Source organism: Lycium barbarum, chromosome 6 (genome assembly GCF_019175385.1).
Source record: "Lycium barbarum isolate Lr01 chromosome 6, ASM1917538v2, whole genome shotgun sequence".
Lineage (NCBI taxonomy): Eukaryota > Viridiplantae > Streptophyta > Magnoliopsida > Solanales > Solanaceae > Lycium > Lycium barbarum.
The window spans coordinates 101,671,503-101,740,831 of NC_083342.1; the positions used below are offsets into that span (position 1 = coordinate 101,671,503).

The 69,329-nt window shown below is 34.9% G+C and overlaps 7 protein-coding genes across 8 annotated transcripts; 6 read left to right on the plus strand and 1 right to left on the minus strand.

Annotated features, from left to right (window-relative positions):
* The first annotated feature begins 7,375 nt into the window (after window positions 1-7,375).
* Window positions 7,376-9,326, plus strand: LOC132645074 (V-type proton ATPase subunit D-like). Its single transcript, XM_060361841.1, has 2 exons — window positions 7,376-7,517; window positions 8,251-9,326. The coding sequence occupies exon 2, from the start codon at window positions 8,268-8,270 to the stop codon at window positions 9,051-9,053; it is 786 nt and encodes a 261-aa protein (XP_060217824.1). The 5' UTR covers window positions 7,376-7,517; window positions 8,251-8,267; the 3' UTR covers window positions 9,054-9,326.
* On the plus strand, window positions 7,382-46,685 carry LOC132645075 (V-type proton ATPase subunit D-like). Of its 2 annotated transcripts, none has more exons than XM_060361843.1 (2): window positions 7,382-7,517; window positions 45,633-46,685. In XM_060361843.1, exon 2 carries the CDS (start codon window positions 45,650-45,652, stop codon window positions 46,433-46,435), a length of 786 nt encoding a protein of 261 aa, XP_060217826.1. In that variant the 5' UTR covers window positions 7,382-7,517; window positions 45,633-45,649; the 3' UTR covers window positions 46,436-46,685. The 2 variants fall into 2 exon arrangements, with proteins under 2 accessions (XP_060217826.1, XP_060217825.1); XM_060361842.1 differs by lacking the exon at window positions 7,382-7,517 and adding an exon at window positions 44,146-44,275.
* On the plus strand, window positions 30,592-31,362 carry LOC132644268 (NAC domain-containing protein 96-like). The gene has a single exon (XM_060360854.1). The coding sequence runs from the start codon at window positions 30,592-30,594 to the stop codon at window positions 31,360-31,362; it is 771 nt and encodes a 256-aa protein (XP_060216837.1).
* LOC132644269 (uncharacterized) lies at window positions 41,109-42,572 on the plus strand. The gene has a single exon (XM_060360855.1). The coding sequence runs from the start codon at window positions 41,109-41,111 to the stop codon at window positions 42,570-42,572; it is 1,464 nt and encodes a 487-aa protein (XP_060216838.1).
* Window positions 46,686-49,227: 2,542 nt separating the features above from the next.
* LOC132644270 (uncharacterized) lies at window positions 49,228-50,148 on the plus strand. Its single transcript, XM_060360856.1, has one exon. It carries the CDS (start codon window positions 49,228-49,230, stop codon window positions 50,146-50,148), a length of 921 nt encoding a protein of 306 aa, XP_060216839.1.
* An 887-nt stretch (window positions 50,149-51,035) lies between these two features.
* On the plus strand, window positions 51,036-55,664 carry LOC132644271 (uncharacterized). The gene is made up of 5 exons (XM_060360857.1): window positions 51,036-52,340; window positions 52,593-52,699; window positions 53,550-53,595; window positions 55,382-55,468; window positions 55,584-55,664. The coding sequence occupies exons 1-5, from the start codon at window positions 51,036-51,038 to the stop codon at window positions 55,662-55,664; spliced, it is 1,626 nt and encodes a 541-aa protein (XP_060216840.1).
* Window positions 55,665-56,298: 634 nt separating this feature from the next.
* Window positions 56,299-57,168, minus strand: LOC132645077 (uncharacterized). Its single transcript, XM_060361844.1, has one exon. It carries the CDS (start codon window positions 56,853-56,855, stop codon window positions 56,502-56,504), a length of 354 nt encoding a protein of 117 aa, XP_060217827.1. The 5' UTR covers window positions 56,856-57,168; the 3' UTR covers window positions 56,299-56,501.
* Between the last annotated feature and the right edge of the window lie 12,161 nt (window positions 57,169-69,329).

Consider the following 69,329-nt stretch of genomic DNA (forward strand, 5'->3'; position numbering starts at 1 on the left):
ATAGTTAGGGACATTGCTATAGTTAGTGCCTGTAACCCAGGTAAGTCTGCTATTCATTTAGAATTTAGATTTGAAAGGAAGACCACCAAAGTGCATGCATGTCTGTCATTACCGTTAGCAAAGATACTCTTTCCTATCACTTGCCATATCCAGGATATTTGGGGATTCTAATTGGACTACAAGAAAATACGTTATCACTTTAAGTGGCTTGGAACTAAGTGCATGAAGGGCCAAAGTGTTCTGGGGTTATTAGAAATAAAAGCATGGAAGGCTACAGAAAAGGTGAGCATATGTAGTACACGTAGTGCTTGTGGTAGTTAATCATTATATATCAAGTATTTAATAGTTAATACTCTATCCATCTGATTTCTCTATGTTTCAATGGCCTGTTACCATTGCATGAAAGAAATACCATCTTGTAGTAATAGGTGAAGAAAAAGCATAGCTGTTCAATCTTGGCTTATAGTATATTTTTAGGAGCTGGACTTTTGGCGCAGTTGATATTGCTGTACTTTCTGAAAAGGGACATTGAGATCCTAGTTAAATTATTTGTAAAGACATTGTGCACTTTTGGAGGGGAAATCATCTTGAACCTACACTTCCAAGATTCTTATCTTTCTCTTTTCCTGGCATATTAAATTTAAAGTCAAACGACGATGCAAATTCAATTACAAGTTGAACACTTTGTCCTTCAAAAGTTAATAGTGCGCAAAAAATTGTGGAGAAAGGAGTAATGATAGATTGATAACTAAAGAGCTATATGGAGGAGCTAGGAGTGCAAAAGTTGTTGATAGAGTCAATTCCCCTGATATTTACGGCAACTTCCAGGGGTCCAATGTTCATAGCCAAATAAAGAAGGGGAAAGAAGGCTGAGAGGAAGTTTCAACTGCTATTTAATGCTTAATAAGAAGAGTAAATTAAACCCTAATTTACTGTTCATGCTTAGAATATAGGAGTATTACAGACGTCTTGGGCATTGTCAGACATTTTCTTATGTTTGTCTTCATAGTCCATCCAAAGGTTTGTTTTGAGTATCTGTTGTTTCCTTGTAATGATTGGATGCTGATCTTTGTTAGCAGAGAGGCTGTGCCATCTATTCTTATTTTTTTCCCAGTAAGTTCATTTGGTGGTGAACAAGGGGTATTACCTCTATTAAACAGTGTACTTTTGTGTTCAACAAGTTGGTTGGAAGGATGGTTGGACAAAGATAAATCTTCTTGGACTTTGCTAAACTAGTTTAGCTCTGTATAGGCTTTTGTACTTTCACCACTGATTTTGGGGTTTAACTTATCTGTGATCTGGAACAAATTGCACTGGGCTTTATGAACTTTTCATATTCTGGTAGTCTACCGTAAAGACATATTGTTTACTGATGGGAACTGAGATCGAATTGCGAGAAAATAAATGGAAATCGAAATAAAACTAAGAAGGTAAGATAATTCTCATTAATTGGCTGCCCTGCTCACTGAGAAGTGAGCTACATATAACCAACTCCACTGGGGAGGGACTAAAGTGTAAAAGAAATAATAGGACTTAAGTGACAATATAGAAAGATTGTAACTAACTAAACTAGTGGAATATACTACTACTCAAATGCAGGGTACATCCCTTATAGCAGCAGTTGAAAGAGATATTTAACAGGTCATATCAGTACTCCCCTCTCAAACATTCCTTGTCCTCAAGGAATAAATGAAGGAAACCTCACTTTCAAAGCATTAACATCTTCCCTTGTTGCATGATCTTCAGTTAATTGATCCCACTGAATAAGTAATTGAACAACAACCTTGCTTCCTTTTTGTATCATTCTTCTATCAAGCACCTTAACAGGAGAGGGACAATAGGGACTAGACAAATCAAGTATTGGAGGATGATTGATGTTAGCAGGAACCTCATAGCAAAATTTGAGGAGAGATACATGGAATGTAGGATGAAGAAGTAGGTGAGGAGGAAGTGAAAGTGTATAAGCAACAGAACCAACTTTCTTTAGAATCTGATAAGGGCCATAATATTTGGAAGCTAGCTTGGAAAAGTGCTTGTTAGAGAGTGTCAACTGTCGGTAAGGTTGAATCTTTAGGTAAACCCAGTCCCCAACCTGAAATTGTCTGTCTGTCCTTTTCTTGTTTGCTTGGTCCACCATCCTTTGTTGGGACCTAGCCAAGTGAAATTTAAGCAACTGCAACTTCAATTCCCTAGCAACCAAGCTCCTGTCAACTTCCAACACCTCAGATTCCCCTTGAATATATGGCAAGTGGAGTGGTGGTGGCTGCCCACACAAGGCTTCATAAGGTGTAGTCTGAATAGAGGTGTGAAAAGTTGTGTTGTACCACCATTCTGCCATGGGCAAGTATTTGGCCCAATCAGTGATAGCATCAGAACAATAGCATCTCAAGTATGTTTCTAGGCATCTATTAACCACCTCAGTCTGACTGTCAGACTGAGGGTGATATGCTGTAGATGTACTAAGAGTAACTCCTTGAATAGCAAACAATTCCTGCCAAACTTTACTTGTAAAGATAGGATCCCGATCATTAACAATATCTTCAGGCATGCCATGTAATCTGAAAATGTGATCCATGAACATCTTGGCAATGTCCAGTGCTGAATAGGGATGGGACAAAGCCATAAAATGGGCATACTTGGTTAGTCTGTCAACCGCCACCCAAATGACCTCCTTACCCTTAGACTTAGGCAGCCCCTCTATGAAATCCATGCTTATGTGACCCCAAGCTATAGATGGCACTGGAAGAGGTTGAAGTAGGCCAGGATAAGCAACATGGTCATACTTGCTTCTTTTGACAGATATCACATCTTTTAACAAAGTCTTCCACATCTGCTTTCATGCCCTTCCAAAAGAAGAGAGCTGCTAGCCTTCTATAAGTGTGAGTAATACCAGAATGACCCCCTACTACAGAACTATGCCATATATTCAGCAACTCAGACCTCAATGCTGAATCTGCTCCAATTACCAACTTACCATTCTTTCTCAATTGTTGATTGATGAAAGAATAACCCTTCACATCCATATTCAATACTGTCAGATCATGGATGATCTTGACCAGCATAGGATCCTCCTTCCAACTATCCATGATGGATTGTAATAAGCCAGATCTCACAGTAGACAAGGTGAGTGCAGCCAGTTCCACTGCTGGCATTCTAGAGAGAGCATCAGCAGCCTTATTTTCCTTCCCTTTCTTATACTCTATCTCAAAGTCAAATTGCATCAGTTTAGCAATCCACTTAAGTTGAGAGCCAGTGTGTAGTTTTTTGGTTGGAGGTGCATGCAGGCGGGCATCTTTTTTCTTTGCACTCTGTCTTATCTTTCTATGAGTACTCATGTATATTTACTTGAATTTGTTGCAAATAAAAATTTCTGCAGAATGTGAGGAATTAAGAGATTCATCAACCACCATAACATGTTAGAGCGTTTTGCCTTTCACTTTAACAAATGGTTAAAGACAAAAAGAACCAAACTAAAGATAGCTAGGTTGACAAAAAAAGTTAAATATTCAAGCATCTTTAATTTGGGTGGCGTTGGAAAAGAGAGTGGAGGTCTCCCCTATTAAGACTTCAGAGTACTAAAGAATAAAGCCAATGCAAGAAGAGAAAAATATCTTTTGATGAATATTTACCTAAAAGGCTAAAATTAGCCTCATTAAAGCAATTTCAAATATAACTAGTTATTTTTTATCACTTCTGATAATGGTTAAAGTACTGCTCACAACTAATGTCTCATTGGACATTCTTAGTCGAGTTTATCGCGTATCTAATCCAAGTATACATATTTCAGAAAAATGCTAATCGTCGAATGGAAAAACGAATAAAGATGCATACCTACGAAATTTGAGGTTAAAAAAATTCCAGGACTGGAACTATATTATGTGTGTAGATGTGGTTTAAGACTATTATTTTTTATTAACCTTTACGCTTACTTTGAATATCTTGTGAGATTGATGTTTTTTTACTTTCAATTAGAAAGCTAGTCATGCTCATTTTCACAACTACCCCTCAAGTGGGTAGGAGTCTTGTTGATCAAGTCAGTTGCTGTAAATGTCAAAAAAGAGGAAATAAGGTGAATGAATTAAAGGAGGGGGAATCAATTTTGTTCTTAACAAGAGCTTTATATAGATATTGGAGATGGAGAAAAAGCAAAAGCCTTAGACAAAAGACAATAGCAAAGGCCAACAAAAATTATGAAGCTTTGGATTCCCTTTAGGCATATACTAAAATTAAGTTTTTTCATCATACTAAAATAAAGTTGCTCTATGGGCAAAGTCGTACCATAATATTGAGCGCACATGTGACTGGCACGTAGAGAAACTACAGCAAATGAACAAAAAGAAAATATGACACGAGTTTCGCAACTATCTGGACTGAATCTTCTAAGTTCCCCAATCCTTCAAATTACTTCACCATCTACTGCGTTTGACTTCTATATACTACCTACTATAACAAATTATAATACACTAACAATATAGATTTTATTACACTATATATCAATGTATATCAGTTAAATCGGTGTATATATAACTTACAGGAATGAGAATATCTATTTTTAAGAGGAATGTGTAACATAGCTCTTTACAAATTGAATAGGAGAAAATGATCTTGTAAATATTTTTTTACATTATTTTTAGATCTTCTATGTGAAAAAATAAAATATTATTCTAAAAAAACTTAAATTTTAAAATAAATTTATAAAGGACTACAACACCAATTAACTCCCTAATTTGTTCTTCTTGACTTTCTTTCCGTGTTTTTCTTATATACCACGAAGATGGCTACTTTTTATTAAACAAGAAAAATAAAGAAGTGCATAGCATGACATTTAACATAATTCAGGAGCTTTATTGTTATACGTCCAAACTCCAACTTAATTCTAATAACCTTTCGTTCTTCAACCTCTATTGTAATTTTACCATTCACATTGAAAATGACACTATAGAAATATTAACAATATTTATAATCCCTATTTAATAATATTAGTATTAGAATTGTTATTAGAACTGTGATTTGCTTTCTTCAGTTAATCTCCTTCATTTCTTGTTTTCTCTTGCGACTCAAGAGTCCTTTCTCTTCATTTCCTTGAATTCCTACAAATGGCTTGGGATGCCAGACTACAATTTTGAGAAGTTCCTAATTTGCAATCCAACTCAACTTCAATTGTTCCTAAAATCACATATTTAATGTAGAATCGAGATTTTATTAATTTAATTGATCATATGTAATAAAAACAAAACACTCAAATTAAGGACCGTATAATTTGAAGTGTATATATATATATATACATATAGTTTGTTAATTTACATCTTTACATTGAGCATTTCTTACAAAACCTATCAATTATAGTGTCTAACCTAAGCTGTAGGAGTGTGCATGGATTGAGTTAGTTAGGATTTTTTAAATATCAAACCAAACCAAACCAATTACATCGGGTTTTTAAATTTATACATCCATCAAACCAAACTAATATAATTCGGATTTTTCAACCTCGGGTTATTCGGTTTTCTAGGGTTTTTCGATTTTTTTTTTGGGAAAAGTCTTCATACAAAACATATAACTTTTACTTCAATTTGTTTTTCGTCCTAGTAAGATATAACTATATGATTAAGGTGTTTCTTAAGAAAATAACACAAAATGTGAGATAAGTGATGACATTGTATTAAAATTTCAACAAAAATGATAATAAAATCAGTTAAAATAAATATTATTAATTAATAAGCCATAAAGAAAATGATCATAATTTAAAAATACTAAGTCATGCTAAAATAATTACAACTAATAAGTATTAATTACATGACAAAGAAAATAAAATTAAGTTATGTATTTTCACTCTCTACACCAATTATGCAAAATTAAAGAATAGATATCCAACATTATTGTCATTCCTAATGGTAGAATTAAATTTCTTTTGTTAGCATTAGCGTTGAGTTGGTTTTGGTTTGGATTTTATTTGAGTTATTAACATCAATGGAATATAAAACTTATTGACATTCAAGACTTTAAGTTCAAGCTTAAAATAATATGATAAAAGACAAAAAACTACGAAAACATTTTAAGAAATACTTATAAATTACATTACAAATAAATATTTTTATATATAAATTATTTTAAAAATTGAATACATGTAATGTCGGGTTGGTTTGGCTTGGTTTGACTTTTTTTTTTTTTAGCTAAAACCAAACCAATTATGATCGGGTTTTTTTTTCCATCACCAAACCAAGGCAAATCAAACCACTAATCGAGTTTTTTTCTTCAATTTGACTCAATTTATCAATTTGGTGTGGTTTGTCAGTTTACTTTTTACACCCCTACTAAGCTGCATTGGTCAAGAATCACATTTGCCATTTGTCGCACTAATTTATTGCACCCTCATGAGTCATGACTATGACTATGTGTCACATTACACCTTTAATTTTCGCCAAACACATGTACGGCCCCTTAAAGTTGCCCGGAAATCACATTTAGACACTTGAGCTCAGCCTTGTTCCAATTGAACACAATGCTATGTGCATATTCATTCCTATCAGGCACAATTAGCTGATTTGACACATAACACGGGTTGCACAACATTTCAAGGGAGTGTGAATGTTGTCTGATGTGAAATATAACAGTAATATTTCAATTTTCTGAAGGCTTTTATTTAAATTCTAATTTTTTACCCCGTTCTCACTATTCTTTTAGCTAGTTTCTCTCCCTTTTCTTTGTCCAAATTAGAATTTAAATAAAAGTCTTTAAAAAATTGAAATATTACCGTTATATTCCACATCAGACAACATTCACACGCTCATGAAATGTTGTGCAACCCATGTTATGTGTCAAATAAGCTAATTGTGTCTGATAGGAACGGATATATACATAGTACTATGTTCAATTGGAACAAGGCTAATTTCATGTATCTAAATGGAATTTTGGGGCAAGTTTAAGGGGCCTTACATATGTTTGGCCTTTAATTTTCTTGAACTATTGTATGAAAATATTTCGATCTTTCAAAATTCTCTTGGATGTAATTTTTTTTTACTTGTTGAGTGAATCCTAAGTATCTCTTCTGAATTTTAGTTTATGGTAAAGTCTCTCTAATGATTTCGTTTAAATGCGATATATATTTTGTAAATACATATAGATTGTGTAAAAATTGATTACTTCTCTCCATAATTTGACATTTTCAATATCAACAATCTTTAAACACAAGATGTTGTTGAAGTAAATTAGGAATTAGTTGACATTTCGTACAATAATAATCATACTTATTTTTTTTCTTTCTGAAATACATATTTATTGTATTTACATTAGATTAAAAACAATCCTTATTTTTTTTTAATCTAAATTAGGTTTAAAATTGGAAAATATTATAACTGTCCGAAAACTTCCGATAACGAGTTATCCCGAAATGTTACAAATTTATGTCAATGATAGAGGCATAATAGCCAGTTTCAGATCGCTGTCAAATTACAATTAGATTTTCGCCCCCCTAGAGTTTTCTTTTTTGCACAGTTGACCCCAATCTCTTTCTTCTCCGTGTAAGTCCCCTTGTCAATTGATTACTCGAATGCCTCAACTTCGATTTGTTTATACTTGTTTTGTGAATTTTACAAGTTATATGCGCATGCTTGTTTGGCTTGTATTTATACTGACCTGCCTTTTGAATATTGTTAAATAGAACTAGATCACAAAAAAGTTCAATTACTAAGTTTATAGATCCCCCCCTTCAATGATCTTTGATAGTGAAAGTTGAATTTGATTTCAGTGTTTTTTGTGTGTAAATGCATATAGTGTATCCATTACCTGATAAAACAATTGAACATCTTTCCCTTTTGTTGGGTTAAAGTTCTAATCCTTTGCAGCATAATTTATCTAGAGTACTCCTTGAACCCAAATCAATCAGTATGCCTAAGAACGTTCTCAGATTGGGTTGGTGTATAAAAGAAAGATATTAAGTACTATCTTTGATAATAAATATTTTTTTTTTCTCTTCCGGAGAGGAGTGTAGATATGATGTGTTTGGTTAATCTTGAAAATCAACTTAATGATATTTTGGTTCATGATATCAAATTTTACTGTTTTCATTATGGCTTAAATTATGTTAGAACATAGATAAATAAGGACTACTTAGTCAATAAGAAAATGAAAACCCGAACTGACAGTGTCATTCTGATGTTGGATTTCACTTCCATTTACAATTTTGTGTCCTATATCCAAATGATTTTTTTTTTTTTTCCCTACCAAAATTATATCCTCACTTGTTCTTTTCAGCTAAGTAGCTTGGCAAAATGTCCGGGCAAAGTCAACGTTTGACTGTCGTCCCCACAGTTACGATGCTTGGAGTTATTAAAGCTCGCCTTATTGGAGCAACAAGAGGCCATGCTTTGCTGAAAAAGAAAAGTGATGCTTTGACTGTGCAGTTCCGTCAGATTCTAAAGCAAATAGTATCAACAAAGGAATCGATGGGAGATGTCATGAAAAATTCCTCCTTCGCTCTGACAGAGGCAAAATATGCTGCTGGTGAGAACATCAAGCATGTTGTCCTCGAAAATGTCAAGACTGCAAGTCTTAAAGTTCGATCTCGGCAGGAAAATATTGCTGGGGTGAAGCTCCCTAAGTTTGAGCATTTCTCTGAAGGAGAGACCAAGAATGACCTGACTGGATTAGCTAGAGGCGGGCAACAAGTACAAGCCTGCAAGGCTTCTTATGTGAAATCTATTGAATTACTTGTTGAGCTTGCGTCACTGCAAACATCATTCTTGACTCTCGATGAGGCAATCAAGACCACTAATCGGAGGGTCAATGCCTTGGAGAATGTTGTGAAGCCTCGGTTGGAGAATACAGTTACTTACATCAAGGGGGAACTTGATGAATTGGAAAGGGAAGACTTCTTCCGTCTGAAGAAGATACAAGGTTTCAAGAAGAGGGACGTAGAGAAACAGGCTTCCGCTGCCAGGCTATATGTAGAGGAGAAGGCTGCTGAAGACCTTTCTTTGAAGAAAGGTATCTCGCTTGGTTCAGCCCATAACTTACTGTCCCATCCTTCACAGAAAGATGAGGACATTATTTTCTGATATGGAGGTCAGCTTTTATAAGTTATCTGTTGTCAAATATAGGAATGGATAATATTATTAGATGGAGAGATTTTTCCTGTTCAATAAGAGCTCTATGCATGTTTGTACTTAATGAACTCTATGGGGAGCTGCCTCATTGTCTAGCCGTGTGTGCTTCTTTCAATTTTTTTTGATTCAGTGACATCCTTGTCTTTTGTTTCCTGGAGAGCTATTGGTTGAAAATTCTATTTTTCTCATATTATTCACAAGATATCCTCTTTGCCTGTTTAAAAATTGTGTCATGCATTTGATAATATTCCCCCCCCTTCTTTACATTGACACTGCACTCAGAAACACAGATTGTGAAAACGGTCTTCCTTGCAAGGATTGAGTTGGATGCAGATGCACCAAAATCTTTTTTCAGTTATCTGGAGATAAATTTGTCCTACACATTTCCTTTCGAATTCATTTGTTTTTTCTGTGAAGTTATGAGGATTGCTTCATGCTTTGAGATTGCTTCTTTTCTTGCATTCCCCCATTCTGTGGAGTGCAGACTCATGGACGGCATCAGCAGTAATTCATATTGATGCAGTGTATATTATTGTTCTTGAGCCCTTAGATGCAATAAATACCATCATACTTAGGCAGTTCATGACAACTTATCAAGAAAAAAGTTAGTTAGTGACATTGTCGTTGTGCCTTTAACCCAGGTTATTCTGAGATACATTTATTCTGACACGTTAAAAATTAAAGCCATACGACGATGCAAATTCGATTACAAGTTGAACACTTTGTCCTTCGAAAGTTAAAATGCGCAAACATTTATACAGTTACCAATTTCAAAAAAAAAAAAAATGCAGAAACATTTATGGATGAAGGAGTAACGATAGATTGATGACTAAAGAGCTATGGAGAAAATAGAAGTGCAAAATTTGTTGATAGGAAAATCCAGAAGTTGGAGAAAGAGCGAATTCCCCTGATATTTATAGGAACCTCCAGGGGTCCAATGTTCTTAGCCAAATAGAGAAAGGCGAGAGGAAGTTTCATCTATAAAAATATATATGCAAAAATGTTTTTTTGCTCTATTTACGCAGTGCGATTTTCCAATGAATGGATTCTGAACACCCCCCTTATTGGGTGTGACGCTGCCATTGGTTGTAAGGTTTGCTTCATCTCAGCTTTGAGATTGCTTGTTTTCTTGAATTCCTCCGTTTCTTGGAGTCCCAGATTTACATTTTATGGACACTGTCAGCTGTATTTGATGTTGATTCAGTGTATACTCCTGTTCTAAGGCCTTTTATGCAATAAATACATGATACTTAGTAGTTCATGACAAACTTATCAAAAGAAAATAGTTAGGGACATTGCTATAGTGCCTGTAACCCAGGTAAGTCTGCTATTCATTTAGAATTTAGATTTGAAAGGAAGACCACCAAAGTGCATGCATGTCTGTCATTACCGTTAGCAAAGATACTCTTTCCTATCACTTTCCATATCCAGGATATTTGGGGATTCTAATTGGACTACAAGAAAATACGTTATCACTTTAAGTGGCTTGGAACTAAGTGCATGAAGGGCCAAAGTGTTCAGGGGTTATTAGACATAAAAGCATGGAAGGCTACAGAAAAGGTGAGCATATGTAGTACACGTAGTGCTTGTGGTAGTTAATCATTATATATCAAGTATTTAATAGTTAATACTCTATCCATCTGATTTCTCTATGTTTCAATGGCCTGTTACCATTGCATGAAAGAAATACCATCTTGTAGTAATAGGTGAAGAAAAAGCATAGCTGTTCAATCTTGGCTTATAGTATATTTTTAGGAGCTGGACTTTTGGCGCAGTTGATATTGCTGTACTTTCTGAAAAAGGACATTGAGATCCTAGTTAAATTATTTGTAAAGACATTGTGCACTTTTGGAGGGGAAATCATCTTGAACCTACACTTCCAAGATTCTTATCTTTCTCTTTTCCTGGCATATTAAATTTAAAGTCAAACGACGATGCAAATTCAATTACAAGTTGAACACTTTGTCCTTCGAAAGTTAATAGTGCGCAAAAAATTGTGGAGAAAGGAGTAATGATAGATTGATAACTAAAGAGCTATATGGAGGAGCTAGGAGTGCAAAAGTTGTTGAAAGAGTCAATTCCCCTGATATTTACGGCAACTTCCAGGGGTCCAATGTTCATAGCCAAATAAAGAAGGGGAAATAAGGCTGAGAGGAAGTTTCAACTGCTATTTAATGCTTAATAAGAAGAGTAAATTAAACCCTAATTTACTGTTCATGCTTAGAATATAGGAGTATTACAGACGTCTTGGGCATTGTCAGACATTTTCTTATGTTTGTCTTCATAGTCCATCCAAAGGTTTGTTTTGAGTATCTGTTGTTTCCTTGTAATGATTGGATGCTGATCTTTGTTAGCAGAGAGGCTGTGCCATCTATTCTTATTTTTTTCCCAGTAAGTTCATTTGGTGGTGAACAAGGGGTATTACCTCTATTAAACAGTGTACTTTTGTGTTCAACAAGTTGGTTGGAAGGATGGTTGGACAAAGATAAATCTTCTTGGACTTTGCTAAACTAGTTTAGCTCTGTATAGGCTTTTGTACTTTCACCACTGATTTTGGGGTTTAACTTATCTGTGATCTGGAACAAATTGCACTGGGCTTTCTGAACTTTTCATATTCTGGTAGTCTACCGTAAAGACATATTGTTTACATTGGTGCTTTTCTTCCCCTAGTTTTAAGAAATTGGACCAGGATTTGGAGTTCTTTAGATCTGAAGGCTATTGTCTGTACAATGTTGGATTTATACGCTTGTGCTGTAATGACCACACCTCCTTGTTGAGTTAAGACACTGTAAATGAGACATCTATCAAGTAGTGAAGATAGGTTCTTCTTCTTTTTTGTGAAAAAAATAAAGGTATAGGTTATTATGCAGTGGTACTAGTAGTATGTCTTTGGTTTTGGTCCCCTACATTGAAATTTTTGTTGTATTTTTTATTTCACTATTGTTTTTATAACTGAATAGATTAAAAAATATGTAAAACTTATCAAATTTGATGAAGATGTAAACCCCAACTTTGGGCAGTCTCCTGCACATTTGTCCATGTGTTTTGAACGCTTCATAAATGCTTATTGCACAATGCATTTTCAATTTACTTTGTGCTTAGTCGAAACATTTCTCTTCTTTTATCAGCAAGGTATAATCCCCAAACAAACAGTTCCCAGCTGTTCTTCCAACTTCAGCACACTAGAATCTCGCTTATAGTTTTTTCCCTTCTCAGATAATGGCAGAAGGGTGGTGTTGGAATGGTGGTGGTCGATAAGATCTAGTTGAGGAGGGGTGTAAAAAAATAGTTTTCTACTGGTGAAGGTTTTTTCGAAGCGGGAGCTCACTGGTGGTGTAAATATGGTGGCGTTGTGATTGAGGGATGGTGGTTAGAGGTGAGGCTTTTTAGTGGGTTGAAAGAGACCAGAAAAGAGAGGGTGTTGGAGGAGGTGGTGGCAGAGGAGGTGGAGATGGTGGTGGTGGAGGAAGGCGGAGGAGGGGCTCGTGCAGGTTTAACGATAGTCACATGGTAGCTCCAGGTGTTAAAATTTAGGCCGAATACATGTGCAGCCCCTTAAATTTCTCCTACTTTTCTATTTAGGCATCTGAACTCAAGGTTGTGCTTATTGAACATCTAAACTCCTCAAAAAATAGAACACGTTCTATTTCTATTGAAAAAATAGAACGTGTGAACTTCACGCGCAGCTGACATGGCAAAACATCCAATGAGACAATAACAGGTGGCTTTTAATTCCAGATAATCAGGGGAAAAAAGAAAAAAAAAAATCTTCTTAGGGAAAACTCAGAAACTACTTGAACCAGCTGCTATGGCGCTCCCCCCCCCCCCCCCCCCCCCTCCCGCCCCCTACTTTGTTGTATATCTCTTTTACTCTATCCGAAAGATTTAATATTTATCAAGCACTTGGGAAATCAAAACCAATTCAAGCCATTGTCAAGGCGGATAAACATGAAGAATTGGGTTACTACTTGAAGACTTCTGGGTTAAGCATGGTAATTAAGCATGAAGAAGTAGTTCACCAAGATAACTAATGAGAAAATTAAATACCCATTTGACAATTTTAATGGTGTGAATTCAAAAAGCACTACTCTAATAAGTGCTAATTGAAAGCTGGGAAGAATTGAGAAGGACTCTGATTTAATTGCTGCGTAATTTGAACTTCGCAGCCACTATAAAACTTGTCGCCGGTCATGAAATTTCCGGCAAGCAGGTCCACGGCTTCAAATTAAAATCAGAGGAAAAGAAATACAATGAAAACAGAGAAAGAGATATAAAAGAGAAAGGGACCTATTTTTTAGATGTTGGACGCGCTCAAAGAGAGTGAATGTTACACACACTTTGTATGTCAACAAAATGTGTCTAATAGATACACTTTTGGAAGAGTTTAGCTATTCAATACGTACAAGCTTGAGTTCAGATGTCTAAATGAAAAAGTAGAGCAAGTTTAAGGGGCTGCACGTGTATTTGGCCTAAAATTTAATTTGAAAAAAATAATGTTCCGTTAACAAATAAGGGCATGTGTGCCACCTTTATAACGGCAAGGATATATATGGAGGACTCCAACTCTATAGAAGGCAAAGTTGGATCATTTCGTGTAATTTAAGGGCAAAGTTGACTCTTTGTCCCTTTTTATGTAGCTTTACAAGGTAGAAAATAATGTAAAATTAACCTTAAATTTATACATCCTTCATGTTTTGTGAGAGAAAAAAGCTCGAGAGGTAACTAGATTATGAAAAACCGGGAAAAGTCATATTACGGTAGGTTCGTTTATCTTCTTCCAAACTTATTTATGTGAATTTCATCAATCATTTGTTAATTTACATATTTATACTCAACATTCTCACAAAACTCTTCTATTGAACTAATTTCGCCCTTCTTGTGAATCAACTCTATCCTGACGATTATGCGTCACATCTCACTTTTGCTCCTCTTGAAGTAGTGTATGCCTTAAATTGTTGCACAAGGAGTAGATACGTGAAAAAAGAAAGTAGGTGTGTATGCATGTATATCATATGGTGTTATTCAAAAGCCTTCTGCATTTTAGCCAATCGAACCTGAAAATATGGAATCGAAGCACGATTTTTTTTCCCCAACGAATCAAAGCACGATTCACCAAGACAGAACAGATTTTGCTATTTAACAATCACAAGTAAGGGTAAGCTTCCTGTCCCAAAAAATTTCCTGCATTTGACTTTCAAAAGTTAGTCAAAGCTATTTTCAGTTAGTTTCTTAAACGAAAAGAATAATATTTAGGAAAAAAAAAAGTTAAAAAAAATGTTAAGGACTGGACTGATACTTATGAATCCACTCTGGACAAATATAACACTACCATAGACTTAGCAGATTTACAAGATTGATTTCATGATGAATTATTCTTTGACTATTGAAAGAAGTATTCATAAATCTTTTTGGAACGACCACTTCTTGACTCCTTTTATCTGTAGAACAACTTGGTATCTCATTTTCTTTTCCACGGATGAATTTACAGCTCTTGACACATCTTAATTTCATTTCATTAATTTTTTTGCTTTCGATGTCCTCAGTTCTCCTTCCAAATTCATATTTTTAGAAGTCCCATTTGAAATCTTATCATCTTATTTTAATTTTTATATAATCTAAGTGGTTGCAACAACTTAATTAGTTTTGGGTTTAGACCATGTTGAACCTTTATTATGTGTTTCCCCGGAAAAGAAACACCCTCTACCCCCCCCCCCCCCCCGGGGGTCCCACCCAAGCCCAGAACTGGAAATAAGAGCCTAATATCGTCTAAATAATGAGTTGCAATGTGTCTGGCTCTAATATCATGATAAAAAATGAACTTTAAGTCTAACTCAACATAAAAAAAAAAAACTAGCTCACTTTAACAACTAGTATTAAAGAAGAAGAAAAAAGAAGTCCTAGGACCTGAAATAAGAACTTTAGGGTATTATAAAGAAACATTATAATGTGCTAATTAATTTGAGATATTTACCCCTCAAAATTGGGTTCAATCAATTTCTAAACAAGTATGGTGGTACATTTATCCATATCTAAAGCAAGAAAACAAAATATGAATATTCTTATTTCCTGTGGTTTATGTTAAAGAGAATAATACAAGTTAGTAGTTAGTGTAGTTAGATTATTAGGTGATCAGTGAGCTGTTAATGAGCTGTCAATATTAGCAGTTATGATCAGTTATAATTATAACTAATTCTGTGAAGTTGAGTTAGTTAGGATGGTTACTGATATACTAGTATATATACATAATATATTACATTGTAAATGTAGACTTAATCATTTTATTACGATCAATGAATCTTCTTTAGTTTCTTTATCTGATAACTGAATTCTTCTTCTTCTCTCTTGATCATCTTTCTCTCTTCATTTCTTGTTCAATTCACAGAACTCTTTAATGGAGTTCTGATCATCTTCATGGTATCAGAGCAGGGGGATTCTTCAATCATCTGCATTGTTTCTTGTTAATTTTCTTGACTGATTATTCCGCAAAACAGTTAGAGTTCATCGCAAAGAGAACAAAAGTTGCTGATAAACCTGCATGATTTCAATGGCTAATGATGAAATACCAGTCGGTGTCAATGGCAATGCCAATCTTGGAGCCAATTCTGAAAATGTAAATGGAGTTCATGTCAACAATAGCAATGGAAATAATTTTGGAAGTAACAACTCTGGAAATCAGACAGTTCTTAGCTCAAATGTGACTATTGATCATAACCACCCTCTCTATCTGAGTGTTGCTGATGTAAGTGGAGTTTCTTTAATCTCTTTTCAATTTTTAGCACTACAAGAAAGTATAGAAATTGCAACAGCTCTTTTGGCAACAAAAATAATATAGTTGGCAAAAGTCAATATTTCGCAACAACTTAGTTTTATTGTTGGCATATATGATGAATTTTTTTAAAATGAACTTTTTTTGTTGCCAAAAATTTAATTTTGTTGTCATATAGTATTGACTATTATTGCAAAAAGTTATTTTGGCAACTAAAAAAAAAAGTTGTTGCACGTCATTGCAATAACAGCCGTTGGAAAAAGTTTATACAATAATAAAAAAAATGTGGGTACCAAAAGTGCTTTTTGCTACAATAACCTATCTATGGCAACAAAAAATATTTTTGTTGCCAAATGTCTTCTTTCTTGTAGTGTAGGTAGTGAGAATTATGCACTGTGGGTTAGATCTATGAGACTAGCTTTAATGGGAAGGAACAAGCTTGGACTTATAGATGGTTCTTGCAAGAAAGAAAAGTTTAGAGAGGAACTGTGGGATCAATGGATAGAGTCAATGCTATAGTCCTTTCTTGGATCATGAATTCTGTAGCTAGCAGTCTTGTTAGTGGAGTCTTGTATTATGTGAATGCTTGGGAAGTCTGGGCTGAATTAAATGAAAGGTTTGATAAAACAAATGGATCAAGAACTTTCAGTATTCATAAGGATATAGCAACTTTAACTCAAGGGACTACATCTGTATTTGCTTATATTACTAGGCTTAAAGGTTTGTGGAATGAATTTGAGGCTTTAGTCCCTTCTCCTGGTTGTAATTGTGAAAAATCTAGAGATTTTGTGATTTACATACAAATGTTGAAACTCTATCAATTCTTGATGGGACTAAATGATTCATACACACAACCTAGAAGTCAAATTCTGTTAATGAGTCCATTACCATCAGTTAATTAGGCCTATGCTATGGTAATCAATGATGAGAGCCAAAGGGCAAATAGTTTTGTCTCTACTTAGTGCTGGTCCTTCTAATGCTATGAATACAATAGGACAAGGTATAAGTCACTATGATCAGTCTAACATGTATCACAGAGGTGGAAACCAGAATTTAAGTCATATAGGAAACTAGAATTTGAACCACTTTGATCTAGCTACTATGTACTCTAGAAATGGGAGTCATACTGGTCAAAAATGCAAAAGAGATTATAATCTTTGGTGTGAGGTGTGTAAGATCAAAAGCCACACAAGGGAAACCTGTTACAAGTGTAACACCCCGTACCTTTAACCTAAGCTTTGACCATGATCCTAGACTTAGAAAATCAGATAAAGAATGTGGGAATTGGAATTTCCCTGTTCAGTTGTAAGATGGGGGTTTACGCCCATGAACAGTGGCTGTATTTCAGTATACGGCCCGTAATTCAAGTCGTAAACTGTTACCAAGGATTTCTGAGCATTCTGGAATTTGGCAGTTGGATGTCATATGGTTAAATACGGACTGTATTTCAAAATATGACCCGTATTTCAAAACGTATTTGGAATTTGGGAAAACTTCCTTGATGAAAGTTGTAGAGCTTTGAAATACCTTTCCAACAGTATATTAAGGGGGTCAAACGGACATCTGTGCAAAGAGTTATGACCATTTTACTGAAGAGACGCAGTGCAGTCCGTATTTCAAAATACGGCCAGTATTTAACTGGGCCGAAAATCCAATTTTTCCAGAACAGTATATATTCGTCCGTATCAGTTCACATCATTATTTTTCATTCCTTCAAGCCCTAGAACGACCTCCTACCCTCCTCCATCATCAAGAACACCAAGGTAAGCCCACTCTAATTATTCCAAGTCAATTCTAACATATACTCTAAGGGGTCGTTTGGTTTAAGGTATAAGCTGGGTTATCCCAGCACTAATTTTTATACCATGTTTGGTATAAGGTATAAATTAGTGCTGGGATAAATTTATACCTTGTACAAAACATGGTATAAAAATTAGTGCTGGGATAACCCAGCTTATACCTTCTTAACCCACTTATACTGAGATTATTTTATACCATCTTTTAGATGGTATAAAATAATCCCAATAGATGGGATAAATTAGTCCCGAGATTATAATCCCGGGACTAATGAGTCCTTAAACCAAACGACCCCTAATAATCTAAGCAAGAAATTATTGTTCCTAATATAGGGTTTTCAAGAAAACCCATCTCAAGGTTCAAGAATTAAGATTTAGGAAATCTTCTTCAAAACTCAAGTCTTTAATTCAAGTTTTGGAGCAATTAAGGTATGTAGAACTTCCATCCACATGTGGGAATCTCTACATTCTTCCCATGCTCCGTTTCTTGATATCCATGAAGTTCAACTCCTAGGGCATTAAACCCAACATATTGGTAGCCCGTATTTATGTATTTATGTACATGCATTTTGTATCTATACTCGTTATTGTATTCCTAATCTTCCATTACGGTTATTAGGAACCCTTGCTTAATCCATGAATTCTTCCTCATGTGTTCTCATTATGTATATATGAAACTTTATGATTTTATGTAGCAAGTTACAAGCATGTTTTCAAGTCAAATATATATATATATAATTATGAACTATTGTTATTACTCATGAATCAAGAACATGTTTGCAAGACTATGACAAGTTATCTCATGAAACCATATTACAAGATATTTCATGAAACCATGTTTACAAGTTATTTCATGAAACCATGTTTACAAGTTATTTCGTGAAATCATGATTACAAGTTATTTACAAGTTATTTCACAAAAATCATGGGCTTCTTAGCCAACTGTATCGTGTTCATGTTTTTGGGAATTGCTTAGTTAACCGAGAAGGCTCAGATAGCCTGAAACTACGTTGCCACCGTAGGATAAGGGTTGTCAGCAAGGAGGCAACACCTTCATTATGCAGTTTGGATCCTTACATGCTTATTATTACTTAAATCTCATATCCCTGCCAAGGTTGTGAGTGTTCTGCTGATAGGACGCAAGTACCAGACCATGTTGTCGGTTATACTATAGCATTCCCCACGTTACCAACAGTTTTATATAAATGTATTTCCATTGATTTACTGTTTTCAGACTTTACTCACGTTTCATGCTCATATTCAAGTTACATTAAGTTTCAGTTCATGTCCTATACCTATGTTGTGCCATGTTCTTCGTTTCAGCAGGTTTTACATACTAGTACTATTCACCATGTACTAACGTCCCTTTTGCCCGGGGCCTGCACTTCACGGTGCAGATACCGATTTTCAGGAGCATACACCTGCGCAGTAGGGTCACTTCAGTTATCAGCTTATTGGCAAGCCCTACTCCTCTCGGGGTTCAACATGGAGTCTGCATTAGTATTCAGTTTATGGTAGTCCAGGGCCATGCCCTGGTCGTTAGTATCCAAACATGTTTTAGAGGTTTCATAGACAGATGTTAGTTCACAGAGTCAGTTATGCTTTCATGTTTGCAGACTATTATGTTTTCATGATTTTTCACGCTATGAGATAATTTCAAGACTTTATTCCGCAAATTACATTTTCACGATTCATTTAAATTGCATCATATAGAGTATATTGTTTTGATGCCCATGTTGACAAGCAAGCCATGAGGTTCGCTCGGTCACTTGCAGTAAGGCACCGAGTGCCGTGTTTCGCCCAGGCCATGGTTCGGGGCGTGACAACAAGATAGTAAGATACCCTCCTAGCTTCAAGAAAAGAAAGTTGGGAACAGGTCATGGTAATGGACAAAGTGGACCTGCAGCATACAATGCTGTCTTTACTGAGCAGTTAAGTGGTTCAAACCAAGCCAATGAGGGATTGATTTCTGCAAATGTTACTGGTTTATATCAAGGATTATTTGATCAAGGTAAGATGGTACAACAGAACAATGGAAACCAACCTAGAGCATGTGTGTTCACTAAGGAGCAATATGACCAGATTCTTCAGATGCTGAACAAGAGCAGTCGTTTCTCAGCAAGTGTGAATGTCTCCTTGGCCAGCAATGCTACAGGATCTGAAGGACAAGTAGGTGATGTTGACACGCAATTTTGTCCCACTTTTCCTTCAATTAATTTATCTGCGTTTCTTGATCGTTAATAATTTGGACGAGTTATTTCAAATTTACTTAACAAAGCATTATATTAATACTTTCAAATATTTATTGCACGGTTATTTATTTTAATAAGAAGTTGTATTATATATTTGAAAGTGGTTAATTCTAGTCCAAATTATTAAAATGAAGATATCCAAACAAATTAATTGAAAGAGGAAAGGGCCAAATTCGGATTCCCCACCAGCCCCCATTTTAATCCATTACCTTTAAGCCCATTGTCCATTTAAACACATTAGCTCACCCGACCAGCCCAAAACAGATCCAGCCCATCAACCAACATCACCCGACCCGACCGGCCCACATTTTGTTATTACCCATCGTTCACTCTAAACAAAACCTAAGGAATCGCCGCACACCGTTCTCTCCTTTCTCTCTCCTTCACTCTCTATCTACCCGACGAAGTCGGCAAGTTCACAGATTCCTTTCACCCTCACAGATTTTGCCACCCCCATTTTTGGATTAAAGCAGCCACGCCTCTCCTCTTTCCTCTTCCAAACAAGAAACCAATTTTGTTTTCAACCATGGCAGATTTTGCCTTGCCTTTTATACACGATCTGGTCAAACACAAATGGCCAAAACTTTTGAAATTTCTGAAAAGGGGATCAACTTTAAAGATCTGATTCGATTTTCAACGGCTAATTCAACTTCGAATCCCGCCCAAAAAAGAACTTCGAATCCGAGAAACCCTAGTCACTTCGCCTATAAATATTAACTTCAAGTTCTCAGCCGAGGGGGACACGGATTGGTGATACACGAGTATTTTTGGGACAAAGCATCTTTTTATTTTAATCTGGTCTGAACCCTTACTTACATTTGAAATTCTTGAGACAAACGAAATTTCTCTTTTTCAAACAAGAGTATACTGTTTTTGTTGATATCGAGATTTTGATTCGAAAGACTTTTTCGAGTTCGGGTTCGTCGTGTTCGAACGTAGATCCGAGACTCCCACACCAGTTCACTGCACCAACAAGAGGTAAACTCCGATCCTATTTTGACCCGTTGGTTTCTTTCAATTAAAATTCTGTGTTTTGCTTGAAAATCTGTTGGAATCCCCTTGTGTGCAAATATGTTTATGATCAAGTTATGATGTCGATTACTGTTTCGAATCTCCGAAGTCGTAGCATTTGAGTGTAATAGAAATCATGCCTTTAGTGTTTTATTTTGGACATACGAATATTTTTGAAGCATGGGCTTGACTGGGATTTCTATGTTTTAAGAATCATGTTCGGGGGTTTCGTTCCTCAAATCGTTAAAAGCGAGTCTAAAAGATTATAGACAGAATATTCGTAATCTTCTACATAGGTTAGAAACTATGATCATGGTCTTTATGTTAAAATGTGTGTTGAATGAAACATTCTTGAGTTGTTTCATATAATCTATGCCCTGTCGAGTTTTCGTTTGTCTTTTTTTTTTTTTCAAAGAAACTTTATCACTTCAAAGCTGCAAGATTGTATTTGTCTTAAAAATGGTGCTGCCCTTGTTATGTGGGATTAGATAGGAGTTGGTTTGTTCACTGTTTAGTGTAGGAACTGATTTAGGAAACAAAGTCGCAGCTTTGCTGCCTAAAATATCCTTAATGACAGATTTTTGTTTCAACTTAATTAAGTGTTTGTTAGAAGAATAGAAGATTCAGAGAATCATGTGTGGTTAATGCTTTTGTTATAACCCGTATTTTTATACGTCGAATTATTCGTAAGCTAATCGACTTAAGTTAAAGACGGGATTATTTTTGGATATGAAATAGGAACTTTAATTTTCAATTTTAATTAGTACACAAATTGCTTATAAATTTTATTTAGTGTAGAAATATTATTGGATATTAGGGACTAATTAATTATGATTAGATTATTAAGTAGGGATTAGTGATTAATTAAAATTAATTAAGTTAACTATAATTTGTGGGCCCCACCCGTAATTAATTTAAATAAAAATAGGTGATGCATTGTGGGGCACGTGTCAAAGGTATGGGCAGCCTATAAAGTTCATTTGATGACAAGGAAAATTTCATTTCATCTTCACAAAGTAAATTGAAGCTTAAGAACAAAAAAAAAAAAAAAAGAAAGAGAAAACATTTCCATGGCTGCTCTCGGCCAGCCATGGTTGAAGGAAAAAAATATTTTGTTGCTTATTTTGATTAAGTTCCAAGTGAGTTGCAAGTTCAAGGAGGTGATAGAAACATTGGATATTGAATTGAGGAAGAAGAAATAGTGAAATTGGAGCAAATAAGTGTAGAAATTCCTCCGAGTAAATTAAGGTAAGATCTTCTTATTTTGTGGTATAATTGTATTAATGGTGTTGTAATGGAAGGATTAAAATTGGATTGTATGAAATTGGAAGTAAGAAATTGCATGAAATCGTTGATATTAGGAGTTGTAGTTGTTATATGGAATTGTTGAGTTGAAAGGATTGAAAGTGTGATTTATGTTCATATGTTGTTGTTCGTGTTGTGGTCATGTTGTCGTTGATGTGGATCCTAATTTTAGAAGAAATAAGTGTATAACGTATCGTATACAAAGCGTATGTTGGTTTGTTTGGTATATAATCTTAAAACGTTAATGATTTGGATTGGAAAAGGATTAAGCGGGGTTGTTGGATTGTTTGAGTTGTTTATGGGCTGAATTGTAAGGGTTTTATATGCATATCTCTATTACTGTCATCGTTGGTATTGTTGTGATAACAGGAGGTTAATTGGAAGTTCGGGTTAGGCGAGTATATAGGGGAAATGCTGCCCGATTTTCGTTAAGTTCTTAACTAATGAAAATCCTAATCAAGAAGGTATGAATTAAAGAATGAGTCCTATAAGTGGTTGGTTACAGATTTATAAGCTAGGAAGTATAGTTTACTAACGATAGCGTTACTTTCATATTAAATAGGCTAAAGGGGCGACGAAGCGAACGTGATTACGATTAACCTTTAACAGGTATGTAAAGTTAACCCTTCTTTCTTTTGGCATGATCTTTATGAAACGAACGGACGATGTGTATATGATTCCAAAGAAGTTCCTATTCTTAGAGCCACTAGGATGGCTAATGTCCTTGATTTCCAAAAGCTATTTCATTATGTCTTGATACGTGTATATGATTCCGGAAGTTCTATTTGGATATAATCCATAGTGATATTCGAAAAGTACTTGATATGACTATTGTCTTGATTTTCAAATGATGGTTCGTTTTGATTATTCTATTGAGTCTCAAATATGATTTAATTTGCATATGGTTGCTCACTACTCTACTCGTGCATGCCTCAACATATCTTTCACTGAGTCCCGGGCCAGGATACGTTTTCGTGCACAGTTTCACTGCATTGTTCACCGAGTCCCTCACTAGAGGGCCGGGTACGGTATATATATATATATATATATATATATATATATATATATATATATATATATATATATATATATATATATATATGATGGTTTTATGATGTGATGGTGTTATGATGTGTTTATGGCGCCAAGGATGGTATGTGGCGACCTTATTCACCGAGTCCCATAATGGGCCGGGTATGATATATGATATTGACATGCATGATTTATGTTTCAAAAGGAAAGTGTTTTGGTATTCTGGATGTTATACTTGTCTCTTGTACTCCCTATTTCAGTATGATTCCCTTTACTGTATTTTATGCTTTATATACTCAGTACATATTCCGTACTGACCCCCTTTCTTCGGGGGGCTGCGTTTCATGCCCGCAGGTACAGATAGTCGGTTTGGTGACCCTTCGGCATAGGACTCCTACTCAGCTGTCTTGGAGAGATCCGTTGTTCCGGAGCCTAGACTTTTGGTACAGATCTTATGATGTATACGTATATGTTTATCCAGGGGTACGGCGGGGCCCTGTCCCGTCATATTTTGCTATTGATACTCTTAGAGGTCTGTAGACATATGTGTGGGTTGTGTATAAGTTCTGTTCAGCTGTGTCTATACGAGGTACTATGACATGATGTTCGCCTGTAGTGACAGCCTTGTTGGCTTGCATATGATATTGATATGTAGTGGCAGCCTTGTCGGCTTGCGTATCATTTTATGATTTGATTAGTTGTGACTCCTCAGGAGACAGTTTATCTGGATATATATATACGTGACGACGTTATGAACCTTGGAGTTCTTTTGCAAGTTTCCATATTGTTCTTAGATTCAGTTTGACTATATCCAATAGGTACGTACGAGTGTCCAGGTCGGGCACTAGTCATGGCCCACGGGGTTGGGTCGTGACAGCTTTGGAGGTGATAAATGATTTGAATAGACTCTTTCAAGCCGCTGATTTCTAAAACTGAACTCTTTTCTTACTTGAACCTGTTGTATGCTTTGTTGTCTTCCCAGATAGGTCTGTCGAGGTTTTAGTATTTTTCTCTTTCTTATTATTTGAAATAGGGAGGAATCTGTTTGATCAATCATTCTTGGTCTAGGGTGTTGTTTGGGTCTTTAGCCTATTTCAACTTAGTTAACTCAGAAAAGAATGTCCTTTTGCAAGAAATTCAGTTTGTTGATAAATAGCTTTAAACAAAACTTGTTGAATATAGATGAGGAGATTATGTCCTACTCCTGTTTTGAATTAATTTGAAGAAATTAATGTGCTTAATTCTTTTCTTCAATTGAATCCTACAGTGATTACTTTTAATTGTTGAAATCTGATCATCTGGTATGTGTAATTTTACCATGTATTTATTTGCCTTGGTGGATATTATTTAATCAATGCATATTTGATCTGTTTGGTTCTGCACTGATAAGAAGAAACAAATTAGCTACTGGTCGTTCCATGTGTGTAAAATGAAAACAGTTTCATCTAACTGAATGTACTGCTTTGGACGATAATTTTTAGTATAAGTACTATCATGTTGGAGTCTTGTTTTCCTTTCATTATGTGAAATGCGCTAGTGATTTAAATGGTAGATTGATTCCCTTTTACTTATAATGTCCTTTATATTTGCCATAAGAATCAGATTTCCTCCATTCTCACTGTCGCTTTCTTTGTTTTGCATGAATACCGGAGCCGAAGAGTTTCATTTTGAGACTCGACGACACCTCTCACGGAGTTAGTACGATATTCACCGTCCATGATCTCTTAAGGGGCCTAAGCGAGGCATATTGCAGAATACTCCCGTCGCTTGTGGAAGTCGAGACTTTCACCATTTTTTTTATCTATTCTCATTCTTTGGAGTTATTATGATTTTCTACATGACTGATCTTTGTTTGTATTTGCCTGACTGATTGTTAAGACCTAAGTTACTATAATTTAGAGTTAAGCTTCCTTTAAGTTTCTACTTTAATTAATAGTGAACAAGTTACTATAGGTTTGGAGTCTGTCCAAATGTTTTTTTTTCCACTAAAATATTTATCTCACTAAGTGCCTAAATCAACCAAAGAGAGTCTATTTATAAAAAAATATTTTTTTCAAAATTTGCATTAGCCATCTATCTATCTTATCTAGTCATTTAATATATATACAACCGTTAAAATCAATTAACACCTAGTTATTAAGTTATTTCAAATATTTATAAACGTTGTACAATCCCGTACTTCCTTCGGTTTATTTATAACTAAGGTCTTTTTATGCAAACTATTATCTTTTCTACAAGTTTTATTTAAAACAGCATGTTTATATTTCTATTATAACTTTAGCGATACTCACAAGCTATTTTCTTAAATATTTAGCCTTAATTAATTAATTTAAGTCCGGTCGGTTAACCATTATTAATGGATCTTAGAGGATGCCTAATACCTTCCCTCTAGATTAGTTGAACCCTTACCTAGGATCTTAAGTTTCGTAGACATTAAACGGAGTTAACTCTAGATATTTACTTTAGGTGTCCTAATTCACCATAAGTAATTAGGTGGCGACTCCATAACTTTAATTAACCCCGAAATTACCGGAATGTTATGAACTATTTTGACTTCGGTTAAAATAGGGTATAACAGGTGACACAACTGGTAAGATGACAGGTATACATAATCCTTATCTAGCAAAACTAGTTCAGTGGATTATAGATACTGGTGCAACCAATCATATAGTATCCAGTATAGATATACTAGATAAATATAAATCCACTATCATAAAAAGTAAGAATCCAAAACCAGTCTATCTGACAAATGGTGACATTTCTATGGTAACTCATACTGGTTCAAGTTCAATATCGCCTAGAAGCACACTTCAAAATGTGTTCTTATTGCCTCAGTTTAAATACAACTTGATGAATCAAAGGCCACAAAAGAATTAAAGTGTGCAACCTTGTTTTATCCTGATTTTTGCATATTTCAGGATTTCTCAACTGGCATAGTGAAAGAGATTGGTAGAGAAGATGATGGACTATATCTACTCAATCAATCACCTCAAGAACATACATATCATGGAATTCTATCAGCTAACACAAATGCACAATGTAGCCAATCAAAGATCAACCTATGGCACATGAGATTTGAACATGTGTCTTATTCTATTTTGTACAAGTTACTGTCTACTTCAAAAAACAATATATCAGAAGTAATCAATAAATGTACAATATGTCCATGTGCAAAACAGATTAGATTTCCATTTCCTGCAAGTAGTATTAAAAGTAATGATTGCTTTGACATTGTACACATGGATGTTTGGGGTCCATATAAAGTTCCCACTATTGATGGTTTCAAGTACTTCTTGACCATAGTTGATGATTACAGTAGAATGACATGGATTTGCTTGTTGAAATTGAAATCTAATGTATGTGTCATTTTACAGTTTTTCCTGATATATGTGAAAACACAGTTCAATAAAACTGTGAAAATCTACAAAACTGATAATGGTGCAGAATTTGTAAATAGTATATGCAGTACCATGTTTAAAAATGCAGGCATAATTGATCAAAGATCTTGTGCCTATTCCCCTTAGCAAAATGGTGTTGCTGAGAGGAAACATAGACATATCTTAGAAATTACAAGGGCACTAAGATTTTAGGCCAATATCCCACTAAAATTCTGGGGATATTGTGTACAAACTGCAGTATATATCATAAATAGAATGCCATCATGATCTGTAGTTGGTGTTTCACCTTATGAGAAGCTTCACAAAAGAAAACCTTCTCTGAATTATTTCAAAGTGTTTGGATGCTTGTGTCATGCAAAAATTGTACAACAAACTGATAAACTGCAGTCTAGAACAAGAACTGCAGTATTCATGGTATACTCAGAAGTACAAAAGTATGATCAGACTTCTAAGTCATTTTTTGTCAATAGAGATGTAGTTTTTAAAGAAACTGTGTTTCCTTTTAGACAAAATCTAGCTGGTCCACCAATTTTCAAACAAGTTGAGGTTCCTCATTATAAAGAGCCTATGTATACTACTATTTCTGCTAATGATCTGATATCTACCATGGCTCTTATTCACAATGAGATAGGTGACTTGAGTGATAATGCAGTGCATGATCAAGATATCCAACCTTAATAACCATATCAAGAGGAACAGCAAGAGCAGCCAGCAGTTCACACTACAAGTAAGTATAGAAATAGCAACAAAAAATTTAATATTTGGCAACAACTTAGTTTTATTGTTGGCAAATGAACTTTTTTGTTGCCAAAGAATTTAATTTTGTTGTCATTGTATTGATTATTGTTGCAAAAAGTACTTTTGGCAACAAAACAAAAAAGTTGTTGCACGTTGTTACAATAACAGCCGCTGGGAAAAGTCTATGCAACAAAAAAAAAAAAATTTGTTGCCAAATATCTTTTTGCTTGTAGTGTCAGGAACCAATATTACAAGTACCAGCTGCAATACTAACTAGAGTCTCTACAGGAGGCAAACATCCTCCAATATAGATGAAGGATTTTGTCTCTTTAAGCTCTATAAACCAGGATACACTCTTTCCAATCTCAAACTATGTGTCTTATGACAACTTGGCTCCTAAATACCAAAAATTACTTAACTGCTTTCTCTGCTATTTCAGAACCAAAAACAAACGAAGCTACTAGAGATCCAAGATGGGTGGATGCCATGCAAGCTGAAATAGATGCCTTACAAAGCAACAACACTTGGGAGATAGTTAGCTTACCAGAAGGAAAATTACCTATTGGATGTAAATGGGTATATGATTAAGTACAAAGCATCTGGGAAGATAAAAAGATTTAAAACAAGACTAGCTTTCAAAGGGTATAGCCAACAGGAAGGGATTGATTACCAAGAGACCTTCTCTCCTGTGGTAAAGATGGTGACAGTAAGGACAGTGTTGTCCATTGCAGCCTCTCAGAATTGGCATATCCATCAAATGGATGTTTACAATGCATTCTTGCAAGGTGATCTGTTTGATGAAAATTACATGGATCTTCCACAAGGCTTTGTGAGTCAGGGGGAATTTAAGACATCTAAACAAGTTTACAGACTCACAAAGTCCTAATATGGACTGAAACAAGCTGCAAGACAATGGAATGCAAAGTTGAAAGAGGTATTAGTAAAGTTGCAGTTTGTACAAAGCCAACATGATCATTCATTGCTTGTTAAAAAGAGGAGAGAAGGAATTGTGATCATATTGGTATATGTTGATGATCTACTAGTAACTGGTGACAGTCTGGTTCAAATTGAAGAAGCAAAAACATCCTTACAACAAGTATTCAAAATGAAGGACTTGGGAGAATTGAAGTTCTTTCTTGGCTTAGAGTTTGCCAGATCTAAAGAACGAATCCTGATGCATCAAAGGAAATACTCCTTGGAGTTAATTTCAGAACTTGATTTGTCAGCTGCTAAACCAGCTTGCACTCCAATTGACACAAATGCAAATCTAACAACAAAAGAGTATGATGATTATTTGAAAAAGACAAGCAGTGAGAGGGTCAAAGACACTAAAGATCCACTACTAACAGATGTAACTGCATATCAAAGGTTGATAAGAAAGCTATTATACCTAACTGTCACTAGACCAGATATTGCATTTGGAGTACAAACTCTGAGTCAATACTTACAACAACCTAAGAAAAGTCATATGGATACTGCCTTAAGGGTTGTGAGATACATTAAATCTCAACCTGGCCAAGGTATACTGAAGTCAAACAAGCCCATTCAGACTATGAGTGTACTGTGATGCTGATTAGGCAGCCTGACCTCATACTAGGAAATTAGTATAAGGATTACTAGCCAAGTTAGGAGAATCTCTTGTATCTTGGAAGTTAAAGAAGAAAACAACTATATCTAGAAGCTCTGCAGAAGCAGAATACGGAAGCATGGCATCTGCACCCTCAAAACTCACTTGGTTACTTGGATTATTAACAAAATTGGAGGTGAAAATTAAACTACCTCTGATCATATATAGTGACAATAAATAAGCCGTACAGATAGCTGCAAATCCAGTTTATCATGAGAGAACCAAACATATTGAGATTGATTGTCAGTTTATTAGAGAAAAAATACAATAAGGGAAGGTACAAACTCAATACATCTCAACAAATGAGCAACCTGCAGACCTACTCACCAAAGGGGTTACAGGAGTGCAACATCACTATCTAAATGCCAAGTTAGGTGCATTGAACATATTCATGCCACCTAACTTGAGGGGGAATGTTAAAGAGAATAATACAAGTTAGCAGTTAGTGTAGTTAGATTATTAGGTGATTAGTGAACTGTTAATGAGCTGTCATTAGCAGTTATGATCAGTTACAATTATAACTAATTCTATGAAGTTGAGTTAGTTAGAATGGTCACTGATATACTAGTATATATACATGATATATCACATTGTAAATGTAGACTTAAGCATTCTATTATGATCAATGAATCTTCTTTAGTTTCTTCATCTGATAACTGAATTCTTCTTCTTCTCTCTCAATCATCTCTCTCTCTTCATTTCTTGTTCAATTCACAGAACTCTTTAATGAAGTTCTGATCATCTTCAGTTTAATTATTCCTAACTAATGGCTGCCTCTTGAATTTTAAAATAATAAAAGTTACCCTAACTTTTTACCTCTGATATTTTTTGTAAAATAAAATTTAGGGATGAAAAAGATTTTTTGTTAGGAAAATTGAGTTTTGAAAGTAGTCCAAGGGAAAGCAAATTAAAATTGATGAAATTAATAAAAACCTGATTCTAGTATCTCATCTTGTAATTAACAAAGTGATTAATACAACCATTGGATTTATCATTTATAAGAAATATTAAATATAGAGGATTGAAGGAAAAGCATGCTTACGCCTCAAGAAAGTATTTCTCATTCTTATAAAACCTATAAACTGAAACTTTTTCGACCTAGAACTAAAATTATTAGAAAAGGGAAAAGAAAATTTTAGAGATAAAAACCAGAAGAACAATTTGATTTAAAATGAAAAGCTGCGGTCTAATAATAATCCAAAGATGGAAAGCGCGAGTACAGCTACATGCTTGAACTCATGTGAGAAAACTACTTAATACTCCTACTTCATAGTGATGAACAAAGCCTTTAGAAACTAGGGTACTACTTAATTATTGTTCACATTGGAGTAATTAATTATTACCATCTAAACCATCAGTTTCATCTATAAATACTTGAAACCCTGTCAGCAAATTTAGAAACAATTCTCAGATCTCTACTCCATAAACCACCGTTATTTTAGGATTAACAAGCTAAGTACTTGTATTCTTCATAGTTATAACTACGTGCTCCATTATTTTGCCTCCGTTCTTTCTTGTTTCTTTTCTCTTTACTTAGATATCCATCATCCATCAATATTAGTACAATGGCAGTATACTCCGATCATTCTTCTCGTCCAATGGGTTACAGGTTTCACCCTACGGCCAGGGAAGTCATGAAGTATCTATTAGGGTTTGTGAGAAACGAAACACTTCTGGAACAGTACGAAGTCATGCAGAATGTTGATCTTTACGCGAATAAGGACCCGTGGAAGATTTTCGAAGCTTATGAGAATATCAAAAACACTCGTTACTTCATAACTCCGCAAAAGAAAGGGAAGGGCACTTGGAAATCTCAAAACAAAGGCCAAGAGGTGTTTGATGATAAAGGGAGACTCATGGGGTACGTTAAAAGTTTGAAGTACATCCCCTCTAACAAATCTTCGAACAACGTTAATGGTGAGTGGTTGATGACTGAGTATTCTTTGTGTGATCATTATGTTGATGCTGGGGAAATTAAGAACAAGGGCTACATAGTTTGTAAGATCAAGAAGAAGGAAAAACTCGGTGATAAAAGAAAAGAAAACAACGCCAACAATATTGAGGTTAACGATGAGAATATGCAAGATGTTGCAGAATATATCGATTCTGTACTACAAGATGATGGAATAGCAAAGGGTGAAGAGAATATTACGGAATATCTAGCGGAGAATGAAGTCGAAGATCATGTTCTTGCTTTGTTGGATTGTTCTGATGATGAGGAGAATATTGAAGAATGCCTAGATCAGGGGGATGAAGTACTCGAACACCATGCACATGCTAATATATTAAGGTCCGCCGAAGATGTCGATCTGGATAGTATAAACTTTACACTGTAAATTTATGCTAGGTTTCATTAGTTTGATCCCAAGCTAGCTTTAATTTGATAAAGACAAGTTTGTAATGTTTTCTCAATCGATATACACACTCTGATTTTTTTTAATTACATTTTTCTGTAATAAATTAGTAACTAGCTACTAATACTAATATATGATCGACGTAATTAAAGATATCGATCTCCTTAGTTAATTCTGAAGTTTCTCGATATATTCCTATTTGTCTCTCTCAAAGATATACTGTGTTATTGCTAATTAGCTAGCTACCCTCTTTAATGTTAAATTACATGGGGTATGGCAATCTCAAGCTTGTAATAATTGCTCCAGTCATGAGATCACCCTCATAAATTAACTAAGAATTTTTAATAAAGATGGCCATTGTCAATTTTATAACACTATAAATTAGTAACTAGCTACTAATACTAATATATGATCGACGTAATTAAAGATATCGATCTCCTTAGTTAATTCTGAAGTTTCTCGATATATTCCTATTTGTCTCTCTCAAAGATATACTGTGTTATTGCTAATTAGCTAGCTACCCTCTCTAATGTTAAATTACATGGGGTATGGCAATCTCAAGCTTGTAATAATTGCTCCAGTCATGAGATCACCCTCATAAATTAACTAAGAATTTTTAATAAAGATGGCCATTGTCAATTTTATAACATTATACGTACTACTTCCTCCGTCCCAACATAAGCGTTCCTTTAGCTAAAAACAAATTGTTCCAAAATAAGTCACTTTAGGAATTTAAGACCAAAATTAGGAAATGTTTCGAACTATGTCCTTAACATCAAAGAAGTAGTCCTCTTTAATATTGTTCAATTATAAAAAAAAACATCTAATAAATAAGAGTAACTTAATAAACTAAACATTGTATTTTTTTTTTTAATGGGCGTGAAATTAAAGAGCTAAGGTGACACTTCATTTGGGATGGATAATTACTAGTTCCAAACTGCTATCTAATTCTTTGATTTTTTTTTTTTTTTAAATCTCAATTCTCAGATGTCATGGAAATCATAAGAAAGTGAAATAATTACAAAGAGATTTCTTTTTTACTTATATATAATAGAATGTACTTTGGAGTATCCACTGTATAAGGACTAAGGTTACGAACTATGAAGGAAGAAATTTTCAAGAAAATAATTTACTATTTGGTGTTTGGTTGATCGAAAATGTTCACCATGGTAAATCATGACTTCCTCACTTATATATGAGCAGATTTTCTTATAATTATCTGTATTTTAAATTTCATATTACTAGCTTCAATTAACACTAATGAGAAATATAATTATTACTGAGCAATATTCTTCCGAGGAATTTTAATCTATAGTTTGGGAATAACAGAAAAAACAATATAGTTGTAGTATGAAACTTGTAAAACAATATAATAGTTACAGAGAGTTTTAACCATTGTAAAATCACGCAGATGACTTATTTTACCCCCGTGCCTCCTCTTATTAAGTGTTATCAAACACATTGCCATTTGTCATGCCAAGAAAATTTTAACCGATGAAAGTATAGCTTTATAATTATAATACTTATTACAGAAATGTGATAGTGTTTTTTTTTTTTTTTGGAAAAATTACACTGTGGGTTAATTAGGGTAACAATGTTATCAAAATTTACTCACATTTTCAAATCTTACAAAAACTGGCTACTCCCTCCTCCTCCCCGCCCCCCCTCTCTCTTCCTCCTCTCTCTCGCTATCTCTCTCTCTCTGCCTCATCTCTCTTGCTCTCTCTGCCGAGCCTACGCTCTCTCGATCACCAAAAAATACACACATCTGGTGGTGGTGAGCGAAGTAGTGTGGCTGGTGGTTTTTGCTGGAGCTCCGGCGTGATCTCGTTAAGGTAGAGATAGAGATGAATGGGGAGGGAGAAAGGCCGCTACTGCTTCTCGGACGTCGTTGGTGGTGTTGGAGTTCACCGGAGAACGAAACTCCGGCGACGGCTGGTGGCTGCTGCTACTCCGTCGTTGGTGATGTTGGAGTTAGTTTCTATATAATAGTGTATAAGAGGTGTGTATACATTCATATACACACCTCTTATACACTATTATACATTTTTATGCAGCTATATACATAATGTATCTGTCTTGTATAAAAGTGCACTTCTTATTCAAAAACCAATCCGGATCTATGTTTATACCCATTATACAATATTGTATAATTGTGTATAAGTGCGTATTTTCGTGTATAATTGTCACGACCCAAACTGGAGGGCCATGACAGGCACCTAGCCTTACTTGCCGGGTACCACTAGACATACATTTGTAACGTAATCATAAGCATAGGTGGGCTATTAGGGCCACCATGAGATAACTTGCTGACTCATAGAAGTAATAGACTGAAATAAGGCAAGTCTGAAAGGACATAACTATAAAAAATAAGCTGGACATGCTGTACGGGCCGACAGGGCCGTACAACATCTGACTGTACATAACTGTCTACAAGCCTCTACTGGAGTACAAGACATAACGTGGTCAGGACAGGGCCCCACCATACCCATACATATGCATATATAACCATACTGACTCATAAGGAAACTCCGGAACAAGTGGAGTACAACAACACTGTCTGCTAAGTTGATATACTACTGGGAGAGCCGTCAACGTGTATATCAAGACCTGCGAGCATGAAACGCAGTGTCCCCAGGCAAAAGGACGTCAGTACGAATAATGTACTCGGTATGTAAGACATGAAAACAGCATAATAGAGACATGAAAGTAACATGAGACAAGAGAGAATCAACCTATACATCTGAACTGCCTCTGAGGGCTAATGATATGCATAAATACTGTGCATGCATGAGGTCATATATATATATATATATATATATATATATATATAATATGCGCGTATATAACGCCTGTCAAGCCTCTGTGAGCATCCCATCGTATCATATCGGCCTCTATGGGCATCATCATCATCGTCATTATCATCATGTAACCAGTTGATCAGGTGGTAGTGCGTATATAATGCTGTCACCTTCCCCATACCCCGTACATATATAATACATAATATACGTGTATATAACGCCTGCGGGATCACAGGTCTGTACATGTGTATATATATATATATATATATATATATATATATATATATATATATATATATTGTTGCACCCCATTTTTACCAAAGGCTGAACAAAGCACAACTTACGGAACTCTGAAAGAATTAATTATGTACAAAGTCGCCACCTAGCATTTAAGGTATACTAGGGTACCTATAAATTATTAATATATGCAGCTTAACATGGTCTACGAAAATAAGTGAGATTCTAGGTAAGGGTTCAAATTATTCCGAAGGGAAGGTGTTAGGCATCCTTCAGAATCCACAAATGTGGTTCCCGGCTGGACCAATTTAACTATACGAGGGATGTGTAAAAAGGCTTGATTATTATTTACAAAAATTAATAGAATTTAGACTAAAGAATAACTAATATGACTATTCACATAAATAATCACGCAATACGTATTTTATACATATGTGATATAATAATTATTTTAAAAAAAAAGTTATGTGCAACTTAGAAGCTTGGGTATGTGAAAAGGGTATAAAGAATGGACATGAAATTATTTTGCACTCAAGGTGAGTTAACTAATTTAACTAGCTAAGTATGTACGCCTAATCAATTAATTATGAGAGTACATTCTAAAGCCTAAATATTGAGGCAAATCACCTTATTTATTTACTTAAGTGTGCTAAGCTATTGAATTAAAACTCTAGCAAAACATGATAACTATAAGAATATTAGCTACAAAAATAATAACTGCCTAATATTAATTTGTCTAAAACACATAAAATTTAAATCACCTAAGCAGATCACAAATAAATAACATCAACCTGCACCCTAAAAAAGTAAAGTTTCACTATATTTTATGCTTGTATAATTTAATAATGTAAAAAATATATATATAAACAGAGAATTTAAGAAGCTATTTAAACTTCTTTTGAGTGTCATCTTCAAAAAGTAACTCCGGATACCTGCATGAGACTTAATAAAAATGTTAGTAAGAAAATAAATAACTATCGGATGAATTAAAGAAATAATGAATAAACTTAAAATAAAAAAACCCGTCTTTGTACATGGAAGGCCTTGGAAATCGACGGAAATTTCTTCATCGGCCATTATGTAACACTTCCAATCTCCACAAAGGCATTGTTGTCTTTTAATCCAAATGTCATTCAATGGCTTTGCTGCCATTATCTCTATAACGATACACACAAACAAGCTTTCTAAACCCAATAAAAGTTCCTCAAAGCTGACTTTTTTATTCCCAAAACTTAAGCAACTCTTCAAGAAACTTCCAATAACATATTCTAATAATCAAATCAAGAAAACCCCACTTCATTTCAAAGAAAGAAAACAACAGAAAAGCCAATGAATCTTGAATTGGGCACCTATGCTATATGACTAGAGAATAATAAATTACAAGGGAAAATAGAGAATTTATTCAAGAGTATCACAGATACAAAAATGAGCACTATTGAGTAGAATAATCAGTTCTTAATGAACCTTCAATTGCAAAATTAAAAAGAAAAAAAAAACAAAAGCCCAATTCAAATATGATGAAACAAGATTTTTGGGGTGAAAAGTGAACAAGTGAAGATGGATTGAAGAATTCGAGCCAATAATAGAGAGATGAAAGGAGCAATAAGTAGAGTTAATGGGTCGAATTGTAATAAATAGGAATTTGCTGAAGCCCTGTATTGATTCAACCATGGTGGAACTTGGAAATCCATAGCTCCGATTGCTGTGAAATAGGCTTGTCTTTTATGCCTTTTTTTTTCTTTTGGTTTCTTTTGTTCTTCTTTTGGGAATTTAGTAGGAAGTCAAAGGTATACTGAAGATGGAAAAGAGCTTCACTGTTTGGATGGGCGTGATTGTGGTGGATCTACGGTTGTTTGGTGGATTAGTGTTCGCCGGAGCTCCGAGCTCCGGCGTAGTGAGGGATGGTCGGGGGAAGATTTTGCCCAGTTCGTCGGTGGCTGGTTGCAGCCCATCGGAACAGTGATAGGGAAGAGGGAAAGAGTGAAAAGGACTGCTGGTTGGTTGCGGCGTGGTGGTTTGTGGCTGGGAGACGGAGTTGGTGTGGTAGGAAGATGAAGGGCGGTGGTTGATGTGGTGATGTGGCGGCTGGAAAGAGGGAGAGAAGGTTAGGGCAGAAAACATTTAGGTTTTTGAAAAAAAATCTGATGTTGTGATGTGTGTGTGTAAATATATGTAGAAGATGAATATCCCCTCCCTTTTCTTATAATGCAAAATGGCCCCTATTTTGTCCAAAGAATAGAAGATTGCACCCTTTTGTCTCCTCAATGCTTACCTTAATCCCTTTTTAAAAAAAAAATTATGAAACCTTGACTTGATCGGATTTTACTCTGCGTTAAAAAATTAATTACTCCGATTTTCTCTGCACTGTCAGACTGTACTAAAATATAGTTAATTAATACATGTATAAATAATAACGCAAGTATAAAATATAAACATTAATGTCTATGATATGAAAATGTATTGCTATAAACAGTGTTTTAAAAGGCGTTTTCGGGGCGAGCCTCGGGGCGAGCCTCGATGCGAGGCGTACCTAAATTGCCCCGAGGCTATGGTGGGGGGCGAAAGTATCGAAAGGCGTACGCCCAGCAATTTGGGGCGTACGCCTGGGCGTTTGGGGCGTACGCCCGGGCGTTTGGGGCGTAAGCCCGGGCGTTTTTTTTCAAATTAAAACGAAATTTGTTAAATAAGTCCTCAGTATAATGCCCAAATTCTCAAAAGTCAACATGTAATTACTCAAATGTTTTAAAAAGGAATTGAAACATTAAATTTAAAAGTCAAGACTTTTTTTTATTGCTAGAATGCCTAATATATGTTCTTTTCCAACTATTTATCTTGTCTTCTACTATCTCAAAAAAATAACGAGCAGTCACTTGTACTTGTAAGTAGCGTATAATAGATTGTTCTAATTAGTTTTTTTGTGGGGGTAGAGCATATATATATATATATATATATAGACGTATAATATATTGTTCTAATTAAATTTTTTTTTTGTGGTGGAGCATATATATATATCTCTTGAGTTCAGCCGGTGCTCTTTGGGCCCCATCGTCACGTGAACTTTTATATATATATATATATATATATATATATATATATATATATATATATATATATATATATATATATATATATATATATATATATATATATATTTATTTATTTATTTATATATATATATATATATATATCACTTATTTATAGTTTTCTTCATTTTTTACGCTATTTCACCTATTTAAAAGTATTGATTATAATTATATCATTTTATAAAATATTAAAAATTAAAACCCCATGGGGCTTACGCCTCGTGCCTCGGGGCTTACGCCTCACTGAGGCAGACGTAAAACGCCCCGCCTTACGCCTTCGCCTTTTAAAACACTGGCTATAAAATTAAGAAACAATTATTAATTGCACAAAAAATGGTAGTATTACGCTGTACATGTGCAAAATAATGATTCTTGAAAAAATGACAATAAATTGAGAAAATTCCTAAAATAAGGATAATCATCAATAAATTGTTGAAAAAATGTAAAAATGTGTAAAAATGTATTTCGTGCTCTTTAACGAATCAGGGCCCCCCAAAACGTTAATTTTAAGCACGTCGAGCCAAAATTAGGTGTCAACATATATATTATAATGCAATGCATGAATATGATAACAGTACATCCTGAATCTGTGGAGTGACTAAAGTCGTTATACCTCCGAACATCTTTATGAGACAGCATTTTCCTCAACAAGTGACTCTATGAATCATACTGAATCTGTAGAAAGGCTTACTGAAAACAACGTTATAGAATATGAATCAACATGGAACATCCCTAGCTACTAAGAATGGAGTCATTATGGAGTAGCGTTACGTTTACTTCCGTTCATAAGGATCATGTCAAAAGAAGGAAAGTTAGCCTTAACATACCTCAAGTTGTCCAAGCAATCCAATAATGAGCTTATTACAATTAGCGCGCTAATCATACAACAAAGGAATGCATACATAACTTAGATGCGCTAGTATACCACGTGTATCAACTGATAACTCGATTCCAATAAAACGGGCAACATCTCCCCTTATCCCTTAGTCACAATAACATATGCATCAACCAACAACAACCACAACAAATTTACATAAGTTTCTTAAACTTACTTCAACAAGTATCCCAAAGTTACACAACAAATAACCCAAAATATACTTCGTAAACGATTGTTTATCCTCTCTTCCTTTTCATGTCTATATAGCAAAATCATGACAACATGATAACACCATCACCTATTACCCATTTACCATAGAATTCCAGCGATAACATGCCAACGACAACAACTAACATATCATATGAGCCTCTTATATTTCCTTCAATAATCATACAAGAATATACGTCAATCAACTCTCAAGTATACTAATATACAAGAATGATATACACTTCCCTTCTTCTCACCCACGAAGTATAAACTCAACAATATCTTAACAACATCAAATACTATCCATATACATTGAAATCACCCTAATAACACAGCAACAACATGATCAAGATCAGTCCACAACTCAACTTATATCCCCAGGCAAGTTTAAGCTTTTCTCTTACAATTCCTTCCCCCAACAAATTGTATAAGAGCTAAATAACATCATAAACATGAAGATGGAGTAGTAACTTACCTCCGGAGTTCAACAACAATTCAACACAGAGGTTTCTTCAACTTTAAGTTCTTTCCAAATCAACCACAAAAAGTATACTACTAGCATTCAATACCCAACTAGGGTTTGAAAAGCACTTTTGATCTTTCATTCCTCTTGGAGGTTACTTAGATATATTTAGGAGAGGGTTTTAGAGCTTTCATGGACTTAAGGTTATGTTAAATGAAGTGAGAAAGAGCTGAAGTCGATATATATATATATAAAAGGGTTGCACCGCCTCAGAAATATGGCCACGTATACTGGCCGTATAAAATTATACATAGGGGTGCTCACGGTTTGGTTAAAAACCAATCCAAACCGAAAACCAAAACCAAAACCAAACCGATTAAACAAACCATTATTTACTTGGGTTAGGTTTGGTTTGTTTTGAATTTTTAAAAACCGATAATATTTGGTTTGATTTTGGTTTTACTAAATTCAAACCGAAGAAAAAACTGAACTGAACCGACAAATTTTATACATAATTTTTATAATTTTATATATACAATATATTAATTTTTATAAATCTTTTAAATAGTTTATATACTTTTTAAGCAAAATTTTATTTAACTCTAATAAGCTAATGAACTTTATACCTTAAGCCGATTTTAAAAAAGAAATCCACGAATTCAATCTCATTTATTCAAAGAAACAACTATCTGAGATTTACCTAAATTTATTTTTTATATTTCTTACAAACTTTATTCACTTAATTAAAATCATAAATCCTAAGACATTTTCTCCATAATGCAAGAAACTATAGCTACCACAATAAGAGGGTAATAACAGATTATTAGTTAAAATGGGATAGAAAATTCTGTCCTAATTGTAGGAAAAAACCATGAAAGAGAGAAATACCGTTAATTTTCTTAAAAACCGAAAAATCGACCCAAATCGACTACAACCAAACAGATGGATATGTATTATATTTGGTTTGGTTTGGTTTTAATAATTTTAAAAACCGACTAGATTGGTTTGGTTTTGGTTTAACCCAAAACCAACCCAAACCGACCCATGAGCACCCCTAATTACAGGGGCGGAGCTACAGTGATATAGGGGGGTTCGGCCGAACCCAGTAGCTTTTTCGTAGACCCTGTATTTGTATTAGAAAAATTAGTAAATATAGATAATATTTACTAGCGAACCCCCCTACATAAGCAAGCAAACAGTTCAGTGGCTGGGTAGTGTCTAGCGAAGTGCTATCCCACTCGTGATGCAGGTTCGAATCCCACTAGCGCCCACTGCTTTCTTTTTTATTTTCTTTGGTATAAAGCAGTGCAGTTTTTCCATTGGGATTTGTGGGTACAAAATATAAAATTAACAATCCAAACCCAAAAGTAAAAAGGCAAACGAATCAGCTTTTTCCATTGGGATTTGGGGGTACAAAATATAAAACTAACAAATCCAACCCCAAAAGCAAAAAACCAAACGACTTGTACACAGTAGCTACCATTCTTTTTCATCTTTCTCTTTCACAACAAAGCCAAATCAAAAATAAATTTTCAAAAAAGCTAGGGTTTTAAATTTTGCTTGAAGCCTGCAAATCACCACTTCGTTGCCCCCTTTCACTGGAGAACGGGATGCCGACGGGCCTCTGACTGCTGACTGTCGACTGGTATGTGGTCCTTTTCTTGTTGACCTTCTATATTTATGAAATTTTCCTGTTTTGCTTTCCAAATTTCAATACCAAAATCCCCGACAAGCCGACAAGTATGCGGTCCTTTTCTTATTTCTAATTTTTATATAGAGTGCAATATGTTTCTCTTTAAATATGAGACTACACAGTATACAAGCTTAAGATATTTTTTTGCAAAATAAATTACTTTAAGATTGTGAACTATGATTAATTAAAGAAGTGCAAATGCTGTTTTTAGATGAGTCTACACTAAGATTATTTGATTGTTAAATGTTAATAGCCTTTAAAAACTATGGTGAACTACAGCAGATTTATATTGCTTTTGTATGCTCTCCAAAATTTGAAGTGTAATTTGTGTTTTCTTGACTTTTAGGATCTTTAAGCAAAAGTCAAGATGATCACGAATTTCTTCAAGCCTCAAGCTCCTTCAAATACTATTCCTAGCTCTCCTTTGCCAAGTTCTCATTTGCCAAGTTCTTCGTCGCCTGTCAATCTTTTCAATGCATCGGATAATGACAAAGTGTTGGCTGATTTGGATCTTAAATTAGATCCTGCTGAAAGAAAACAAATGTCGAAATTTTCTCCTAATATACGTGACCGAGTGAGGAGATATTACATACTAAAGAAACCTTGCCAACCTGAAGAATTTGAATTTCCAAGTAGAGATATTGGAGGAGAATTGCGTCGTTTTAATCCCGATTGGTTTGACGATCCATATTCTCAATGGTTAGAATATAGTGTTAAAAAAGATGCAACATTTTGCTTATGTTGTTACTTGTTTAAAAATGAGCTTGGAGGATATGGAAAAAAAGTAAGTGATGCTTTCACAACGAAAGGTTTTCGAAGTTGGAATAAAGGTATAGAAAGGCTTAAAAAGCATGTGGGTGAAGTGAATAGTGTTCATACTCGATGTTTCATGATGATGCTAGATTTGATGAATCAAGAACAATCTATTCTAACTTCATTTGACAAGCTTTTCGAGAAATTTAAAGGTGATTATCGGGTTCGCTTGAATGCTTCGGTTGATGTGATAAGGTATCTTTTAAAAGAAGGAATGCCTTTCTGGGGTCACAATGAGTGTGTAACTTCTACAAGAAGGGGTCATTTTCTAGATCTCTTAAAGTGGTATGCCGATAAGAAGGAAGATGTGAAAAATGTGGTACTAGAAAAAGCTCCAAAAAATAACACCACGACTTCTCCCGATATCCAAAAAGACATTGTGAATTCTTGTGCAAAAGAAACAGTGAATGCAATTATTGAAGACTTGAACGGAGATTACTTTGGGATATTGGTTGATGAGTCTAAGGATGTTTCTCATAAGGAACAAATGGCTCTTGTCTTGAGATATGTAAACAAGGAGGGTAAAGTTATTGAGTGTTTTCTTGGTCTTGTTCATGTGAAAGATACATCTGCAAAGTCATTAAAAAAAGCGATCTATTCTTTGCTTTTAGACCATTCTTTGAGTCGATCTCAAATACGGGGACAAGGTTATGATGGAGCTAGTAACATGCAAGGAGAAATTAATGGTCTTAAAACTCTGATTCTGAAAGATAATTCTTCGGCATATTGCGTACATTTCTTTGCTCATCAATTGCAATTGACTCTTGTAGCCGTTGCAAAAAAACATCATGATGTGAATAATTTTTTTGACATTCTTGCCAATGTTTTAAATATCGTTGGAGGTTCTTTTAAGCGTAGGGAGATGCTTCGAGATGATCAAGCTGAAAAATTAGAGGAATTACTAGTGCTTGGTGAAGTTCATACGGGAAGTGGATTAAATCAAGAACTTGGACTTCAAAGGCCTGGTGATACCCGTTGGGGATCTCATTTTAAGACGGTACGTAACTTCATTTCCTGATTCTCATCAATTGTGCATGTACTTGGAGTTCTTGCAAATGAGGGTGCAAATTATCATGAGAAAGCAATGGCAAAAAGTCTTGTGGAAGACATTAGATCTTATGAGTTTATCTACATGTTGCATTTGATGTTGAAAATTTTGGCGATTACATATGATTTGAATATGGATTTGCAACGAAAAGATCAAGATATTGTTAGTGCTATGAAGCTTGTTGATTTCACAAAAAGAAAATTGCAATCAATGAGGGAGTCTGAATGGAATTCTTTGGTAGAAGACGTCTCCTTATTTTGTGAAAAGAATGGTATTATGATCCCTGAAATGAATGAGAAGTATTGTCTTGGAAAGTCGAAGCGTAAAAGCTCAAGTGTTATCTATTCTCATCATTTGCGTGTGGAAGTTTTTTATGCTGTTATTGATTTGCAACTTTCAAAGCTTAACAATCGTTTTAGTGAAGTGAATACTGATCTACTTCTTGGCATAGCTAGTTTGAGTCCCGAGAATTCTTTTGCAAATTATGATAAAAAACAGGATCATGAAGCTTGCTACTTATTATCCAAATGAGTTCGGTGCTTCCAAGCTTGATGATCTTAGTTTTGATCTTGACAATTATATTTACTATGTGAGAGAAGTGGACAAAGCTTTTTCAAATTTGAAAGGACTTGGAGATCTTTCGATGGCGTTGGTTAAATCAAATATGCACAAGACATGGGGACTTGTTTATTTGCTTGTGAAGTTAAGCTTGATATTACCTGTGGCTACTGCAACAGTGGAAAGAACTTTTTCCTCAATGAAGTTTATTAAAAATGACTTGCGAAGTAGAATTAGTGATGGCTTTTTGAATGATTGTTTAGTTTGTTAAATAGAGGATGAAGTATTTGAAAGTGTACCTAATGATGCGATCATTGATCGTTTTCAAAAGATGACAACTCGTCGAGTGCAATTGTAATGATAATGCTTATATTTATGTAGTGTATAAGTAGTTTGTCTCCTTTTTGAATATATTAAATACCGATACTTGTTCGTTAGTTTAACGGTTGTTATACATTAGCTTGAGGTCGTTGTCCTGTCTTATGATTCGAACCCCCAGACTTGAAATCCTGGCTCCGCCTCTGCCTAATTATACGGATCGTATATTGGTCCGTATATTTGGACCATATATCCCAACTCAAATTATGCCTCTTCTACATCCTTAAATAAGGTCCATATCACAAAATACGATCCGTATTCCCTAAGATACGGTCTGTATATTACAACCTTAAAACGAACTTCGACGAAACGTATTCTTTTCAATTTACTTATTCTTCAATCCTTCCATAAGTTACTAAACATGAACTTAAACCCTCATAAACATAAAATAGGCATGTCTAATCTCGTATAACCTCGAAGATAATCCCGGTGTCCAAGACTAGGGCAACTAACATACGACGAATCTCAATGTACAAAACTACGAGGTGTAACAATAATATTATATATTTATATTTTTTTAGTGTATATACCTACACATTATACACTTTCATACATCTATATAGATAATGGACCAGTCTTTTGTGTAAGTGTATAACATTGTATAAATATGGTATTAATATGGAGCCGGTGCCAACTCGGACTCAAGTCCCAATTGAATTTTGGCCCCGATAGTTTTGTGCTTGGCATAGTTGACCCCATTCTCTTCTTCCTCTGTCTGAATCTCGTGGTGATCTCTTGTAAGTCCCCCCTTCTCTCTGTTTACTCGATTTGTTCCATGTTGATTTCTCAATTGGTTCGCAGTATCCTGGGATGCCTCAATTTCGATTTGTTTATAACTACTTCTTTCTGATTTTTACAAGTTATATATGCATTCTTTTTTATAATGAGCTGCCTTTTGAATATTGTTAAAGAGAACTAGATCACAAATAAGTCGAATTTTCATTTCATTTCATTGTGTTGTGAGTTCAGTTCATTGAATGCAATTAAATTAAGTTTATGGATCCCCCTTTCAACCATCTTTGACTTTGAATTCTGAATTTGGTTTCAATTGTGTTATGACTCTGTTTCATGAATGCCTATAGTGTATCCATTACCTGGTTAAAAAAGAAAAAAAAGATCTGTCCCTTGTGTTCTGCTATAGCGGAAACCCCCCAAATCTAGAGCTTACGGAGCCAAGATTTTCACTAGGGGTGTCAAAATATAAAGGAGTAAACCCACAAAGAAGCCAAGGGGAGTCAATATATACATAAAAAAGATCTTTTTACCTAGCTACACAGTGTAATTTTTCGACAAAGTGCGACATCCTTTGAATACATGTGGCTCCGCCACTGCTTGTGTTGGTGGTAGGTAACAAGTACTAGGTGAAATAGTCGAGATGCACAAGCTGACCCAGACACCACCATCGTTAAAAAAAAAAAGCCATAACTTGGATTTATTTGCATCATTAATTAATGTGTGATCTTGTTACTTCTTCCAGTATGGTAATAGCTCTGAACTGGTTAACCGATCTGCCTTCCTGATTATTTCTCTTAATAAGGGTAAAAAAAAAAAAAAAGGTATGACAATGAAATATCTATCATTGAATTCTGAGCTTTTGCCAGATTGAATGTGAAATTAGTATGAAGTCATTCACAAATTCCCTTGGAATCATAAGTCATAACTACTGACTTTGGCAACTAGATATGAATCGTTCTGATGATGCAATTTCAACTTCTAACCGTTTGCACTTTAAGCATCAGAATTTATCTGGAGGGCTCCTTGAACGCAAACCAATCAGTATGCCTAAAGACGTACTGAGGTTGGGTTAGTGTGTAAAAGAAATAGATATTAGCATCTTTGATAATAATATTTTTTCTCTTCCTGGATTTTTAATCATCATTAGTAGAGCATAGATCTGATGAGTTTGGTTATCCATGAAAGTTAAATTAATGACATCAAATATAGGTAAATAAGGACTACTTTATCTGTAAGAAAATGAAAAACCAAACTGACAGTGTCATTCTGATGTTGGAGTACACTCTCATTTGTGTCCTATATCCAAGTGATATTTATTTTTTTTCTATGAGTTTATATCCTCTAACTTCTTCTTTTCAGCTAAGTAGCTTGACAAAATGTCTGGGCAAAGTCAGCGTTTGACTGTCGTCCCCACAGTTACGATGCTTGGAGTTATTAAAGCTCGCCTTATTGGAGCAACAAGAGGCCATGCTTTGCTGAAAAAGAAAAGTGATGCTTTGACTGTGCAGTTCCGTCAGATTCTAAAGCAAATAGTATCAACAAAGGAATCGATGGGAGATGTCATGAAAAATTCCTCCTTCGCTCTGACAGAGGCAAAATATGCTGCTGGTGAGAACATCAAGCATGTTGTCCTCGAAAATGTCAAGACTGCAAGTCTTAAAGTTCGATCTCGGCAGGAAAATATTGCTGGGGTGAAGCTCCCTAAGTTTGAGCATTTCTCTGAAGGAGAGACCAAGAATGACCTGACTGGATTAGCTAGAGGCGGGCAACAAGTACAAGCCTGCAAGGCTTCTTATGTGAAATCTATTGAATTACTTGTTGAGCTTGCGTCACTGCAAACATCATTCTTGACTCTCGATGAGGCAATCAAGACCACTAATCGGAGGGTCAATGCCTTGGAGAATGTTGTGAAGCCTCGGTTGGAGAATACAGTTACTTACATCAAGGGGGAACTTGATGAATTGGAAAGGGAAGACTTCTTCCGTCTGAAGAAGATACAAGGTTTCAAGAAGAGGGACGTAGAGAAACAGGCTTCCGCTGCCAGGCTATATGTAGAGGAGAAGGCTGCTGAAGACCTTTCTTTGAAGAAAGGTATCTCGCTTGGTTCAGCCCATAACTTACTGTCCCATCCTTCACAGAAAGATGAGGACATTATTTTCTGATATGGAGGTCAGCTTTTATAAGTTATCTGTTGTCAAATATAGGAATGGATAATATTATTAGATGGAGAGATTTTTCCTGTTCAATAAGAGCTCTATGCATGTTTGTACTTAATGAACTCTATGGGGAGCTGCCTCATTGTCTAGCCGTGTGTGCTTCTTTCAATTTTTTTTGATTCAGTGACATCCTTGTCTTTTGTTTCCTGGAGAGCTATTGGTTGAAAATTCTATTTTTCTCATATTATTCACAAGATATTCTCTTTGCCTGTTTAAAAATTGTGTCATGCATTTGATAATATTCCCCCCCTTCTTTACATTGACACTGCACTCAGAAACACAGATTGTGAAAACGGTCTTCCTTGCAAGGATTGAGTTGGATGCAGATGCACCAAAATCTTTTTTCAGTTATCTGGAGATAAATTTGTCCTACACATTTCCTTTTGAATTCATTTGTTTTTTCTGTGAAGTTATGAGGATTGCTTCATGCTTTGAGATTGCTTCATGCTTTGAGATTGCTTCTTTTCTTGCATTCCCCCATTCCGTGGAGTGCAGACTCATGGACGGCATCAGCAGTACTTCATATTGATGCAGTGTATATTATTGTTCTTGAGCCCTTAGATGCAATAAATACCATCATACTTAGGCAGTTCATGACAACTTATCAAGAAAAAAGTTAGTTAGTGACATTGTCATTGTGCCTTTAACCCAGGTTATTCTGAGATTCATTTAGACTTTCAAATTTGGATTTGAAAGGAAGATCACCAAGAAAAAAAAATATATAACCAATCCAATATTCTATTTCAAAAATGCTCCCAGGCACGGTTCACGAGGAGTTATTTTAGCCTAGAGTTAGTCAAAACTGTCCTTTTCCGGCAGGCCATGGCCGGATTTTGTACGATGGGGGAAAATATTATATTCTACAACGCAGGTTTCAAGTCTGACGACATTACTAGGTGCGTTAATGGAGCAGAATCTTGGTACGAGTGGGTTGAACGCAGTCGGAATTTAATGAGGAGAGTTAAAATTAGCCGTAAAGTTTTAAAATGGTTAGTTTCAGTATTTATTGAAGCTTCGAAGGTACAGGGGAAGTTGAAGGACCATTTCTCAGAGTTTTACTGCACTCTTAAATACAATGATAGCGGCAGATATATCAGCTTTATTGCCATTCGGGGACAAAACAAATCGATCATTATTACACCGGAAACTACATTCAATGCTGGTTGGGGGAACATTGCTCACAAAATAGCAAACTTTATTTATGAACTAGAAGAAGTACAAGTTCAACAAAACACCGTGAAGCAGCTTGACCAATCATTCAAAGAAGCTTGCATCAGCAACAGATGGACGACAGAGGCAACAAAACAGGCACAAATACAAATAGTGGATGACTGTATTAAGATCACAAGCGGAACTTCGAAATCGGAGAAAGATCTGTTGGAGAGATGCCTCGTTGGAAAATTCCAGGGCCCACCACAGGAGACCCCAACCTTGAATGATGTGAGGAGATGGGCATGCAACAACTGGAAATCAGCCATAGGGGTAAATGTTTTTGCTATGAATGATGGACATTTCATGTTCGAACTTCCATCAAGAGTTTCGGCAGAGCACGTAATGTCAGGGGAATGGTTCTGGAAAAAGATGAAGTTGCATTTAGAATGGTGGAACCCAACTACAGGGTGCTGGCCGGCAGAAATAAGGAGAGATTGGGTATGGATCAGACTTCTAGGGTTACCCATGAATTTGTGGTCCCAGGGAATATTCAAGCAGATCGGAGACAGTGTGGTGGCTTCATCGAGACAGAAGAAGAGACATCCCTCAAAAACCATCTTCACTGGGCTCGTATCAAGGTGAAAGGCGACGGAAAAATGGTGCCGAAAGAAATAGAGATGACCAGCGAGGGGTTTACATACACCATTCCGGTATGGTGTGAAATTCCGGTGACTGTGAAAGAAGAGAAAGTAGAAAGAGAAGGTGAGGCTTTTGACCCAGCAGTTAATATAGGAGAAAGAGAAGATGAGGCCTTTGACCCAGCAGTTAATAAAGGAAACCAGTCCTTTTTAGTGAAAGAATCAGCTAATATTAAGGGAACCCATGTGGGCACCTCAAAAGATGGGGAAATTTCAAATGGAGTGCAGAAGGCAAAAGGGAAAGGACCTTTATCAACTACAGCAGGCCAAATTAAAAGAGGGGGACATATGGGCCTAGCTATTAAAGGCCCAACAAATGGGGATCAGACAAAACAATTAAATTCTGAGGCCCATTATGAAGACTTGGTAAATATCGAAATTTAGGCAAATATATCACAAATTAACAAGCGTAATAGGTTCCAAAGTCTGGAAATACAAGAAGTAAAAGATATCGATTTCAACCAACTTGAACCAAGAGAGGGGGACTCGCCAATGGAGATAGCAAGATACAGAGAGAAAGATGAAACTGGGGTTTTGCAATTGAAGGCGCAAGAAGAAAATTCAAGTTTCATAGCAGAAGATGCAGTACCATTGAAGATTCAATTACCTGGGGAAGGAACCACTCAAATTTTGAGTACTCCGGTCTGGGTTCAGCAACATATAATGAGTATGGGTACAGAATTTGGAGTTAATTTCAAAGGGTGCGAGGAGAAGGCAAAAGAGCTGTTCATGAAGATTGACAATAATAAACAGGAGAACAAGGAGAAACAGGGGGATCAGGAAATTATAAAGAGGAAGGGGATAAATGAGCTAAAAGGATTAGAGTTGAATACCAAATTCATGAGTTAATGTACCAGGAGTAGGGGGATATTTGGCTATCAAGGATCAATGAAGCTAAATATAGTGTCGTGGAATGTAAGGGGGCTGAATTGTGCTAAGAAAAGAAACATGATCAAAAACATATTACTTACTTGGAAGGCAGATGTGGTATGCTTCCAGGAAATGAAAGTGGAAGGGGAAATTACAGAAATAGTAAAGGATGTATGGGGGAATAGATGGGTGAGTTATGTACAATTAGAGGCAAGTGGAACTAGGGGTGGAATTGTTATAATGTGGGATAGAAGGGTCTGGGAAGGAACACTCAGCAGTGTGGGAGCTTACTCTGTTTCCTGCAGTTTCTCAGGGATAGATGAAGATTTCAACTGGCATATTACAGGAGTCTATGCACCAAATGATAGAGTGGAGAGGGAAGAGACTTGGTGGGAGATTGGAGCAGCTAGAGGGTTAATTTCAGGCCCGTGGGTGCTGTGTGGAGATTTCAATATTGTCAGACATCCTTCGGAGAAAAAAAATTGTGACAGAATCAGTAAAGCAATGACGGATTTCTCTGATTTCATTGAGGATATGGAATTAATAGATCTGGAATTATCAGGGGGAAATTTCACTTGGAAGAAAGGAGACAGATTCACAATAGCAGCAAGAATTGACAGGTTCCTCTTTTGTGAAGAATGGGATGCAAACTTCAGAAATATTAAACAATCCATTATTCACAGAGTGACCTCTGATCATTCGCCTATAATGTTGCAATGTGGAGGTTGGGAAACTACAAATTCTTACTTTAAGTTTGAAAATTGGTGGCTGGATACAGAAGGGTTCAATGAAAGAGTGAAGGGGTGGTGGGATTCTTTCAACCACAGTGGGAAACCTGATTACATTCTGGTAACAAAGCTAAAAGCTTTAAAGGGGAAATTGAAAGAATGGAGCAAGACAACACAAGGCAATCTGGGAATTCAAAAGCAGAAAGTGTAAAGCCAACTAGCTAAGTTGGAGGAAACACAAGAGCAGAGAGCTTTAGAGGAAGAAGAGATAGCCTCCAGGCTAGCTCTCACCATGGAATTTAAAGATATAGCCAGAAAAGAAGAGACAAAATGGAGGCAAAGAGCGAGGGCAACCTGGCTAAGACAAGGGGATAGGAATACTAGTTTTTTTCACAGAACAGCTAATGCTCATAGAAGAAGCAACACAATTGACAAGCTGAGGGTTAGAGGAGAAACAATAACTGATCCAACAGAGGTGCAAGAGGAAATTGGTGATTACTATGAGAAATTGTATACTGAGACAGAGGACTGGAGACCACAATTAGACATGAGAGATTGCCCCATGATTGAAGATGCTGACAATAACCTCCTGCAAGCACCATTTGAAGCTCAAGAAATTCTGGACAGCATAAAAGCTTGTGCAGGTGACAAAGCACCAGGCCCGGATGGATTTACCATGGCATTTTTCAGTCAGTGCTGGGAAATCATCAGCCCAGACCTAGTTGCAGCTTTTCAGAATTTCCATAGAGAAGGAATCTTTGAAAGGAGCCTCAATGCCACTTTTGTGGCACTCATTCCAAAGAAGAAAGGAGCAGTGGAGTTAAATGATTTCAGACCAATCAGCCTGATAGGGGGGGGGTTTACAAGATCATAGCTAAACTACTAGCTGAAAGACTGAAAAAAGTTATTCACAGGCTAGTGGATAGACAGCAGATGGCCTTTATCAAAGGCAGACAGATCATGGATGCAGTGCTGATTGCAAATGAATGTGTGGAGTCTAGACAGAGAAGCCAGAAACCAGGAATTCTATGTAAGCTAGATATATAGAAAGCATATGATCACTTGAATTGGAATTTTCTTGTTCAAATGCTACAGAAGATGGGTTTTGGTGCCAGATGGATTAGATGGATAAAGCAATGCATTAGTACAGTCAGATTCTCTGTCTTGATTAATAGAACCCCAAATGGCTTTTTCCCCTCTCAGAGAGGTTTGAGACAGGGAGACCCCTTATCCCCATTTCTCTTCATCTTAGCAATGGAAGGTTTGAGTAACATGATTCAAACAACGAAGGTAAAAGGTTGGGTCAGGGGATTTCAGGTGGACAACAGATTAGTAAATAATTTGGAAGTAACTCATTTGCAATATGCAGACGATACATTGGTTTTTTGTGAGGCCGTGGAAGAACAGATACTGGTTATGAGGGTCATCTTCATCATATTTGAAGCAGTATCGGGGCTACATATCAACTGGGGGAAAAGCTTCATTTATCCCATCAATGAAGTAACAGATTTGGAAAGTTTGGCAGAAAAGTTGGGAGGTAAAGTAGGAGAACTTCCAACAACATATCTAGGCATGCCTTTGGGAGCAAAAAGCAAGTCTAAGGGAATATGGAATGGGGTGGTGGAGAAGTGTGAGAAGAGATTAACAAACTGGAAAAGTCAATATCTCTCCTTGGGAGGAAGACTAACTTTGGTCAACAGTGTGCTTGATGCTCTACCTTCTTGCATGATGTCAGTTTTCCCTGCTCCAGTGAGTGTGATAAAAAGAATTGATGCCTTAAGAAGGAATTTTTTCTGGCAGGGTAATGAAGACAAGAAAAAGTTCCATCTGGTCAATTGGAAGGAAGTAACAGTGAACAAGAAAGAAGGAGGTGTGGGGATCAGAGACATGAAAATGCAGAATAGAAGTTTGATGATGAAATGGTTATGGAAATTTGCAACAACTGACAATATGCTATGGAAGGAGGTCATCTCTGCAAAGTATGGTAAGAATAGCTGGATGACAAATGTGGTGACAATACCATATGGCTGTAGTGTATGGAGAACAATCAGAAATCTATGGCCTTTAGTCATAAACAGATCCAGTTTCAAAGTTGGCAATGGCCTGAAAGTTTCCTTCTGGGATGACAAGTGGATTGGTCATGAACCTCTAAAGCAACTCTATCCAGATCTATACACATTATGCCTTCAACAACAAGCTACAGTTGCTGAATTATGGACAGGACAAGGTTGGAATTTACACCTCAGAAGACATTTAAATGACTGGGAAATGGAAAGAATAGCGGCCTTCTACTCCACAGTTGATCAATTCAATAATTTAACAGGAGAAAGAGATACTATGGTTTGGAAGATAGACAACAAAGGTTTGTTCACTGTAAACCTGAACACATCAAACAACCAGGAGGTAGGATGGCCATGGAAGATGATATGGAAAACTAAAATACCTTACAAGGTAAATTGTTTTTCCCTGGCTATTGGCAAAGGAAGTAGTGTTGACTCATGAATTTAAACAAGAGGGGGTTCCAGTTGTGCTCTAGATGCTATTTATGTGGGGAACAAGCAGAGACAATCAACCATCTTTTTTTACACTGCAAATGGGCAGATCAGTTATGGAAGATATTCATCAGTCTGAGGAAGATCAGGTGGGTGAAACCAGGGAGCATTAAAGGAGTTCTTAGCTGCTGGAACAGAGATGGCAATGCTGCAAGACAGGAAGAGAGATGGAAAATTGTCCCAGCATGTATTTGGTGGACAGTATGGAAAGTAAGAAATCAGAGATGTTTTGAGGGCAAACAAAGTGACCTACAGAAGTTTAAAATGAATTGTTTAGCTCTATACTATTTTTGGTGTAAACAGGAAATTTTAGGTCAAACCGAAGATATTTTTGATGTTTTAGATTACTTGTAAGGAAGAATATAGATAGGAGATCAAGCTGTAAGATGTAACATTTTGAAAGGGGGACTACATTCTTTTTGATGTAGTATACCTGTGGATATATATTTAACTGTTACCATTATCAAAAAAAGGAAGACCACCAAACTACATGCTTGTCTGTCATAACAGTTAGCATGCTACTCTTACTATCACTTGCCATATGCACGTATTCGGGGTCTCTAAAAGGAATTATTTCAATGAAAATACATGCATGAAGGGCCAAAGTATTCACGGGTTATTAGAAATAGAAGCATCAAATGGCTAGTGGCTACAGAAAAGGTGAGCATTAATACAGTAGTGTTTGTGGTAGTTTATTACTCCCTCCATCCCAAAAAGATTGTCTTCCTTTCTTTATTAGTTTGTCCCAACAAGATTGGCACATTTTTATAATTAGAAACAATTTAACTTTATGAGATGATCTACAACCACACAAATATTTAAGGCTTGTTTTGGACCACACCTTTCAAAAGTCTTCTTTTATTTCTTAAAGTTCGTGTCAAGTCAAACTAAGACAATCTTGTTGGGACGGAGGGAGTATTATATATATGAAGGTTTTAGTACTCTATCCATCTGATTTCTCCATGTTTCGCTGTTACCATCGCATAAAAGAAATCATCTTCAGTGTAACAGGTGAAGAAAATGGATAGCTGATCAATCTTGGCTTATGGGATATTTTTAGGAACTGGACCTTTGGTGCATTTGATATTGCTGTATTTTCTGAAAAAGTGAAATTGATATCCTAGTTAAATGATTTGTAAAGCTTTAAAAAAAAAAAACACTTTGCCAAAAGTTAAATGATTTGTAAAGATATTGTGCACTTTTGGTGTGGAAAACATCTTCAACCTACAGTTTCCGCGATTCTTATCTTTCTGGTTTTCTGACACGTTAAAATTTAAAGCCATACGACGATGCAAATTCGATTACAAGTTGAACACTTTGTCCTTCGAAAGTTAAAATGCGCAAACATTTATACAGTTACCAATTTAAAATAAAAATAAAAATGCACAAACATTTATGGATGAAGGAGTAACGATAGATTGATGTCTAAAGAGCTATGGAGAAAATAGAAGTGCAAAATTTGTTGATAGGAAAATCCAGAAGTTGGAGAAAGAGCGAATTCCCCTGATATTTATAGGAACCTCCAGGGGTCCAATGTTCTTAGCCAAATAGAGAAAGGCGAGAGGAAGTTTCATCTACTATTTAATGCTTATAAGAACAGTAAATTGAACCTAATTTACTGTTCATGCTTAGGATATAGGAGTATTTCAGATGCCTTGGGCATTGTCAAGCTTTTTCTTGTGTTTGTCTTCATAGTCCATCCAAGGTTCTGTTTTGATTATCTGTTGTTTCATTGTAATGGTTAGATGCTTGTCTTCGTTGGCAGAAGGCTGTGCCATCTCTTTTTTTTTTTTTTTTTCCGGTAAGTTCATTTGGTGATCGAACGAGGAGTATTGCTGCTATTAAACAGTACAATTTGATGTTCAACAAATGGTTGGACGGAGACAATACAAGATGGTTGGATGCAGATAATCTTCTTTGACTTTGTTAAACTTGTTTAGCTCTCTATAGCCTTCATTACTTTCATCACATAATTTCTGGGTTTAACGTATTCGTGATCTGGAGCAAAGTTCCCTGGGCTTTCTGAACTTTGCATATTGTGGTAGGCTACTGTAAAACCATGTCGAAAAAGCTGCTCTACAACGTCAGCACTCTACAATCTTGTATATATTAAATCTTGCATATAGCTTTTCCCTTCTCGACTGAGTTCTGATATCTCCCACCTTAGCGAGATAGTAAACTTTTCTTTTTCGGATGTCTTATCTTTTTGCATTTTCCATTTTCTTGGGCTAAGATGGAGGTAGTACAGAGTTGGCTTGTTCAAGTGGCTAAGGTTGAGGGACTTGTCATGACTTAGGTCACAGGTTTGGCCCTGTGCCATGCGACTAAGCCTAGTATTTAAGTGGAGATGGGCAGTGGGGGCGCACTATCCCCGAGTTTCAGAGGCTGCGGTTAATAGTAAGTTTTCACCGCAAACAGATTTGTTGATCATAAAAAATAAAAAAATAAAATAAAATAAAATAAAAAAAAACTACGGAGTTGGCTTATGGTCTTTAGTGAGAAGACTCTTTAAAGAGCTCTAACATTTTTATCCAGGCCTGTGCTTCTTATCAATGTGGTTGTGTATAATCCCATGGACTCCTTTCCATGGTTCATACAATGTATATGAGTCTTCTACTCTTCTGCATTTGTGCTGTTGTCAGCACTTAGCAGAACAATTCTAATGGAGCCCTTAGATGGTTAGATTTGACGACAAAGTTCCTTGTTTTTAGAACAAAATATTAGCCTGCCTTACTAAATCTGCAGTCCTGCCCTGAAATGCCTGCGATAATGCTAATGATATCTTGCCTAGTTGATCTCAGTATGTAGTTATTTCTTGAGGAAAACTCCCTAAAAGGATGAAAAAGAAGGATATATTCTTATGTGGAGGTTACTTTGCCTGCATTTTTTTAGGTTCTTGAGATTCTGAATCACTCTTTTGGTGGTACTCAGATGAGGGAATTGTTTGTCTATAAGTATCTCTTGCTGGTTCAGGAAAATGTATGTGGTGCTAGATGTTTTGAGGGAGTCCAGAACCAGAAGCATATTGATAGGATGATAATGAAGAGCAAAATACAGGAGTTTGAGTAAGAAACTCTAAAATGATTGTGTGCAGATCATAGCAGCTCAGTATACAAAGGCTATTAGGAAAAGCCGGGTGATTTGCACAAATAAGATACTGCGTGCCACTGTTTAAGTTTTGACCCCGTTTAAATAAGTTTAGCAAAACTAGCTGCGGGTCTAAGAAGTTTCTGCTTTTTGTGTTAGTTCCAGTAGAATTTAGAAGATTTCAACACAACTCTGGATCATTAAGGGACAAAGAATTTAGAAGGTTTCAACACAGCCTGAATTGAATATAGCTGCAGTAAATCTAACTGTTATTTTAGATCTTCTCTCAACAATAACTGAGCCTAAGAGCCTGTTTGGACGGGCTTAAAAAAGGCAGCTTATAAGCTGCTTTTTGATAAGCGAAGCCAAACGAGCCCAAGTAATGTTTTGGGCTTATTTTAAGCACAAAATGGCTTTAAGTTGGCCGGTCAAACACTCAAAAAAACTGAAAACAGCTTATAAGCAACTTATAAGCCAATCCAAACGGGCTCTAAAAATGTAAAACTGGAGCTTTTTCAATGTTTTTCTCCTTTGTACCTGAATGGAATATAGCTGCCAAAATGTTATACCAATACTGTTGACCAGAATATGCAGTAGATATAACGGTATTTTACTCGTCAATGTCATCATAACCCAACAGTTAAGAAAGAAAATCCAAATAACCACAACACGAGAAAAATGAACTTGTCAATATTGAAGAACAGAGAAAATAAGGAAACTAATTGAAAAGATAACAAGAAAAACACTAATTAAACATCCCAATTACAATGTACAAGGGCTTTCTCTTTCTAGCTAATGCTCCTCTTAACTCTCGAAAACTCGAAGTCCTCCTTACTCAAATCAACTAAAAGATAATTACATATAACTGTTCATAACAAATAAAACTACTTGTCTGAAAACTAAAGTAAATAACCAATTAATGTCATCAACTTAGAAGAGGAAACCATCGTTCTCGAATATCAGAGTGATAAGAAATCATGAAAAGGAGAAGCACAAGGAGAATGCCAACTCCCCAAGGAGTACCACCAGCTCTATGAAATGAGTCTTGTTCAGGCAAGGGAATGAACATCATGGATTTCTCAAAGCTCGAAAGTAAGTGAACAACTAGAAGGAGAACCAACGGAGACAACATGAGAACAAGCTTCAATTGATCCATAATGCCTTCGAAGATAGACTCATAGTTGATGTACCATGTAACACTTACAAACATGAAAAGAACAAGAAAGAAGAAACATAAATGAATTGAAGGAGGCTGAGATGATGAGTAATCATCTGCCATTTTTTTCTTCAAAGGGGTCTTTGGAACTTTGCTTGAAAGTGCGGAAAGAAGAGTATGTTTCTTAGAGTGAGACTTGCTTGGTTTTGGAGTAGAGTACTATGGCTTTTATAAACTTGGATTTCTTTAGGGTCTACTTTCATTTCTTGTTCTCTAACTCTCTTTTGTCTTTCTTTATTCGCGAAAGATATTAATAAATTGGCTTATTTCATTTTCGTTGATTTGATTTCTGAAATGTATTGGTCCAATTAATTCTAATTCGTACCAGGTAAGGCTCTTTGCTCGAGAGAACACTACTCCTTGTCGAGGGTTTTTCTGTTTTCAGAGCTCGAGCATCATATCCCTGATAAAAAAAATATTGGGATTTAATCCATCCAATCATACTTTCTCATGGATATTCCATATCTATCATAATTTATACGGTACATATTTTTTTTGTATTTAGTATTAATTTAATTTTAAAATTCTCATGTTTATATTAAATGAGATAATTTACAGCCGCATAAATATTTTTTTTAAAAAAAATTAAATTATAAATCTCAAAAGTGTTTTTATTAAACTGACAAGTTAAATCATATCATATAAATTAAAATGAAGGATAATAAGTGAATTGTTAATAAAGAATAGAGCTGAAATAAAGAGGAGACGACTTTTTTTAGAGTTAGCTTTGATACATTGCAGGATTCTTACTTTTTGACGTTCCACAAATATTCATCCAACTGGCCGGTGAATTTTTATATGATCAAGACCTTTATAAAATAAAATATGCATCCAACTGACACTTGTCACCGACCAGAACCAGAACTTGACGTGGACCTCTTACGTTTACTTGCAATAATGTCGGGTTATTATACTTAATTTCATGGAACCTCCTTCGAGTTCTAAGAATTGAAAAAAAAGAACCCCTTACAATTGGATCGTGAAGGATTTTACCTCATTATACGGTGATAAAGTTGATGAACTCATTACTCGCTTTGTTGATAACTCCAAATTATGTACCTATTAAAATGAAAAGGAATAGTGGTATATATTCAGTGCTAACTTGTAACACCTTATACCTTTAAACTAAGCTACGTTTATGATTCAGGGCTTAAAAATCAAGACGAAAGTGTTGGGATTAAAGTTCTCCTTAGATCGGTAAACGACGGCTTACGTCAAATTGTACGGGCCGTACTTTTGAGACGTACCTCACATGGAAAAAGTTGAAGTCACTGGAATTTGACATTCTAGGTACGGGCCGTACTTAGAAGTATGGACTGTACTTTCAAGACGTACATTTTATACGGACCGTACTTCAAAGTACCGGCTGTACTTTTCAAGTCGTACCTCACTAACGAAAAATCTTAGTTTCTGGAATGTGGCACATGAGGTACGGCCACAATGTACGGGACGTACTTTATTGTACGGGACGTACCTCTAGCCCGTACTTCTCCCCGTTTCAGCAAAAGTATAAATATGAGACTTGAGTTCTTTTTCTTATTTTTCATTCTCTCCAAGCCCTAAAACGAAGTCTTCTTCTCCCACCATCAAGATACACCAAGGTAAGTCTATCCTAGCATCCCAAGTAAATTCTAACATATATCCATGATTATTAAATAGGAATTCATTATTCCTAACCTAGGGTTTTCAAGAAAACCCATCACAAGGATTCAAGATCTAGGCTTTTGGGATTCTTCTCAAGTTCAGATCATTAGTTACAAGTTTTGGAGCATTAATAGGTATGTAGGGCTTCTAGCTACATGTGGGAACATCATTGTTCTTCTGCACACCATGTTCTTCCATGATTATACGAAATTTCACTAAAACTAAGGTTGCCAGCCATGTTCATGGTAACCCTAAGTGCATGTCCCATGATATACCATGTTGTATTATTACTTAGTTTTTGTGTTCTTAATAGTCCACTTTGATTATTCAGAATATGTCTGTAATCCATAAAAACTCATACTTTGCATTCCATGGGTTCTTAAATGCAAGATATGAACTTTTATGTTTATTTTCATGAACTTCTACATGCTTCCATGTTTTCATACAAGTTATATTATATAATCTTCATGTTATAATACAATCACGAATCATGTTTACAATCATGTTTATATAATTCATGGGCTACTAAGCCAATTATATCCATGTTCATGTTTTGGGAGTTGCACAAATTACTGAGAAGGCTCAGACAGCCTGAAACTATGTATGCCAGTGTAGGATAATGATCGCTCCGCCCAGTTAGGATGATTCCTTCATGTTTACCCATTAGGGTTATTGGATCCATTCATGTCATGTACCACGACAAGGTACGGGATGGCTTAGCTGATCGGGCATAGATCAGACGCCACGTGCTTACGTGGTGGTTATATGTCGGTTATACTAATGCTCTCCCACAGATATCTTTACAGACTTAAAATATTTTATTTATGTTATACATGTTCATGTCAGATGATATTCATGTTCATGTTCAGCTTACAGATACAGTTTCAGTTTCAGCTTTATTATTTCATGTGTCATGCTTATTTCATTCAGTTGCTTTACATACCAGTACAATTCAAATGTACTGACGTCCCCTTTTATTTTCCTGGGGCCTGCATTTCATGATGCAGATTTACAGGGACCTTGCACGTATCAGCTATGGTGAGGCCCATCTCATTCGGGGTTTTATCTTTATTTACTTAATGTCAGTTATGCAGTTAAGGTATGCCGGGGGCCTTGTCCCCGTAAACAGTTTAGCAGTCAGACTCATGCCGAGGTTTCATAGACTAGACTAGTGCAGTTATGTCATGTCAGATGTTCAGAGTCATATAGCCAGTATTGGCTCTATACTTATTATATTTTCAGACTATATCCGCATCATGTTTAAACAGTATTTTCATTAGTATTATGATGACTCGTGTTATTCAGACTATTCATGTTTTAAAGTGTATTCCGCATTAGTAAATGTCCCATGTTGATTCAGCAAGCCATGAGGTTCGCTCGGTCACATGCAACAAGGCACCGAGTGCCGTGTTACGCCCAAGCTATGATTCGAGGCGTGACATAACTGAAGAAGAAGAAAAATAGAACATATCAATTTTAAGTAAAAGAAAGACAAACAATGACGTTCATGTTCATCTACTACCTTGCTTCCATTTGATTTTTTCCTTTTCCATTTAAAGTACTTAAAAAAATTTCAAAAAACTGAAGAGGAGGTCTTCGTAATTATTCTTATATATTTCGTTTGTTTTTCTCTAGCTTTGGGATTATTGGGGGGAAAGGGTTTTCGGAAATACAAATTTTTGAGATGGGTGACCATCCTTAAGTCTTTCTCGTGCTTGAGATGAGAACACTTCCCTTTGCCAATTCTTGTCACTACTCCTTTTTCTGTTTTGTCCTTCAACTAATGGGATGTCGACTAATGGAGCATTCAGTTAGATTAGGAGCCCGTTTGGATTGGCTTATAAGTTGACTTATAAGCTGTTTTCAGCTTTTTTGAGTGTTTGGCTGGCCAGCTTAAAGTCATTTTATGCTTAAAATAAGCTCAAAAAAATAATTGGATCCATTTGACTTAGTTTATCTAAAGCAGCTTATAAGCTGAAAACAGCTTATAAGCCAAAAAAAATAAGTTGGACTACCCCAACTTATTTTTTTCAGCTTATAAGCTGCAAACAGCTTTAAGCTGTAAGCCAATCCAAACGGGCTCTAGATCTACTGTGGTGTTTTATCATTTTATATTGAATATACCCAAACCTATGTACATCTGTTCTGTTCATCATAGATTTGAACAATGTAATGCTTTATTTTTTAGCATAAATTATTCTGACATAATTACCTGAACAACCATTAGAATCTTATGTATATATAAAAGGTTAAATAATCCACAAGTGGCACCTAAACTAAACTATATATATATCTCTTGTAAATATTTAAAGTTGGGGTGGACGTTCGATTTTTTGGTTCGGTTTTATCAAATTTCGGTTTGACTATTTCGGGTTCGGTTTTTTGAAGGTGGACACCAAACACCGAACCAAACTAGTTCGGTTCGGTTTTGGTTTTTTCAATTCGATTTTTTTAATATAATATTAGAGGCGATTCCATTGACACTAATTCATATTCTCAAAAGCAATAAAACATAAAACTGATAAATTGAAATCAAAATCAAACAAACAGGATACACAAGAACAGAAAACTATAATCATGACATAGGATTACTAGATGTTATATACATACCGTAAGAATAATTAAGAAAACACATAAAGGACATACATTAATCCTAAAGAGACATCCTAGTTATCTTTCTTTGTTAAGGATATTTGATTTTTTCAATTGAAGTGGAAAATTAGGGATACAAATGCAAAAGAGCACTTATTACAATTGGTTTTTTTTTTTTGCTTTAAACTTAATGGGCCTGGACTATTTTAATTTTTTTGGGTAATGTATTAAATTTCGGTGCGCGTTCGGTTTTTCGGTTCGGTTTTATCAAACTTCGGTTCGGCTATTTCGGTTTCGATTTTTTGACGATGGACACCAAACACCGAACCAAACTAGTTCGGTTCGATTCGATTTGTTGAAGTTTCGGTTCGGTTTTTTGATTTTCAGTATTTATGCTCAACCCTAATTTAAAGTGAAAAAAAAAAAAAAAAAAACTGACTGATTAGAAAGTGGGACTCCACTATGTTTTCTTTATTATGGATATCGTACGTAGATGGCCAGTCCTCAGTAGGGTACTCTTTTCAAGTGGTAGCCCATCTAGGATCTTGATGTCTCTTTCTAACACAGATAGGTAAATTAAGCCCAGGAAGGTTAAAAAGGAAAAGAATAAAAAGGTTTAAGTGAATTTTAACTCATGATTGTATGTTAATTATCATATTTATCAGGTATCTATTAAATGTTTGTCATATAGATTCTTCTGTCATTTTTATAAGTGCTATAATCGTGTAAATAAACCTTAGCACATGGGAAAAAAGAAAAGAAACTCCTCAAGAGATTGTTGCAGTAGATTAAAGACAAATTGCCAGTGTCTATTGCTAGAAATTCATGAATCATCGCAAAATCGAAAGTTACCACATAACGTTTTAAGTTGGTCATATAGAACAACTTTTTGTTGAGTGGTAACCTTGATGTTAGTCATTATTAAACTTAAACCATCGTTAGCTCGATCACAGGTGTCCTGATATTCTATAGGAACAATTTTTTCTAAAACTTGCAGTAATAATTTCTGTTTAGAAGAAAATGGGTGGCAGGTTCTCAGTTAAAAGTGGGATTGCACAATAACTACTGGCTGAACAGAAGACAGCTTGGGGATGAGGTTGAAAGATCAACAACCAACATCTCATGGTCAAGCTTGGTCACGATTTGATGAAAATAGATCACACGATGCAAGGTGAGGATACTCTTAATTTCGTCCACTCAAATGGCGAAAAACTATTGGCTGAAGCATTTGGATTGAGACTGATATCACTATTATCATCATATTATAGTTTTCAACCAATATTGATCATGAAAAAGTTTAAGGAATTCTTGGGGCAAGTTACTAGATAAGACTTTTGTGAGAATTATGCATTCCTCGTGTAGTAATTCCTTTATCGGTAACGTAAAGCCAAAGTTTTGTTACAGATGCTTTTTCCTCTCATTTCTATTTTGTCCTCTTGAAATGAAGTCCCTCGTTGCTAGTGAAAAATCTTTCTTTCCTCTTTATATTGAAAAGATATTTATTGGACTAGTAAATGAGCTAGAATATGAGAGGGGCCTTGCTCACATGAGAATTGGGCTTTATACTCAAAAGTGAAGAATTCCACACACACACACCCCCCCCCCCCCACCACTGCGCATGAGGTATGCGTGTGGGCCAATTCAATGTTGTGTCTCTCCTTTAAGAGCGATCGGGCTAAACGATTTGAACTGTAGTCGGTCCGAAAGCTTGTCAAAACGCAGCGGTGATTCACACCACGCGATCATCTATATACAGTCAGTCAGACCTTTCTATAACAACACTTATTATGCAAGTCAAGCTTTTCTCAAAATTATTTTTTGTGTCATATTTTACCTCTCCATAATAAATTTTTACTTATAACAATAGTACGCTCCTCTATGGTAGTTATCTTCTTTTTTGATAATATAATAACCATATTTATAGGAATAGGATCTCTAAGAAGACGACGCCGACATACCCACTATAATCTCACACGTCACTATAAAAAAAAAAAAAGGTAATTTACGGAGGTTGAAAGTTGCAATTCGCGGAGTTTTTAGCCTCCGCTAGTTGCTAAAAGAGGCTAAAACCTCCGCGAATTGCAACGTTCAACCTCCACAAATTACTCATTTTTTTGTAGTCTATGGGGTCTGAGAAGAATAGAGTGTACGCGGACCTTACTCTACATTTAGAGTTAGAGAGGTTGTTTCCGATAGACCCTCGGCTCAGAAAAATAGAATCTCTAAGATTACCAGATATTTTGATACATCATTTATGACAAAAACATCAAGTGAATATACATTTCCATCATTAAAAGGTTTCCCTTCTTTAATTTGCGTGCCTTATGGCTTAAATCTTTATACATTTAGTTATGAATTTATTGAAATTTTTAATTTTTAGTTAGTGAAGTATGCATATCTTTGAGATTAAAAATTTAATTAATTTTGTTTTTCTTATAACATTAAAAAATGAAAAATTAAATTTTATGCATCGTTTTGTTCAAATAATATTTAAATAGTAAATTATGTTATTGATGAATAACAGTCCTTCGCTATAAAAGTCAAAAATCTTCAAAAGGAACAAAACTGTTACAGAGAGGTTTCACTGAAATATCATTTTAACACTTTCGACTAGGCGATCGTGAGCCCTAAATTTGCAGCCTAGTTGCCTAGATGTAATTAAGTGCTTATGAGCACCGAGGGATAGTCTGGTTGTTGATTAGAAAGTGAATTATTTATGTATTAAAATTAATATAGTTAATGATCATGTTTGATAGTTTTTTAGTCGCTTTGTATAAAATTAAGCACACTAAGTTTGGTATTTGATTATCATTTTACAATCCCACATAAATAAAATATGTATAAGTTTCGCATCAATTTATTTATTATTTTATGGGGCTAGAAGAATAATATAGAATACATGAATAAAAAAACAGAAATGACAAATTTAAGAATAATATAGAGATTCATTAATAATACATGAACATATATTAACTAGTTTTTAAGATTTTTTTGTTTCTTTATTTGCTTAATTAGTTAATCTTTGATTGCTCAAATTTTTTAAGATTTAGGATATATGTTTATGTATCACAGAGAAAGGCTCATTCTAAAATAAAAAGACCAAAGGGAAAAGATTACATATTAGTGGATTTTTAAATCTTAGCACTATATTTGGCGAAAGAACTAAGATTTAAGGCAATAGAATACACCATGCCGCATATGTTGACAAATTGTTAATTTGAACTCTCTTGATCCTACCTGAGTCCTCACCTGCCACCAAATATTCTTGAAAGCAATTTAACGTTTCTCCAACTGGTGACAAATGTAACAAATATTAGTCATCTTTAATAACTAGACTAGATTGGTGTATTTAGGTCCTAGAAAGTTTTACTAGTCAATTTTTTTTTTTATAAAATTGAAAAATATTGTATGTGAAATTAAAATTAATACACTCTTATAATTGTCTACTTGCTTCGAAGTAACTAATTTTGCTGTAATTAGTTGAAATAAAGGAATTTATAGAATAAAGCTAAATGGTATTAAAAAAGTAGGATAGTTTCACTTGAAATAAAGATAATTTACTATTAAGTACATTTTATCTTAAAGGAATGAAAACTTTATCCTATCACTAATTGCTACTTTGCAGCTTTTGATATTCAGCTTTGAGTAGCTTTTTCAGCTTTAATTTCCTTTTCAATTTCCTTGGTCATCAACAAATTAAGGAAATTCACCGAATCTTTTTTACCCGTACATAATTTATCATCTTCTAGACAAGCAATAAGGGTTGACTCTATTTCCTTGAATTTGTTCTCCAAACTCACCTTCTTCAGTTCGCCTTTGTGGTTAGGAATCCTAGCTGTAGTGAATTTCTTGATCTCATCACTATCTATATTTTTGTTGCTGCAAACTTAGTTCCGGGTTTATGGATAGTGATGAGATCAAGAAATTCATTGCAGCCACGATTGCTAACCACAAAGGCAAACTGAAGAAAATGAGTCTGGAGAACAAAGTCAAAGAAATGAAGTCGGCCCTTATTGCATGTCTAGAAAATGATAAATTATGTGCGGGTAAAATTTTTTTGGTGAATTTCCTTACTTTTTGAACTTGATAACCAAGGAAATTGAAGCTGAAAAAACTACTCAAAACTCAAAATCTAAAGCTCCAAAGTAGCAATTAGTGATAGGATAAAGTTTTCATTCCTTTTTGATCAAATGTATATTTATCACCTTGTATTGGCTTAAGAATAAATAGTAAATTATCTTTATTTCAAGTGAAACTACCCAACTTTTTTAATACTCCATCATTTAGCTTTATTCTATAAATTGCTTTATTTCAACTAATTACAGCAAAATTAATTCCTTCGAAACAAGTAGACATTTATAAGAGTGGGTGTTAATTTTAATTTTACATACAGTATTTGTTAATTTTATCAAAAATTGACTAGTAAAACTTTCTAGGACCTAAATTAAAGGTGTTAACCGGTTGGAACCGGAACCGGTTAGGAAACCGGCCGGTTCCGGTTCCGGTTTAACCGGTTCCGGTTTACCGGTTTTAAACCTCAAACCGGAACCGGTCCGGTTTGGAGTGATTAAAATCTATTTTTTTTTTTTTGTATTATATATATATATATATATATATATTATAGTATTTATTTGTATATTGTAGCTATATTTTCATATGTTATACAACTTTATAATTAAAGTTTAAATATTTACTGACTAACAGCCTAACAGCAAGTCAGCAATACAGAATAGTGCTTTTCGTATACATATATATGTATAACTTACATATACTTATATATATGTATAACTTACATATACTTATATATATGTATAACTTAATATATATACTATATATACATATCTACTATATATACTATATAGTAGATATGTATATATAGTATATATATTAAGTTATACATATATTTAATATATATGTACTATATACTAAATATATGTATAACTTAATATATATACTATATATATGTATGTATAACTTAATATATATACTATATATATATATACATATCTACTATATATACTATATATACTTAATATATATGTACTATATACTCTATATACTTATATATATGTATAACTTAATATATATACTATACATACTTAATATATATACTATATATACTATATATACTTATATATATGTACTATATACTATATATACTTATATACTATATATACTTATATATGTGTATAACTTAATATATATACTATATATACTATATATACTTATATATATGTACTATATACTATATATACTTTAGTTTTTTTTTTTTTTTTTAAAAAATTTTTTACCGGTTTAACCGGTTCCGGTTTCCAAAATATTGGAACCGGACCGGTAAACCATTAAACGGTTAACCGGAACCGGTTAACCGGTTCTACCGGTTCCGGTTCCGGTTTAACCGGTCCGGTTACCGGTTAAAACCGGTAAGACCAAACCGGTTACCACCCTTAACCTAAATACACCAATCTAGTCTAGTTATTAAAGATGACTAATATTTGTTACATTTGTCGCCAATTGAAAAAACGTTAAATTGTTTTCAAGAACATTTGGTGGCAGGTGAGGACTCGGACAGGATCAAGAGAGTTCAAATTAACATTTTGTCAACATATGCGGCATAGTGCATTCTATTGCCTTAAATCTTAGTTCTTTCGCCAAGTATAGCGCTAAGATTTAAAAATCCACTAATATGTAATCTTTTTACTTTGGTCCATTTATTTTGAAACGAGGCTTTTTCTGTGATACATAAACATATATTCTAAATCTTAAAAATTTTGAGCAATCAAAGATTAATGAATTAAGCAAATAAAGTAACAAAAAATATCTTAAAAACTAGTTAATATATGTTCCTTCTCTATTTTATTGCATACAAATCGTGCTATGTATGATGTGGCATTGTGCATTACTCGATCTAAATCAACAGCAATAAGGCAATGGATAGTGGCGAGATCAGAAAAATCATCGCTACATGTATTAACAAAGAAGAATTGAAGAAACTGAGTTTAAAGAACAAACTCAAGGTGAATATTGAGTGGATTCTCGTTACACGTATGAGGAATGCTAAATGCACGTGGACAAAATATTTGATGAATTTCTCCAATTGTTTAAAGATGCCAAGTAAGGAAGATAAAAAAAATCTAAAATCATAACTTGAGTTGGAGTCAGATACACATACCGTTCATCTCCATTGATTCAACAACGGTAGTAATCGGCGATTAAGTCAGAATGTACTAGGGTTTTTTTTATATCTAGGAAAAGGGATAGATGGTCTCTATTTATAGAGAATGTCTACCATCACATTCCAATAGTTATTGGGCCTAGCTGTTTCACAAATATAACTATTTAATATTGGGAAAATGGCCTAATAATATCTATTTGAGACTCTATATTACAAAACATAAGGATATTTTTCCTTATTTACAAAACATATCAACAAAATTACAAAAGTATATCAAATTTGGGATTAATGAGATACCCACGATTTTAGGTTTTTTTTAAAGAAGAAAAACTGATTTTAAATGTGGACTTAATTTTAGGATAGTTACCATTCAACTTCTTCTTTTTAAAAATCTCTCTCTCTCTCTCTCTCTCTCTCTCTCTCTCTCTCTCCCTCTCCCTCTATGATAGACACCATTTTCATATCCAAAATTCATCTTCTCTCCTAGTATAAATTTTCAAACCAATATTACAAAGTATTTTTTATTACTAACTTGTGTATTAATTGTATATAAAAATTGATTTATATCGTTTTGAGATACATATGATCATTGTGTGTTTTGAAAATTTGTATAAATTATATAAACTATAGTTTTAAAAAATGTTGAAAACTAATATATGTATGAAATGTGTATGGAGTCTAGTATGTGTCATTTTTTAGATATATGCGGCACAATGTGTATGAAATGCGAACAAATTCGATATCAATTAGTCTTAAAATGTTGAAAATTGATATGTGTATGAAATGTGGATGAAATTTGATTTGTATCAAACAGAAAACTTATTATACATATATACTTTCTCATTATCTATACATACTTTGATCAAATTTTATACAATTCATATGTACTTTATCATAATCACAATATACATACAACTTTTATACATATTTCATACGTAGAAATTATAACGAATCTATACATTTATACATATTGCATACAAAAATTAATAAATATTTATTTTCTGGTGTATGAACTTTGTATGGAATCGGGTTTGTCTCAATTACAATTTTATTATACATATTTTCTCAAAATTTATACATACTTTGATTAGATTTTATATAATTTATATGTACTTTATAATAATCAAAATACACATACAATTTTTATGCATATTTCATATATAAATTATAAGAATCTATACAGTTATACATATTGCATACGAAAATTATACATATATGTTTTTTGGTGTATGAACTTTGTACATAAAAATTACCGATTACAATGGTCTTTTTGAGTAAAAGTTGGAGAAAATTAGGTAACAGTATCTCTTAATTTTGAATGGGGAGAGAAAAGTAGATGAAATAAGGAAGCAAACGTTGGAGAAAATCAGGTAACTATATCTCTAAATTTTGAATGAAGAGAGAAAAGTGAATAAAATAAGTAAAAGGATTTCCTTATCTTATTTAATGTGTTTTATTTGCTTCTTTTTAATTTACCTAATTCGTATAGATTTTGTAACAAGTCTATTGATATATTTTGTAAACTAAAAAATATCGTCATGTTCTGTAAATATACCCTCTTACCATGTACATATATGTTTTTTGCCTTTTAATATTAGGCCTTTCATGAATTTACCACCTGGGCCACGTCACTCACTTTACAGACTATAAGAAATTAACGCAAGTCCAAATTTCATCAAGTTACTTTAAGAATAAGGATCCAAAAGGGTGAACATTCAGCTTAATATTTAAGGCCTACACTAGGCTTGTTATTATACATAAATTTGGAGTAATTTGAACCATGACATCTTCAATTTTTGTAGTCTAAATTGGGAAATTTAAACTTAGGTTCAAAAAAGAAAAAATTGAGCAATTAGAATAACCATCTAAGTCAGAGTAGGATTTTTATAATTGATTGAGATTCCTTTGCTAATAGGTAACACGCTTATGAAATTTATTTGGGGATTTTGACCGTTGACCCGAGGGTTGACTTATGCGTTGAGTTTTGTTGACTTTGACTTCAGAGCACTCTAAAAATACAGAGTCTCTTCTGTACAAGTTTGAGTCAAGTTTTACCAGGAGGTAAGTGAGATCATAACTTTTTGTTTTGCTTGCTTTCAATAAAAGGAGTTTTGGGCTAAAATTAT

Bases quoted from the DNA above. Each gene is read 5' to 3' on its own strand.
- LOC132644268 (XM_060360854.1), top strand. From the start codon at position 30,592: ATGGCAGTATACTCCGATCATTCTTCTCGTCCAATGGGTTACAGGTTT.
- LOC132645075 (XM_060361843.1), top strand. From the start codon at position 45,650: ATGTCTGGGCAAAGTCAGCGTTTGACTGTCGTCCCCACAGTTACGATG.
- LOC132644269 (XM_060360855.1), top strand. From the start codon at position 41,109: ATGATCACGAATTTCTTCAAGCCTCAAGCTCCTTCAAATACTATTCCT.
- LOC132645077 (XM_060361844.1), bottom strand. From the start codon at position 56,855: ATGGCAGATGATTACTCATCATCTCAGCCTCCTTCAATTCATTTATGT.
- LOC132644270 (XM_060360856.1), top strand. From the start codon at position 49,228: ATGAAGCTAAATATAGTGTCGTGGAATGTAAGGGGGCTGAATTGTGCT.
- LOC132645074 (XM_060361841.1), top strand. From the start codon at position 8,268: ATGTCCGGGCAAAGTCAACGTTTGACTGTCGTCCCCACAGTTACGATG.
- LOC132644271 (XM_060360857.1), top strand. From the start codon at position 51,036: ATGGGTTTTGGTGCCAGATGGATTAGATGGATAAAGCAATGCATTAGT. The intron at 53,596-55,381 runs GTGAAATTGATA...GCATTTTTTTAG, and splicing joins TTGCTGTATTTTCTGAAAAA to GTTCTTGAGATTCTGAATCA. The intron at 55,469-55,583 runs GTATGTGGTGCT...GATTGTGTGCAG, and splicing joins TCTTGCTGGTTCAGGAAAAT to ATCATAGCAGCTCAGTATAC.